The 72,089-nt window shown below is 43.8% G+C and overlaps 3 protein-coding genes across 3 annotated transcripts; all 3 read right to left on the bottom strand.

Annotated features, from left to right (window-relative positions):
- Nucleotides 1-41,475: 41,475 nt before the first annotated feature.
- Nucleotides 41,476-43,203, bottom strand: LOC144246090 (inositol 1,4,5-trisphosphate receptor-interacting protein-like 1). The gene has a single exon (XM_077782524.1). The coding sequence runs from the start codon at nt 43,201-43,203 to the stop codon at nt 41,476-41,478; it is 1,728 nt and encodes a 575-aa protein (XP_077638650.1).
- Nucleotides 43,204-44,827: 1,624 nt separating this feature from the next.
- On the bottom strand, nt 44,828-46,555 carry LOC144246089 (inositol 1,4,5-trisphosphate receptor-interacting protein-like 1). The gene has a single exon (XM_077782523.1). The coding sequence runs from the start codon at nt 46,553-46,555 to the stop codon at nt 44,828-44,830; it is 1,728 nt and encodes a 575-aa protein (XP_077638649.1).
- Nucleotides 46,556-48,179: 1,624 nt separating this feature from the next.
- On the bottom strand, nt 48,180-49,882 carry LOC144246088 (inositol 1,4,5-trisphosphate receptor-interacting protein-like 1). The gene has a single exon (XM_077782522.1). The coding sequence runs from the start codon at nt 49,809-49,811 to the stop codon at nt 48,180-48,182; it is 1,632 nt and encodes a 543-aa protein (XP_077638648.1). The 5' UTR covers nt 49,812-49,882.
- Nucleotides 49,883-72,089: the final 22,207 nt, after the last annotated feature.

Genomic DNA, 72,089 nt, shown 5'->3' with positions numbered 1-72,089 from the left:
TGAACTGAGACCTCTCCAATTCCATCACCTGGCAAGAACCTTCTATCGCTGCTGCTCCAGTCTGAGCTCAGGTAAAAATACCCTGGAAGTTAAATTGCACCTGGAGGCAGGGATTGTCTTTTCAGTCTGTGTTCACACAAAACCTGCCAGAGGGCACTGATTCATTCATGGGCTTCCTGTGAAGTACAGTCACATAGACATAATAATATCCTTACCTGGTTCTGCCTTCCAGCCTCTTCTGTACAAAGCAACATAACATTGCATTACAGCAAAATAATGCAAGCAATGTAATAATTTGTTCTCCAGTTCCTGTTGTAATATATAAGCCAATGTGTGAAGTTAGGCATTTTACACAAAATTGAGATTAGAAGAATGACAAGAGTTGAACAAACAATAGCCATGGCATGTTCTCCAATGCTACCTGTCTTTCCAGCGTGACACTTATCCTTCCATTGTCAGTACTCACACTTGTATGTAAGCAAATCAAGCAATGAGGCACAGCAAAAGGTAAAAGTAGATAGACAGAGGAGCCTCCTTCTTCTCCAAACTGCTGTTTGTTCGTCCATTTAGTAGCCTTCAATTTAGACACAATTTTTAAAGCAAACCTGTGAATAACTGTGTGGACACTCAGAAACCAAACAAGATGGACATATGGCCAGCCCATTTGCACAGTGGAGTGCTCTTATTTAATTATAATACCATTTCCCTATTGGGTTTCTGGTACATTAAAAATGCCTCTTTGCATGTTGCAGCATTTTAGCTGTGCTGTGGAAATTAAGGGTTGTGAATTGACTTGCATCTTTACAAGAGAAAGAAGCGCTAAAATAAGGATAAGCCTCATCATGTGCTCAAAATAACTTTAAAATTCCCTTTCTGGTCTATGCATCCACATTTTTTTTGCCTGAGTTGATGAACCTTTTCCATTGTATGATTCTGTTTTTTTCAGATATGTTTGCTTTTTAAAGAGAGTTTTGGTTTCAGTGTGTATAGGCATCCATCTGGGTTACCTGCTGCTTGATGTACAGTGGCCTCTTGATCAGAATCACTACACTCTGTCCCTTCCCAAGTGTGATTCAAATGAGGCATTTGAAAGTAGTTGTAAAGCTCTCCAAAAGTGTAAACAGTTTCAAACTCCACTGCAATTCCAATGCAAACAATGGTGTTACAGTGAGCAACCTCTCTCCAGTCCACCTCCAAAAGTTGCCAAGCAAATAAAATGAAATTAAAGATGAATCCCATCTCTCTCAAAACTAGGAAACCTCATGCACTCCCTTTCACCCCTGATATGGGGAAAAGCCTGCACTGGTGCCATTGCAGCTATCAGATGTGCCTCAGTGAGGACAAGGGAAGAATTCCAAAGGGAAGCCTTTGAGCCCCCCTCTGTGTCCTTCTACCAGTTCCAAATCAAATTCTGCCCTCAGATTATCTGCCTCCAACTCCTACTGGAAAATGTCAGAAAGATTTATGGGCAAATAGCCAAGGGCAGTATTTGGCAGTGATAATGAAAAAGCTCCCAATTAGTGTCAGATAAAGATGACAGACTCGATCTGTCTTTGAGAAAGCTGAAGCCTTTTGTGTGCTATGTCGTTTTTTAGCTGTGCTCTCAGGTCCCTTTCACTCGCCTTCACTTACATCAGCTGTGATAAAACGAAATTGCTGAGGCAAAGCAATTACACTGAAAAGTGCTTGTTCTGGCTTGGCCCTCTCCTGTTATGTTAGTGAGGGCTGGACTTGCTCCTGACAGAGATGAATGTGTTCTGTCTGTATCTCTCCTTCCCAGGAAATAAAAGTGAAATATGAAACAGATTCAAGGAAATAAGATCACAAAGCTTGCCTTGTCTGCTTTTCTGCCCATGAAGCCTAGGATATTCAAAATTTTTATGACCCAGTTGGCTTTCACAGCTCATTCAGTTCTGTTTATGGTCAAGCCTCTGTCACACTGATAGAGGAAATGCCACATTCTCCAGAAGGAGTATGAGGGAAGACAGTATGGAGCTCCTCTGTGACAATGATGAGTTCTCCTCAGAGTGTTCTCATACAGAATACTGCCAGAACACTGTGGGAACATTCTTGACTCTCTGCTCAGCGTGGGTGAGGCTAGACTTGGAGAACAGTTCCTACTTCTGAGCTTTCCAGTTATGGTGGAGCATCTGCCCCTGCCCTTGGGACTGCCTTTTGATTGCTGGAATTGCTGTTGGGAATTTGGCATTTGTGTCATGAGTTGGGCAGTGAAGCATCCTTTGACCCCACTGGAAGCTCTTGCATGGCTAAAGTGAAAGCAGCACTGACCACACCAGGAACTCCTGGTGCCTGGCTGAGGTGAAGGATGAGAGTGTTAACTAAGTCACTGTAGTAAGTTCTACAGAATCACTTTATAAATATTAAATTAGCCAATGATTAAGTGCTGCTAAACACTGTAGACATAAAATGTTGACTAGGTCGGGAATGGTAAGATTGGACTCAGCCACATCCAGACCATGTCAAGGGTTTAGAAAGCAAGGGGTCCTCTCTGAGCAAGGTGTCCTGTCATGAAACACATGGCTCAGCAGGAGGGTCTCCCTTACCCTACACACCCTGACCCTTTGCATCTCCAGTCTCTGTGCAGCTCATTCTAAAGTTCCAAGGTTCCAAGCCTATTTTCCTTTGTGTGATTAGTCTGTGTACTAAGTAACAGAGTGAAATCTTGCCACAAAACTTTGTTGCATTTTCCACAAATTTATATTTACATCTGCTTTTGACAACAACTTTTATGGTGATTCTTTAAGCAACTTAAGCCACTAAATTATGACAATTTGGTGTAGTCATCTGGATCCTAAATTAGGATTTGTGACACCTGTGCATAAGTTACACGGACTCAGATAAGGAAGCTGTGTGACCTTGGGAGACATTTTCACAAGTCCCACCAATTAACATCTTCCTTTGCATCTTGTACCTGTTTTCTGGCTATATTCACCCACTGCTGGTCCATACAACCCCTTCCTTATGTAATTGCTCTGTCCTTTTCAGTAAATATTCTTGTACTACCTTCACTGATGGGTCAAATCCCAGCCCAGGAAATCATTAGTTGTCTGCTTCTTAAAAGTCAGGATTGATCCTACCAAAGGCAGCAGAAGTTTTCCTGCTGGATATGTGAAAGTTTGGGTTTATCCCAAAAATTTCTGCGTGATCACAATTCCCCACATCAGTTTGCAGTTATTCTGCAGTTATTTCAGTTATATTACATTTGTTACTTTTGATCCACTTTCAGAAGCTTAGTTCTGCAAGGATCTGCAATGTGGCAGAATAGGCACCTAAACCAGGGGACAAATCTCCACTGGTTGTGGTCAGCCTGTGCCTCAGTCACTGCAAAACAAACCTCTGAGACAAATGTCTCTGAGACAGGTTTTTCCTTCTCTCCCTTCACTGGGGTGTGCTGTGTTTTATAGGTATATTTGTCAGATAAACCTACAAAATGCAATATGATTTGACAGTGGTTGTTCACTTATTTCAATCTGTTTTGATACTCAATTCACATTTCCATCCTGTCTATAAAGCTTGTTCCCTCACCACACCTCTTTGCTTTGCAAAAGAACATTTTTCTACATTGAATTATTTAATTTAATAAGATTTTCCAAGTGACTTGGCACAAACACTTTTCAAATCACTTGGGATATAAGTGTCTGCATCACATTTGTTCTGTCTTCCCGTTACGTGCAAGCTATCAGGCAGAGACCTTGCAAATACCACATTCTCTCAACCTCTCTAAAAATTTCATCACATTCCTTTAAAGAAGCATTAATGTTCATACATTGGAAAATATCTATCTTAGTGATGAAATTCACTGGCACAGTTTGTGTTTTATATCCATGATTTCCAGGTCTTGCTGCGAGTGGCCTTGAAATGTCATTCATTTGGCTGGTAGCAATGGCCATGTTGAGCTGCTGATCCTTCATTTCATATATTTCTTTACACCATAGTCTTTATTTGAAGAAAGCACCCACTAAGTCTTTTTTACTCTCTTTTCACCTCCTGCCTCTAATACTTTCAGCCCCTGACATGCACAGAACCTGTTGCTTCTCTGTTGGTGCTTCCCGAAATTCACTGTGCAACTGGAAATGAATGCCCACCCCCTTGTGTCCCTATCAGCTTTGGTCCCTCATCTGGGAAAGGTATTTTTCAACATCAGTCACTCTGTTCTGTGAGCTTGGATCTTTGAATGCCTCCAGCATGGAGGAGGTGAGTGGCAGCTGGGTGTGGAAGTGAGCAGTGGCTGCCTCTGCCTTCCAACATGCTCTGCTGCCAGCCAAGGCACGTACTCTGATGGATTGGGGGGATGTAAATCTGTCTCCAGCAGGTGTTCTAGTGTGTTCTAGTGAAGTGGAAGTCCTCAGCTTCCTTCATGGAATTTTCTGCTAAAAATTAGAGCAAAAAAGGGTGTGATCACTCTTGACACATTTCAGTTTCTGGCAAAATAGGCTCCAAATGCTGTAAATTCATGTAAAAATGTGTTCTCTTAATTACTTTTATGAGTCCAAGGAAAAACCAAAACACAGCACAACAAACTTCCTTGAGGGAAAAGCCAGGTGTGTCGTCAATCTCTAAGGAGACAGTTACATCCACCTGGGCATGTCTGCTTTCTCCTCTGGCTTAGATTGCTCTGCCAGCCAGAGAGGAGCATGGCCCTATGACTGGAAAAGAGGGTGGAAATGGGGTGGTGGGGCAGGATACCATTCCCTTTGTGCCCTGAAGAGTTGCCCATGCCCTGATGTGGTGTCAGTGCTGTGCTGACCACAGGGCACTTGACCACTCCCCAGTTCTTAGCCCCTGACTGGGCTTCCCAATCTTTCCCTGCTCTCCCTGCTGGCATAGATACTGACATGTGCCATATTCCCCCAGGATCCTTCCCCACATTTTTTTTTGGCAGCAACTGAAGCTAATCAGTTCATCTTCTGCCCATCACAGTTCACTCTCTGATGATACTAATCAAGTGGTGGGAGGATTTGTTATGGCTGTCAGTTATACTCTGATAAAAGCAATCTCATTCAGTAGGAGGAAGCACTGCACAATCTAATTATGGCTTTGTAAGGAATAGATGGGATGGCATCTTACTGGTAGAATGTGCCCTGGTATCAGGAAGCACAATATAATCATAGACTCATAACAAGAGATTTCCATTCAGGATTAGTAGGACCCTAAGCAATGAGCATTTGCTCATAACAGAGAATGTGCAAATAGGATTTTCAGTTAACAGCAGTGTTTTCCAACTGATATTGTGTACAAGCTTTTTTTCTTTTTTTTTCCTTTCAAATACAGACATACAAATGGTAAATTAAAAACAAACAAAACCAATAATGGAAACAAATTAGGACTATATTTAGTGTGAAAAATAACTGTGGATATATTATTTGTATTCTGTGCCAGAGAAATCTGGTGCTCTGCACTACCAGTGACTTCTGATTCCTTGATTTGATGAGGTAATCTGCTCACAGGTAGTACACTTAAGTCATACCATTTAAAATAGTCTAAGTTGGATAAAATAGGACAAATGTACTTCATTAGAATTAAATTGGTCTGATTTGCAGCTTCTCCTGCAAATTATGCATATATAAACCAGGATAAAACATCTTTTAAAGCACCCACAGGCCAGGCCTGTCTTGACATTTATTAGTGGCAAAAATCACAGTCCTGCTAATGGAGAAGAAGGAGAGGAGGAGGTGGGTGAGAAGCAGGGCAAGGCAGTCTCACAGCTGGGTAGTCACTGCTTGTGCCAGGCTGCTCCCAGTGTTGGATCACAGTGTGGGCTACCAGCTGCTGCAGGTGGGCACTCCCCTGCCCTTGTAGCCCCAGAGGGGAGTCGGGTGGCCCTGGGGTGAGGCCTGAGATTGAGGACACCCTTTAGGAGAAGGAGTCACCTCCCGCCTCAGGGGAAAGATCTTGGTGATGGACCAGTGCTTGGTCCTTGGTGCTGTCCTGTCGTTTGTGAGGTGTGTAAATGTGTGCCTTGCTGGATACAGTCACTAGGAATGCCTGGGGGCTGTTCATCTCCTTCCTCCACTTTTTCAAAGATCTGTTTCCAGCCAACACTGTGCCCCCACTGCATATCTTTTCAAACTGACCTTGCATTTTCTTTGGCCTATAATGCCTACTTGTAAACCCTGTCTAGCTGCAATAGCTCACACACATGCACACACATGCTCAAAGCCCTTCAAATAACACAGCCCTTTTTGCAGGTGCTCTGAGTGCTCAACAAAATGTTCTGTAATGTGCTCTAGGGGCAGCTCCTGCCTGGTCCCAGGGGCTCTTCTCACAGCAGCTCCCTTTCTCAGGAAGAGGGCAGGATTGCTTCATCCACCAATACTGGATAAAGAGCAGCTATCAAATTTGCCACTTCCCTCTGAAGTAATTTCCCAAGACAAAAGAGCAAAAAGCAGGAGTGGAAAGTGCAGCATTTTGTGATGAAGTTTTGTGTAAAAGGGGGAAAAATCCTTTCAAACCCCAGTCTACCCAGTCTTTCCAGTCAGGGAAAGTACCAGCAGGTTACCTTGGACAAGGTGAGTTTTCCCTGCTTCTGCCTGGAGTTATTTGTCTTCTTGGCCTGATTCTGGTGATAGTGATGGACTGAGAAGCAGGGGCCAGAGGTATGGCAGAGTGCCTGGTGTCCATGGGCCTGGGCAGGGTTTGAACTCCAGTGTTGACTCTGGACTCAGTGTGACTTTGTGACCTGACAGGTTAGGGAGTGCCTTTGCCTGTTCTCAGCATGACACAAATGGCATCATGAGGCACGTGGAAAACTGCCCCAAACTAGGCTGACATGCCTGAATAGGTGTGAAATATCTCAGCACTGCAACAATGCAACAGCTTCTACAAGTGTCTCAAAGGAAGGGGCATAATGTACATGAAAATCACTACTGGCCCAACAAACTTGGAAGGCAGTGCCTCTAAAAGTTAGGAGAACACAAACAGTATTCTGAGCTGCAGCATGTTGCCCTTCTCTGCAAGCAGGGAGATGGCCAGGTCCTGCTGCCCGCCCTGCTCAACAGGGCCTGCAAAATTGTCTGCTCAGAGCTCGTGCCAAGCTTGAGCCTGGTCCTTTTGGTTCTAGTGGGACTTTTCCTGTGGTCTCAATAAAGCATGAGACCTTCTGAAATCAGATATACATATTTAGAAATGATTGTAAGAAACCCTAAGTGAGTGGCTCCCTGATGCCCTCAGGGAGACAACAAATGCAGGATTTCATATTAGCTATGAAAATTGCATTTGCATACAACTCTCTGGAGAAGTCTGCTGCTGGAGATGTGATGCTGCTATTGCTTTCACAGCTCTACACTACCACACACCATAATTATCTTTGCAGAGAGCATCACTCCCTAATGCCCCCACAGAACCCTCTCAGCAGCAGGAGGTCAGTCATGTCTGTTCACTTACAGAGGGAGGCAAGGGGAGCTAGACAGTGAGTGAAGACTACAAGGACTAAAGCTCACATAACACCCAGCCCTCATGCTGGGCAGAAATATTGGGTGGGAAATGCCTTCTAGTGAAAAATGTTAGTCTGACAACAATAAAAGTGCTCTGGAAATGGTCAGGTAGTCAGCGGAGTGGGCAGCTCTCCTAGATTTCTGCACACCTGGTTCTATCTGTCCTGTCCAGATCCCCCAGATCCCACCTCAAAGGCTATGGGCAGAGCTGAATGCACAGAGTTATCTGCTGCTGCTGACAGCTTGATTCTGATAACAATAACAGCTTAACTTGTAAAATGATTTCTAATGAATACTTGTATGTGATATTTTTCTTTTCCAACTATAATTAGAATCAGAAAAATGGTAATTCCTCATATTTTTATTGTTGTGCATTCCCTTCCAGCTGCCATATGAGGCAGATGAGATGAGGCCTTTAAAAATACAAAAATCTAAATCAACAGACAACTGTGCATTAATTTTAATTATTATCAGATGTGGGAACTCAAAATGTCTCTCAGACATTTTTAGAGGTTCCAGGCCTTGGTCAGAAGCATTCTAGACCCTGGCAGACAGCTGAAAAACAACTGTGATTTTGAGTTTGAGCCATGGAATGAATTACCAACTTTGGAGGTGGAACAAGCAATCACAAAAGGTTAGATAGTATAGTATAAGTAGTTACGAAGTAGAGGGGAAATTTTTTTAGTATTGTACAGGGGGGTTTTAGCACATGTACAGGGGGGTTTTCACTTTGTACATGAGGGTCAGAAGTTCTAAGATGGAGGAAAGTGGGCTGATCCCATCCTTCTTCCTTCTTCTTCCTTGCCTCCATGTTCTTGGTGATGTTGGCACTCACAGATTGGTTTAGAGTAGAAAAACACTTGGCAACGTAGGTAGTAGGTATTGGGGAATAATTGTAAACATGTTATACGTAATATATCTTATAAAAGATAGCAGCAGCCCTGGGCGGAGGAAGAGACGAAGAAGACAGATCGAGAGGATGTCAGGGGGTGTGTGTGCCTCTACCCAGGCCACTGATCAAATAGCTGCAGTCCAAGAACATAATCTGTTAGATAACTAGCAATAAACTGCCTTGAGACTGAACAGCTAAGCCTGCGGAGTTTTTCTTTGGAAGCACGGGTTGGAGGAGGAATTTCACCACCACATGTGGCCCCAAAACAAGGCTGGGGTTCCCACAATCAAAGAATTAAGAAAAGGCCTCTTGCATCCCCCTATCAGCATTTAAGCAATAAAGATAAATACTGTAATAATTAATTTCCTTGCACAATTGCTGAAGACAATAATTAAAATGGTTTAAACATCACTGGAGACACTTTGGGAAATCAGCTGGTAGGGAAGGTACAGCTGTTCAGATAACACCTCCTTTGGCAAGAAATTCAGTACAAGTCTCTTATGGACTGTCATGTTGTTTATATTAGTTGAATGAACTTTGATAAATACTAACTTACAGAAGGTGTTCTGCCACAGCAGAATTGGTACCTGCTACTTGCTGAGCTTTGCTATGATGTAGGAAGCTCCTTGAAGAGTATATAGAATAGCCAGGAAGAGAAGGCTTTGTTGATCAGATTTTGAGGCACAAGGAGATTTAACATCATGGTCATTCATCCTGTATATATATATATATATATATATATATATATATATATATATGCCAATTAACAAATGTGTAGAAAATGTCCTGTTACAAAATTGGGTATTACCTCATTATTCTGTCAATATTACACTGATTCCTTGCTTGTTAAAAAGTCTTGGTTTTTTTTAGTGTTTCTGGGGCTATTCATTGTGGTGGGTAGAATTTGGAAAAGCCTTGAGGGCTTATAGCATAGACCCAAAGAGAGCTTGTCACTGAGAAGGTAACAGACATGACTGAATGAGACTGCAGCACTCTAGATCTAACAGAGGAGTGACTCGAAAAAGGTCATTGCAAGGATCACTGGTAGAGCCAAAAAACAGATCCTGAATTTCAGGGCTTGGAGATGATTAAAGCTGCATAAAAATTAACCTTGCCTAGTAGTAACTGAAGTGACTTGCTGCCTTTCCTCCACCATTGCACCAATGAAGGGAAATGTAGAAATGCAGACTAAAAATATGGTTAAGGACATAGCTATCCAGTTTGTGGAAAATCATGACGGTATGTGAAAGAGTGGGGCTGAACGAATCTCTGCTTTCAGGTTTGAATCAGTAGTTCGAACCCTCCAACCTGGTTTCCGAATTCTGCTCCTTTTTTAGATATATTCTGCAGGTGCCGTTTCCAAACAACTACAATAAATTAACTGGGGACCAAGCCAAAGACTCACGGCAGTGAGAAAAGCCCTTTGCTCACTGTAAAGAGCAGGCGCTTTTGTCACTGAATGTTATGTCAAAAAGAATATAATGTCCTCCCTCACACAGTTGTGAGCCAACCTGTAGTCCCATAAAAAAGGGGATTGGCATTAAATTTAGAGAACAAGTGAGCTTGTAATGGCCAGTGGTGTGGCTGGGGTGCTGGGGGAATGGCTGGGGCTCTGCAGTGCCCTTGGCAAGGTGCTCTCGGTAGAACTGTAGCACTGTAAGCAGCGTGCGGGAGCAGACACAGATCAAAAATGGGCTCAATGCAGCTGTGAGCCAGCCCTTCACCTCCCGAGTGTGTGCAATGTGTGTGCAATGTGTGCAGTGTGTGTGCAATGTGTGTGCAATGTGTGCAATGTGTGCAATGTGTGTGCAATGTGTGCAATGTGTGTGCAATGTGTGTGCAATGTGTGCAATGTGTGTGCAATGTGTGTGCAGTGTGTGTGCAATGTGTGTGCAATGTGTGTGCAATGTGTATGCAATGTGTGTGCAATGTGTGTGCAATGTGTGCAATGTGTGCAATGTGTGCAATGTGTATGCAATGTGTGTGCAATGTGTGTGCAATGTGTGTGCTCATCAGCAGGTGTCACTGCTCTATCGGCTGCACAAGCGTCACACCAGGGCTGTGAAATCGCTTCATTTCCAGCCTGTACGAGAGGTTGTTTTGCTGTGTGCTCCAGGGCTATTTGCTGAATAGGGAATATTCCTGGATGGATCTTCCTTTCTTTCTCTTTTAACTGCCTTATCAAAGAAGCTACCTTTCTACTTGCTACTGAAACACTGCCCTCAAAATGTGTCCTTGGGATTTAATGATATGCTTGAGACTTCTATCAAGCATTTGGAATTGCTCCAGACAAAACGTTAGTAGATAGTATGTGATTCAAAGCTCCAAAGCCTGTGATAATTAATTCTCCTTGTTGTCTGATGTTGGCATGCTGTGTACTGGCTATAACAGTATTAACAGTGTGAGCACAGTGGCAGTGACTGGAAAGATGCATTTGATGTCTCACTGTGAGCTCTCTATTACCAGGGAGCTCCCTGGTGTTACAGCAAAAGAGTCAGGGAGGAGAGTGAGTTACAGATGGTCAGGTAGAAATGTTGTCCAAAAGATGCTCTGAAGACTGATGCCCACCATGGCTTTAAATGATCCTGGAGGATAATGCATGGATTAACACTGAGTTGCCTCTTTCTTAAATGGAGGCCAGCTGAAGATGGTCTGTGGATAGGAGACAGACTTTCTGAAAAACCAAGCCAATTCACAGATGGAGCATTAGCATAAAGCACTTTCTATTCGAGGCTGTGCTTGGTCTTGCTAAAAGGGCTATGCTTTTAAAGTTCAATGAGTCAAAGACTTCAAGGGCACAAACTCCCAAAGTGAGCAGGTGGAGACAGGGAAACAAAGGGATTGAGATCAAAGTTAAGAGAAAAAAGAATGACTCTTGGATAACTGTGTATCTCATTTGGTAGGCTGAAAGAAAAATTGCCTTATATGTAGTTTTTACAATTTTATTCAATGCCAAATTCAGAAAATACCAAAATTGCACCAGAAAATAAGCTTTCATTATTAGCACAGGTTTAATATCTAATTGGAAAAAAATATGTTAGGCAAAGTTGTCTTCTGGAAGGAGGCAACTTTTTCAAATTATTTATATTTCAGTAAAATAAAATGCAACTTGTGAATTGCCATCTGTTGTCATTAGCATTATTTGCCACTTATTCTCTGCTTTCATTCAAATATCACTTTTAGGGGCTGGCACTTCCAAAACTTTCAATCCTGCTTTTTTGCCAAATATTGACTGCTTTAGACTCAAACTGCATTCAACATGGATTTTTGTGGGTGGTGAATCTCAGCACAGATTTCAATGTGTTTGTACATTACAGCCACTCACCATACATGGTTTTAAAAATAATAGCAGCGACAAAAGGTGCAACAAAAGGTACAACAATGACATCTCATCATTATGCAATAACATGTGGGAGCCTTATATGACTCTCCCTGAATCAGGTAATATGAATACAAGGAAACGTTTCTAAAAATGTTACATGGAAGTGTCTTTAGAAGCTTCAGTTGGCATTTCATTATAGGCCATCATCTTTCTATGTCATTACTTCTACCTTGCATATTAGTTTTTCAAGGCTTTAATTTATGCTGTGGAAGGTTTACTTATGTTGTGGCATCAATACATATAGAGTCTTAATACTGAATAGCACAATCTTTTTATTTGTAGGTGTTTTCAGTACAGGTGGTGAGGCATCATTGGTATTCAAGGACTGTTGTCCTTGAATTTATTTTAGGAGTCAAAATTCTGAGACTTTTGATCAAAATATTCAGTCCTGGATTATTTCCTTTTTTGTTTGTTTGTTTGTTTCTTTGTCCTAGAAGCTGACTATTTTAACTTATAAAAATAAATCTAAATGCTGTGGAAACTGTGAAAGAGCATTGACAAGTTTATTCTTTCCTTTCCAGTGTGACTTGTGGCACTGTTTTGCATTGATCACTGCTGAATGAATTTTACCTCCTTAATCTCTAGTTGGCACTGGTCTCTTTACTCAGAGAGCAAATTTGCTCATGCCCATTTTGAGTAATGGAGCTGGACTATGACCAGCTTGAAATTCTAAATGCTGGAAGTTAAAAAGGAATCAGTTATGAATGATTCTACTCTTAAAACAGTAAAGGATTAAATGCCAATAACTTCTTACTAGTTTACAAAACACTCCTGTCATTAAAGCTTGCTCCTGTTCTCTTTCTGAACATTGTTCACATGGAGTTCAGTGCTTTTTTGAACATTTATTTGCATCTCTTTGGTAAAAGACAATCTTTTGGTTAACTTTTGGACACAGGTTTTGTTCTTTCTTCTCTTATTTGTCTATGTTCCAGTTTTTTTCATACATTTGCATTTACTTTATCTGCAGCATTTTAGTAGCACTACAGTAAACCCATTTGCCACAGGAAGAACTGCCTGCTGTGCTCTTCAAAGATGCAATGGTGCATGACACTTGCTTGGTAGAGCTTTCCAATTCTCCAAAATCACATTATAATTGTGGCATTTCATTCTTATAGGTTTTGTAAAGGACTAACTGTCTGCTTGCCTGATATATTTGCAATGATTCCTGATAGCACTTCATGGTCAGATCTCTTCAGAAAAATCAGATGCTGAAGTACTGGAAATTTCAAGAGCATCAAAAACTCATCTGCTGCTTCTCAAATGCATTGGTTTCTACCACTGATAGCAAAAGAATCAAAGAAGCACTCTACTTTCTCACATATTCTGTAGGCTCCTTCTCAAGGCCAAGAACCTGAAAGTGAGTTTTGAGTTTGATTTTAATACAGAGTGTGCAGGCCATTCAACTTCAAGATCTCAACATAGTCATGTCTGCTTGTTGGGATTTTTTAAGCCTTGTGAACAGTGGCCATTTTCTGAATTTCAAGTTAAATTATCATACCTGCCATGGCTCCTGGGTTGAAATGGTCACCTCCCTTCTCTTGGGTGGGTGTACATAGAAATTCAGACTGGCTGAAAGCTCCAGACAAGCTGCCTCTGAAGAAAGGAGATTCAGTGAGATGTCAAAGGGATCACAGCTGCACAGACCTTTGCACCTGCTCTGACACAGTCACAGATCATCTCATATAGGGATGCCTACAGCAGCAGGATCCTTAGAATAAACTTGTTTTTATTTTAGTGTTCATATTAAAGTATATCTCTATGTATATCTGTCCATAGTCAGATATATACAACAGATAAAACATACATGCAATCATAGACAATGCTCTGGAGTCACTCTCTGCTTGTTGGTTTGCAGCTGGAACCAAGAGATCTCAGGAATGAAAGTTTTTTTTGCAAACCTTAAAATGTTTCTGGAGGCAGTGGAAAATACAAATCATCAGCCTTGTATCATCCTCCACTGGGTAGCAGAGGGGACTAACAGGATTGCTTGCAAGTAAGGAACAGGAAGCAGCAGCATATCTTAAAGCAGAGGATAAAAATGGCACAGAGCTGTGGGAGAGAAGTGAAGAGGTTCCCAAATGACACAAACATACATGGATGGTGATTTTGTCAGGGATGTATGTAATGGGTTGAAAGAGAGTTAAGGTGCCCAAGGTACTAATACAGCTGTTTAGCCCCTCTGTCATGGTAGCCACGAACATGTCACTCTTGAGAGTTGTGGCTCTTCTTGTCTAATACTTTACTTAAATCCAAGTATCAGTGCTAAGCTTATCCCTAAGGCTCGTTCTACACTCAGTGGATAAGGGAGCACTTTCAGAGGGCAATTCACGTATCCTCCCCTGACGCAGACTTTTGAGTGGGTTGCATTCATGTTTCCTGGTATCTATTTATCCCCATTAGATATTAAAATAGCCATTGCAGTCACTGAGTGACCTGAGACAGCTGGAGTTATGTGGACTGAACCCTGTCCTTGGAACATATGAAAAATGCACGCTGATCCATGGAGACTCACAGTTTTGGCTACAGCAACTGGGATATTAATGTATCGATATTAAACTGCATTTAATAAGCTGTTATTTTTAATCTGGCACCTATTCTTCTCCTTCATTTTCTAATTTGAAGGAACTGCCATGGAGTATGAATCAATTTGAAGCACATGATGAGTGAAGGAAGACTGGAAGAAATATCTAGAATAATCCCTCCCATTAAAGTTATTCAATGGATCGAGTAAGGACAAATAGCTCCTGTACAAAGGACAAGAAGGCTTTTGGAGTATTACAGTGGTATTATATTAAGTAACACGCCTGGAAAATGTGTGATCCACCTCTATTTTTATACAATTAGTTTGTTACCCTCTTTCAGTGTGTCCCACATACTCCAAAACCAGGCTGAAAGCCCACCCACCTTTTGGCTATGAACACCTGAAGGAGGTAAAGGTGAGTTTGTTCACTCTCTGCTTTGAGCTCCTTCAGTAAGTGGCCTTCAACTGTTTGCCAACACGCCCAAAGCCATCTTTAGGCTGTGATTCCTCCATAAGCACAATGAAGGCAGATTATTTCCCTTTAGATTTGTAGAGTCCCATAAAGACAGAGAAATTTTGATGGGACTGAGTGTATGCCATGTGATTTGTGTATAATGATTTGCTATCTTTGGGCTTTCAAAGCTGACAATGAGAGGTGACTGTATGCTGCTGTTTTGGAATTCACCGTCAAACAAATAAAGAAGTCTTAGCCTATTCCCATAGTTAAAAACACTAAGGTTTTCTCTCTCTTCCTCCATCTTTTCACAGAATATCTCACTTTTTTAATTCATTGTCAGTTCTCAGTATATCCTAGAGCTCATATATAGGTTTGGTGTTTTTTTTTTTTTTATTTCAGAAGCATTTTAAATGCCTCCAAAATCATTAATTACAGTATTTGAGCCTTGAAGAATAATTTCCTGAAAGAAACTTCCCTAAATCCTCCCTGTTAGCGAATAGGGGTTTCACTTCAATGGAGAGAAAGCAAAGTTTTTAGGGTGCCAGTGTGAAATTATTATCAAAAAACCTAGTCTATTGTGGAAATACTACCAACCCGTCTAGTTCTGGCTAGTCAGTCTTGCTTTATTTTTTGTAAGGAAAATGGTGTTTCATTCAGATGGAAAATTTCTCCTGACACCAAACACTGCTTTTTAATTGAGGAGGTAGATCCAGAACTTTGTATTTCATCTATAAATCCTATCGCTTATGCTACATGTTAGTTTCTTCCATGGCATGGGTTGTAGAGGATTTTGCATCACCTAACACAAAAGCACCATATCAGCCTCCATCTGGTATACATTGAAAGTTTGACCACATTTTAAAAATTTCAGTAATCTGGCACCCAGTGGAACTGGGAATACCTGATAAAAACTACTCCCAGAATTTCTTTGTGGATGGACCTTTCATCACTACCCCTGCAAGGTAAGTTTTGAAAGCAAATATCTATGCTTGTGGGATGTCCCTCCCGAACCTGCTGGCTGTTCCAGAGTTATGCTGTGTGTTTATGAAGGCTTTCCCCTGCAGATGTGCACAGACTGCCAGGCAGTGCCCATGGAAGGTGAGAGGCAGTCTTGTAGCAGATGACATCCCACTTATGAAATTTCCTGAAGACAGGTGGATCATTTTTCAGGCAAGTGGTATTAAATTTCAAGTGTCCACAGGCTGCCTGGACTTGGCAGACCTTCAGGTTCCTTGTTAATATTGGACACAGACTTTGCCTTCATAATTTCTTTTTACAGCTGGTATCTCTAACTGCGAGGAGCTATTATCTCCTCTCACATTGGGAATATTTGAAGGAAAATGTCTTTTAACACGTTTTTATATTTGCCTATCTGTGATTACACAGTGTACCTTTGTAGAGCAAAAGACATTAAATGAGTAGATATAATGAGTCATAACACTGTTAGTCCATCACAATACTTTTTTGTCTGAAATTATTTGGGAATGAGGCAAATACTATTTTTACACTCTCTCTGCAAAAAATTGATGCAGTGTAACTCAATAAATTTTTTTTCCATGCATCAGTAGGTTGGAAAGCACAAAATATTTACTTTAAATTGGACCCTGTTATTACAGTATTGAGCAAAATGGAGAAATGTGCAAATAAAATTATCTGGCTCCTTCATGCTTTCTTGTTTATAGTAGACAAGGTTATTGCTTCACAGATTTCTGCTGACTAAAATGCCAAAGCTGTCATGATATTTCCAGGAAAATTATTAAGTAAAGATTAAAAGACCCATGAGATAAAAAGTACAGAGGGAAAAGCAGTAAAAGCTGAAAGGGAAAAGAACCAGAAGGAAATATAGGATAGAAATGAAGAGGAGCAAGAAGATACACGAGGGGTTCCATCTCAGGCATAGCTTCACACCAAATGATTCCCATGTTGCCTGCAGGGATTTCACAGCCACCAGAATATCCAAGGAGGAGCTGCTCCTGCCATCAAGCAGTGCAGGAGATGTCTCTGAGCCCTGTCAGTGGGAGGCAAGGAGGAAGAATTTTTTGTCCTGCTGAGCAAAGATTGTCCCTGGACTCTCCCTACAACCTTCTTGGCATAACATGGTAAAATGTTGCTTCGTGAGTTAGGAACTCCACAAGCAATGGGATAGTTCAATAAAAAGCTCTCTTTGCATGTTCAGCACCATGCAATGTTTCATCTTACTCAACAATAAGACATTTGATCTAGGGAGGAAGTTCCTCTGCCTTCAGTTTCTTGTCAGAGTAACCTGACCATGAAGTTTGTATTTAAAAGAACAATCTAACTTGGTTTAATGTGCATTTGCAGAAAGCTTCTGGATAAATTAGCAATAAAAATATAATATAATTATAAGCAAACAGAGGCAAATTTGTTTCTAAATCAGTGCACATTTAGTTGCAGAGAAATGTAAGGAGTACTTGGTGAAAGTTAATGTTAAGGTATGACTTAACCTCCAAAGGGGTCTGCAACTTCAGATGAACTGTATCAATTTGTGTGGATTTTAATGGAGTTTAAACAAGCATTTTTGAAAATCCAAGCTGCAGGCCTTTCCCTGGGGTGAGTGATAATATAAAAGAGCAAATGGGCATCTGCAACTCTTGTGTTTCAGCAGTCCAACTTCTCCTTCAAAACCATTTTAATTCTGGCTAACTGTAGTGAGTACATAAAGGAAAATTCAACATGAAACAAAGTCCCTGACCTCCAGTAACTCTGCATTACAGATCTCCTTGTCATTTCCCTATGTAGTCTTGCACAAAAAGGTGACACAACATAGTCTTTATTCCTGGCAGCCTTAGGAAGGTTTCAGCAGCCTTCTGCAGTTGTAAGTATTACTTTTGTTTCAGCAAGAAAAGAGCAGAGAAATTTAGAAGCAGCTTTATTCATCTGGGCTGCTGTCAATGAATGATATCTCCTTGTTGCTGGTAATAGCATCACTTGCCAAGGAACATTACCATGTAGTTTGTCTTGCTATTTTTGTTTCAGAGTCAGTGTCTGGAAAGCAAAGTAACTTAACAAATGTTCCCTAGTCTTTTTCCATTTTTTGATTTTTGGCATGTGCATAAAGTGATCAAAATGCAACCTGAATTAGGCTTTTTTTCTGTCCAGAGCCTTTCATCAACAAACAAGCCAATCCTTTACTTAGGAACATATAGCATCAGTGAGATGTAACAATCCTTAACGAAAGTGAGAAACGGAACTTGCCTTATATCAAGTAAAATTTGAATGTTTCTGTTTTAAGCCTTTGCATGTAATCAATTTAGATGCAAAAATGTATCATCTAAGAGTTGGTTAGAGCATGGTGCTAATAACAACAAGGTCACAGGTTCCATCCCACTAAGGGCTATTAACTTAAGAACTGAACTCGATTATTCTTGTGGATCCCTTCCAATTTGGTATATTATGTGAAATTCCTTAATGCTGTGATGGGAATTCACAGGCACAGAGCAGCCTAACCATTGCAGCAGCAGCAGCTCCCTTTCCATGTGTTGCTCACAACATTACACTCATTGACAATCATTCTTATCTGTCCTATTGCTACATGGTGGAAGTAGAGCAGAGAAAATATATATCCACAGGGAAATAAAAGAAAGCAGAATTTCTCTAAAGATTTCTCAGTAAGTCTGGATCCAATTTGCTTGCTGGGTGTGCTGCAGATGGAGTATGTGATTTGCAAATCTCTCAAGCAGGAGCCTATTTGTTACTTTATTTGACTATTTTACCTGCAATTGCGTTAACAGACTTGTCTGTATCTTGTAAATGGGGTCTATTTATCAACTCAGGTCTTCCCTGGTGCTTTGGTGCACTTTTTATTACCTGCTTTGGAGACTTGTCTGCAGTGCCATTATATATATATGCAGCCCTTCCTCACTTGGAGCTGAACGTGAGATGCTCCACTACATCTGAAAGCAGGTACTGCCTGTGAGACTTTACATAGTTTTCAGTTTCACTAAATTACCCTGTGATGTGATTTGGTAAACTCACTGCAAACACAAGATGTGTGGCTTTAGGGCTCAGCAGGGAGTTCTTTCCCTACTGTTTTCTGCTTAGTTGTCATCTGACAGCAAATGCAATTCTGTTGCTTTTATGGACTTGTATGCTATTATTTCAAAGCATTGTGGACCACAGAGATGATCTGCTCCTCAAATTGGGTGAATGCTTTTAGAAAAGCCCCTCTGAACTTTAGTCTTTCCTACCTGTATGGGCAGCAGTCAGGTGTGAAACATTGCTCTGTACTCACTTGTACTGCTATCAACAAAGAAGAATTACTAAGAGGTGACCTTGTTCTTCACAGGAGACCATGACATCTCAGGATTCCTATGTACTGATGCTGATTAAAGGTAGGATAGGTGCTCCCTGAAAAGAGTCTGAGGAAGATGTGTTTGCCTGCTGCTGGAATTACTTTTCCTGGAGCTGTCTCAAAAGACACCATAAAAATTCCTGAGCAAGCAGGGACAGAAGGATGATGAACTGATGATCAGGGTAGATTTTCACAGAGATGCTCTCAGCAGAAGCAGCAGATCCTGGCATGGCCTGGGAGGGTAACTCCTGTGTGAGGGCTAGAAAAGATGTCCCCAGAAGTGGCTCTGTTCTGTGTGTGTCCATGGGACAGGGCTCAGTGCTCAGCATGGATCTTAGGATCTCGGCACTCAGGATAAAATAAGAGCTGATGTTTAAAGATAGTTCAAAAAGTTGCCAGGCATGGTCCTTCTTAACACAAAAATTGATCATACTTTAACAAACTTCTGACACCATCACCTGCAGAGTTATTCCTGCCCAAATGCTTTGCTGCCCAAAGATAGCACAGCAGCGTTCCCAGCTCTCCTTATGTGGTCATGAAGCTTGAACAGCATGCAGCATTTCTCCCATAGTCTCATTTCACCCATCTGATGATTATGGGGTCAAATTGTGGTCACACAATCAACTTCTCCACCTCCAAGGTGTGACTGAAAGGAGTTCTGTGACATGCAATGAATTGCAAAGAACTGCTTACTGACATGTGCTGTGAAGGCAAAGAAGAGAGAGAAAAATACTCAAACATTCTTTACTTTGAATTTTTTTTAAGTATTGCCTCTGCTTTTGAGGGGTTTGGATCCTGTCTTGGAGCTAGAAATCTCCTCTGGAGGTCTTGCTGCTTTTTTTCTATGAATGAGCACTGTTAGCTCTAAATCTTGGTTCAAGAAATTATTTACCTCAAGTGTACAGGGATGCAGGTGAGCTGCACAGTCCAGAAGGAATTCTTTGGGCCACTTTTTTTTTTTCCCAAGGACACTGCTGTATTTGTCCTTCAGATCCTAATTTTCTCACAGTGCCTCTTGAAATTTGATTCAACTATATGAACAAGATGTGAAGGCAAGGTTTCAAAGCTGGAGGTTCACACAGGGAATGATTCCTTAGCATCACATATCAAGGTCTGCAGACCTTGCTGAACCTTCTGACAGGAGGTTCTCTCTTTTTCTTACCACCTGGGTGTGCCCTTGGATATTGCTCTTTCACAGTTGTTATTCTGGTATCTGCTGACTCATCTACTACCCCTGAATGGTGGGAAACTGTCACCCTGATTCTTAAGACTTCCTAAAGCCTTATGAGTTTACATTCCTTTGGAGAACTTTCCCACACAATTTCTGTAAACAACATTTTGTTTACATTCTTTTATGGGGGTGGAGAACACTTGATGTACTGGTGGTTTGTCCAATGTCTTTGGAGAGGTGGCCCATTCACTCTCCAATCCAATGTCACCCTTGGGAAGGTATAAAAGACAGAGTCAGATAATAAACGTTCCTTTTTTTACCTTGCAAACAGCAGGTGGCTCGTGTCGTGCTTTCACGTGTCCTACAGCGACAGGATACAGTTCTCTTGTCTTCTACCATGACCTCCAGATGTTCAGAGTTTTCTATCTGATATTAGCAGAAGGGGCTTTTTGACAGTTTTACAATAACCCCATTTCCATCCAGCATTCCCTTGAATCCTATTTTGTCAGATGCTGCTGCTTCACTAAGACTGGATGATTTACTTTTGACCAAGCACAGCTAATCCTTAAACAGCCAAATGTTAATGAGAGGAACCCTGAGCTACATCTGGCAGTATTATTTTTCCTGCACAGCTGGACAGCATAGAAAAGTTTGGAATTTCTCCCTCTGAACATTTTGAATTTTGATCAGAGAAAAGAATCAAAACTGGAGGTTTTGTAGAAAAATAATTGTGGCTCTCAGCTGAAATGTGGGTTTTCCACTCATTTCACCTTTTTCTGTTACAAAAAAAGGGTCATCAACCCTAATTTTTCAGATTTCACAGAAATATGTATTTCTCAATAATACTTATTCTGACATCTGCCCAGGCTATGCATGGAGGGGTTACTGTAAACTTTTCCTGTGTTTCCTTTACTCCACCTGGAATGTGAGCTGGAGGATTTGCATCTCTTTGAACTGCCAGTGCTGTGGGCAGGAGTGGGGAGGACAAGGAACAATGATGTATGGAGTGGGTGTTGCAGCCACAATGACAACCTGACAGAATTAAGTTTTTGCATCAACCCAGATACCTCTTTGAGGCTGGGATCAGAGACATAAGCCTGAAAGAAAGAGCTTCATAATAACTGGAACCAAGCCTTCCTGACACAGTAGCCTAGTACATACTGTTTAATTTTACATCTGAGTTTTTTGTATGCCGTAGGTAGGCTACGACCAAATGAAAAAGAAGTCTGTACTTTGTGTTGCCTGGCTGGACATGAATGATGAAACTGCTAAATCAGGTCTGGCCTGACAGGAGGGATTTCTGTTTTCTTAATGAGCTAATCATATTTTTTCTTCCAAGTCATTTGCATTATTACGTGACTAGATATTGAATACTTTCTAACACATGGCCTGCATTGCACTGTGAGCTGGGAAAATGGCCATTTTCTCATTGTCCATTTCAATTTGGGAAGCAGACAAATTACTGTTTGACAACTAAAGTTATATGTGTATGTTAATAAGCACCTCTGCACAAAATGAAGATAAACAGAAGCAGAAAACATCTTGCATGTCACTTCATATATTTCAGAGCAGCTTTCATTCCTAAAGACTTGCTCTGACTGGCCATTCACATAAACAATAGCCAGTAGTTATGTGATTTCTGCAGAACACTTTTGATAGCAGAATATTTTTGGTAGTGAAGGCTGCCTTCTGGAGACTCATGCACATCCAGAAGGGGTTTGGTACATGCCCTGGCGAGGGTGTAAAGCAGCACTGGTTCCCCACCAGCACCCTGGATGAGGTCACCTTGATTCAATGAAGCAGAGAAGATGCTCTGCTTTGATGTATACAAATTTTGAAATGCCACTTGCCCTTTGGGTTTTTGATCCTGATCCAGACCAGTTTTAAATAAAGATATAGTCTTGCTGCTCTTAAATCCAGGAGATCTGCACCAGAAAATCCTTCCCAAATCTTCCCTGATTGAAAAGTTCAAAACTGCATCTTCTGAGGGGAGCATGGGCTCATGGTTGCAGCTTTTCTTCCATTAGCCTGAACAATGTTAACATTCCTATAGTTGGGCTTGTAAGCCTTTGTGGGTCAGTCTGGGATATACTTAGGGGATGACCAGGATGATTCAATGCATCATTAAATGTACTCCAGATCAGCCCTCAGCAGGTCTGGTCTCCAGAACTAGGTTAAATTCAAACCAAGCAAAGTCCTGATGTTAACAGTGCTAAACCATAGGAAAACAGGACAAAACAATGTCAGAAATGCTCTCCTTAGTCTCTGTGTGTGTGAGGGAACCTAGCCCCTTCTCTTTATTTATTTTAGAAATAACAAATTAAACACATACTTTTTTGCAAAGAGAGGTAGGTAATTTAAAAGAAGATTGTCCCATTAAACAGACAGATGATTCTTCTATTGCAGCAATAATTTTAATAGGATGAACACACACAAATTCTGCTTGTTCCTTGTGTAACTTTTGAGATCACCACAAGTTGGTGTTAAAGGTCAATAGCGGGTAATGTGTAGCCTTTCAGACACTGCAATAAATTGCCAAGGAGCCTGCAAGTTTTTTTTTTGGTGGACCAGTCTCAATTATTAGAGAATTCAGCAACAGAAAGCAACAGGGAATGGCAGGCTTTATTTTTTCATGCAGAGACTTTATGTTTTTATAATAGGTAATCCATCAGGTTAATTTCATTGCTCAGGCAGGAATGCAGGTAGCAGACTATTTCAGGAGGGCAAGCAGCAGTCCCATAGAACAGGATCTTGTAGACTACATTTTTGCAGATAAGCTTTCAATTATCTCCACACTTTTGCTGGGTGTGTGCAAACTCCTTTAGCCTGTCATGCAGCTAATCCAAGTCCAGTGAAACAAAAAAGAAGTTCCCCTTGATTTCAGTGAGCTTTGGACCAGGCTTTATGAATCACTTTATGTTCATTCGTGAAGAAGACCCATTGCCAAAATGAATGTCAGTGGGGCGGATGGTCACATGCTATTTTGATGTGCTCTGTTACTCCTAAACATTCTGCAGATGTTTTAAACTGTAACATATGCCACTTTTTCACTCAAGGTTGCTAGAAGGAAGACCTGGGCTGAAGAGGCATAGACCAAAACTATACAAATGGACATGTTCCTTGTGAAACCTAAGAAAACTGTCCTGACATGATTTGCCCCTAATATCAAGTCAGGATGAAAATGACACCTATTGAATCTGTTTCTCCCACATGCATTTTTAAAAAATCTTCTCTAATCCAGGCGATTTTATAACATTAATTCTTAGAGCAGCAGTATATCAGATGGGAAGCAGGACTTCGTTTCTAACATTGGTAATCAAAATGCCAGTCTCTGCCAAGCTCCACAGGGTTTTACTCCTCACTGCCTGTACTGAACTGTTTCCTGCCCGATCCCTTGCTGCTATGTGTGGTGTCATAAGCCGAGATCCAGAAAGCAGATGACTCTTGGCTGAAAGTACTTGTTCCAAAAGAGAACAAACTTTCAGAGTATATTTATTTGTATGAGTTTCTTGATCCACTTAAATTTCATTCTGATAAAATACTTGAGGCAGTGCAATACCGTTAGTAATATTTATGCACAGATGAATGGTATTTTTGGTGCATTTTTTGGGATACCATAAGCACAATAATCAGGAAAAGATTGTGAAAGAAAAAAAATATTCAGTAGACTACCCTCACAAGGAAACACTCTAAACAGATTAACAGATTCCTAGAATTTGAAGGACATCCAGCAGTTCACCACTCACCTGGAATACTGTACCTTTCACCCTAGACCTTATGCCATTTAGATCTGCAAATGAGCACTTGAACATTAAAATTAGATGAGTTTTTATTAATTGCTGACTACCTGGTGCTCTTGCTCTGACCAAGACCTCTCTGTCAGGGGTTACAGACCAGTGTGGAGTGGAGGTGGATGCAGGTAGGAGTGCTCTGGCAATGTTGATTGACATCTCATTGTTGGAAGTTTCAGTGGAAGAGGCTCTCAGTGAATCCCATGGCATTCAACACTGAGAAATAAGTCCTGCACCTGGGAGGAACAACTCCATCCATCAGTGTACACTGCGGGCTGACTGGCTGGGCAGCAGCTTTGCAAAAAGGGATCTGGGGGTCCTGGTGCACATGAGCCAGCAGCCTGCTGGGCTGGGCAAGCATTGCCAGTACGTCAAGGGAAGTCTGGATGTGTCTCTCCTCTGCTCAGCACTAGGGAGACACATCCAGAGTACTGGATTCCATTTCAGGCTTCCCAGTGCAGGAAAGACATGGACATGCAGGGCTGAGCCAACCAACCAACCATCCGAAGAGATGCTATAGAGAACATGGCACCAAACTCTTCTTAGCAGTGCAGTGGACAGGGCTACAATGAGAGACACAATAGACACAAGCTGGAACTGGAGAAATTATCATTAGACACAGGGGAAAAATCATTCATTGTGAGACTGTAACAACAGAGAGGTAGACTGCAATAGCTGAGAGACATTGTTGAATCTTCATATTCAGAATTTTTGAAGCTCTGCTGAGCAACCTGCTCTCACTATTCCATCTTTACATAGGAGTCACAGCAGCTGTCCTCTGGAGGCCCCTTTGAGCCTCTGTGGATCTGTGACAATGAACTGCTGAGTAAATCTTGTTCAACACTGCTGCCAGTCTACTTGTCTTGACATCTTGAAAAGCCTTGGCAGCTGAAGAGACCATGGCAGCTGTCATCAGGAGAAGGAACAGCTCCCTCCAAGGGCCAGACCTGCCAAGTGACACTGGCGCAAACTTCTGACAGTGGCTGATGGAAAACTGGGGAGTTAGTAGACTAGAAAAATCATAAGAAAATGCTCAGAATCAGAAATCATTGTAATGGAAACAGCAAATCTGCAAACCTTTTCCAAGAAGTTTCCTTTCTAAGTAGTTTCTAAATTTCAGGTGATTCCACCTTTTGCACCTTTTTACAGATCCAGTGTATCTTCATGCAGAAAGAGTGGCAGCAAAGAGATCATCACTCATCTATGTTCCTGTACTACTTAGAGGAGCTGAACTGTGGGCAAAGTAATCTGGAGGTGTGGAAGCATTTCTGCTTTTATTTACAGCTCTGCTATAGCAAAGATGCTTAAAAACATTCCACTTTACTAAAGATATTTTATATTCCCAACTGAAAGGAAACACTTCACTATTATATCATTTGTTGACTTTTGCCCAAAGAAGATATAAATTGTTTGAAGATATAAGTGGTTTGTCCTTGGACAACAGAGAAGTTCTGGTACTGACCTGGTGTCCTTGCTTCCCTCCCTCTTTCTGTCCTTACTGCTTTGAGTCAACACCATACCAATAAGGAAAATTACCTGAGAAGCAACAGCTTTAAAAACGAAAAGCATTAAAGTTAGCTTTTCAAGAAGAGTTTATTTCAAAATGTTGGTTTGAAATGAGGTACAGTGGTATGAATTGTAGACAGAAAGAAAAGGAAATTGTCTTGGGGATGGGAAGATGCTCTGCCTCAGCAAATGTGCCTTACTTTGTTTTTTCTCAAAATACATCAGCAGTGATTGCAAAAGAATCCGAGGAATGAATACAAAAATTGCGAAAGGACATATGGAAGTCAGAAGCTGAAATCATATATATGCATATAAAACTAGCATGAGACAGCAGGTCATATTCATTTCAGTGCCCTGGAAGGGGCATGCAGGCATTTCACCTCTAATTATGCAGCATATTTTTGACTGAGATGTCTCCTTTCTTCAGCTGCACTTGTTAAAAGCATTTAAGGACATGCTAAACTCTATGTGTGTGAATAATGCTGTGTTCCCTTAACAAAGGCACTAATGATTTCATCTCCTTAAGACTCCCATTAATTCTTAGGACAATTATTTCCTACTGTGGGAAGTACTGTGACAAGTAAGATTATGACATAGTGGACAAAACTCTCTGGTCTAGAGTACATGATATAGAAAGACTTCAGAAGAAAGCCTCTGTCATACTGCATCAATTATCTGAGCATGTAATGTTGAGGCTCAGTTTTACTTTCATGTCACTGACACACAGCTTATAGGTATGTGCCCATGTAGAAAAGATATGACAAAAAATGTCATCACAGGAAGCCCCATGAAAAATTCTTTCATCTAATTGAAAACATGAAAGGAAAATTATGGGAATATCACTTCAGGCAGAAAGATGTTCAGGAAACCTGCGCAAGAGATTTGTCTTGATCATGGGGTTGAAAAAAAGAAGTTGTTTGGCTCCTGAAATGCCTGGTACTTCTCTCTGTTCAAAATAAATTGCTGATTTTAATGACTGTCCTTTCAGACATGGTCTATTTTAAGACAGTGGAGTTACACCAGAAGGAGTGATCACTGGAATGACAGCATGCAGTGAAGCAAGGCAAGCCAGAATGGGGGTTGAATCATCTGCAAAGGGATTCCTTTCATGCTCATGCTTTAGAACTGGACTTCACATTAAATTTTGTGAAACCTGGGGATTGGGAAAAAAGAACTCACAGTGAGAGACTCAACAGTTGCATTTGTGGTGCTGAGAAGAGGATGCCCTGTGGTATGGTCTGGAGCAGATTTAGCCCTCCTATAGAGCCAGGTGTGCTTGATTTTTCTGTCTGCTGTTATCTACTTAAGTACTTTACTGAACTGGATTCTTAAATGTTAATCCATATTCTGTCTCTGGGGGGTCCATGGTGAAATGATGGGTGTTTCTGGTGCAGGTAATTGAACCCTGTTTTGTCTCCTGCTTATTAGTGAACAACCTCTGACTCAGTGCAAGACCTTACAAATCACTCTAAGTTTGTCCCAGTCAAAGTGCCCACCTGGCTCTTCTGAAGCATGAAGGAGCCCTGAATATTCCTTCCTTTAGTGCATTTCTAGTGGTGGTGGGTTTTCCCACACCCTCGCAGAGCATTTCTGGGACAGTTCGTAAGCATTCGCCAGTTTTGCCTGGGTTCCCTCAGCCATTCTTCATTGCTTGGGCCACGTCCCACAGTGTAGTACAACTGCTTTCTGCCATTAAAATGTTCATTAGGATTTATTTTTGTTCCTGAGCACACTCTCACAGCTATTCATGAAATGGAGTAAGTAATGTATAAACCTAAACAATAATAAATGTGATCTATCTCTTGACAAGTATAACAATATAATTGGAAAAAACAGTATTTCTTTGTGCATAGGATCCACTTTTTCAAAGAGGATTTGGCCTGGTTAAAAGACAAATGATAGTTAGAGCTGCATGAACACAAAGGAATCAGCATACAGAGCTGCTGTGAGTGTTGCTTTGCTGCATGTTTTATGGCTCCTTCCTAAATTATATGGCTCCTTCCCAAACAACACTGGGACTCAAGGAGTAAGGTGAAGATTATCTCCTTTATGAAATGCATGAAAAAGTGAGAATTACAGGTTTGTTGTCACTCTTGGTGATACAAAATGCATTATAAATGCAAATATATACTAAGATCTTGTCTTTGAGAAAAGGTGCTGCTTTTTCAGTGGTCCCACAACAACTAAAGTTCCTCAGAGTTATCTCAATGAGTCAAACTTCCATCAGCTTCTAAGAGCCATGATTACAAGTGGGATTATCCCACCTTTGCAGGATCCTTCCCTCTGCTGGACATTGACTCTACACAATTATAGAAAGCAGCTAGAAACTAGTCCTTGGCACTAGAAGTTAAGGTACAAAGCCTGTGTGCTCTAGGGAAAGAAAAATGTGTTACTTATATTATAGTATTTATAGCATTCATAATAATATATAATAGATATACATAAATATATTATTGAACATAGTATACATTTGTCCTGTTTAAACAAATATTAACTCCAATTATATCTTGCTTCAGTAAATAAACACTGAAAGCATTTGCATGAAAAGGAGAACTGCAGACAATACTTAAAATCTCTTATCGCCCTTTCAAGAAAATTACAACAGGTAAAAGCAACACAGTTCAAAATGATGGATCAAGGCCATGGAAATATTCACTTGATCTATATACAGACAAGTCTCCATTGAACAAGTTATATTTTCTTTCTGTATAAATATTTATAGAATTATTTTGGTTAGGAAAGACCTTTAAGATCATCAAGTCCAACCATGAATCCAGCACTGGCAAGTCCACCACTAAGCTATGTCCCTAAGTGCCACATCTACATGTCTTTAAATACCTCCAGGGGTCGGGACTCAACCAGCTCTCTGGGCAGCCTGTTCCAGTGCTCAATAATCCTTTCTGTGAAGAAATTTTTCCCAATATCCAGTCTAAACCAACTCTGCAGACTAAGTTAAAACTCAAAGCATAAGTTTTTAAGCTCGGATTGGTCTTTTTTAACAAACTGGTATGAAACCTGACACTTTCTCTCTAAAAGACACAGAAAGTTGGGATTTCACTTTTAAAAATGGCATCTGATAAATATCAGTGTGAAGTGTGCAGGCTTTAACAAACAAGTGGGCAAGCTTCCAGTTTGGCCTAAGCAGAGCTGTGGCAGCTCCCATCCACTGAGAGCCTTGGAGCCTCCAGGCTTCTGGGATGGCGCATTCTGGCAGTGATGCCCATGGACTCAGCTGGTTGTTCTGCCATCTTGTTTGCCAAATTTTCTATTCTGGACATTTTTATTGATGGTATAATCCCTAGATTTCTTGCTATTGTCCTATTTTTGCAGTGCTCCTATTGCCTTGATTGTTCTGCCTGACCATCATTCTTCTGCTGCCTTGTACATCAGCTGTCCCTCACCAGTCAGAAATGCAGGAAGTCACAGACAGCTGAAGTGATGGGGACCTCTGCCCAAATATGGATCATTTGGAAAACCAGAAGAGGATGTGAGTATCTGTTTCAGGACTAGATGTGGCTTCAGCAATGTGAAGGGGGTATGCACAGGCCCTGTCATGTACCCAGACAGCCCTGGACTGCCCTGGGAAGGGTCAGGGCTCCCTTTGCCTTCTCCTCATGCTGCAGCAAACCACCCCCTACAACACAGCAATTCTCTTGGTGCCTCTAATAAAAAACACAGGCAATGGGAACTGCCAGGTATGCAGGAATAGGGGGCCTCTATATCTGCTCTTTATAATTCAACAGTATTGTAGCAAACAAATGCCTCTCCTTTGCAAGGAGACCCTCTAAGTCCAAAATGCTGACTGACTCCTCAGACTGACCTTGGGCATCATCTGGCTACCAAAGTTGATTATAAGGGTGACATCTTTCTTTATTTCATATATGCACACTGGTCTGCCTTTGTCTTGTGTGTTTCTATTTGTTTTTCTCTGCTTAGACTGGCCTTGCAGTCCCTTTTAAAATGTCTATGAAAAATGTCAGTGTGGTTAGTTCAGTAACATTCTTCAGAAAATTTCAGTCTAGTGTGACAATTTTCATAATACACATAGCCAAAAAATGTGTTTCATTTATATACAGAGCCTGAATTCAACAGCCTGAATACAGAGCCTGATCTTTATGTGGGAAAACTTTTTTAGCCATTAGTTTTCAGTATCTCTAGTATCTGCAGTTGCTGTTCATGTCACAGTAGACTTTTCAGAAATATTTCCATGTGAAAATTTTGTCTGTAGGAAAGGAGGATCAAACAAATTGTCTGACCCATTTTCCTTCTAACTGTTGTGTTGGCATGACTGAAACCTTGTGGTCTTGGGCCAAATTACTGCTGCCTCTGAACAGATGCAGGAGGAGCTGGATCCTCTTGGCAGGTGGAATCCAGAGCCACTAGACCCATATGTGGTGGTGTGGTTTCGGTTCCTATTTGGTTATATTTGTTATATTTGCTCAGTTATATTTGTTATTGGTATGTTTTGTAATGTTATTTGGTTCATCCCGGTTCCCCCCCACATTGTAATGGTTCTTTCCCTAGTTTTCCCGCCTTGTCCTCCCTTCCCGCCTTTCCAGTATCTGTCCATCACCCTGGAAGGGGCAAAGTCTTTTCCCTTTACCCCTCCCAGGTGCCTTGTCTGTCACTCGGTGTTCCTTGCCCCCCATCTAGAAGCTTCTACCCAGGGCACCGAGTGGTTGGACGAGGACCTGGGACCCCTCCCCTACCTTTCCCCTGTTGGTGGTCCCCCTCTCCTGGCACACCCCTAGCCACTCCCTGCTAGCCCCTGATTGGAGGTTGTTTTCCCTTCCCCTGCCCTATAAAATCCCATGCCAAGTTCAGTTCTGTGCCAGCTCCGGCTAGCACCACCTTCCGTGTTGTCACGTTGTGGATTTGCTTTGGTTTGCTGTTCTGCCCCGTTGGGCTAATAAATACCAGAGCTTGCTCCCTGAGCTGGACCTTCTGTGTCTTTTTCCTGGACTCCTGCAACTGTCCGCGCTCGTGGAACTCACGAAGGCCCTGGCCAAAGCTGCCTTGCAGTCCAGCGGCCAGAGCCTTAGCCTGCCCGCCTTGCGATCGGCTGCGGCTAGCTAGGGCTGCCTAGGGAAGATCGGTCGGAGTCTTCCGGAGCGAGGCAGCGGCACCCATAGATGTGCATTTTGGGCTCACAATGAGTGATTTTCAGATAGCACAGTATTGTATTTCCATTTGGAATTTCACAGTTCTTAGCTGTCACACTTGGGAACATAACCCCAGATAAGAGCAGGAATGATCCATTACTGAAAAAGCTGGCTTAAGCTGATATGCAGGCAATTCCACTGGCCTTGACCTTTTCTAAAATGCATGGCAAAACTTTTATTTCCCTCCCATCAGCTGTTTCTGGCTGGTTTTGTTTATTTGCCTTTGTAGACTAGGAACTATCTGGGGCAATGTCTGTGCTGTGTTTGGTCCTTCCCTGTCAAGACACACAAATTGTTGTGAGTCAAATGATGTCTTCATTTGCATTCACGCTTAGCTGTGCTCTCAGCAGCTTTGCTGGGTGGAAATGGAAGGAAGATTTAATTCCAGAGACTACAGATCTCTGTGAATGTTTGAATATCCTATAAATCTGTGAGTTTTGTCCAGTAATAAGTGCCTTGAGCATACAAAATTACAAGGGAAATGAAAGACTGTAGTAATATATAGAGGGTACCACTGATCCAGGTAGATACTGAGTGTTTGGCACTTAAACCCCTCTGTGGCTTTGGATGTTGTGTGGTCTACATCCATTTCCCCAAGGGAGATTTAGTCAAGTGTCTGTTTTTATAGGAAGTTAATAGCAAGTACAGTTTTCTATGGCCCTCAATGAAGCAAGGTGGATGAGTCCTATCAAACTAGAATGAAGATGGTATGGTAATAAAGGAACTTTCATAAAGAAAATGTCTGCAAAATGTGAAACACAATAGGAGCGACTCCAGAGAGATGAACTTACTGTAAGTGCTCACGGAGAGGCTGGATTGCCTTGCAGCAACCAGCACGTCTCCTCTTCTGTTTGCTGCCTTCTGCACTTGACAGACAGGCAGCTGACGAAAACAGCTCTCATCCAAGTGCAGGGTCATTTGTCCCCCTGGTTCTGTGAAATTCAAATTCCTCAGGAACTAATCTCTTTCTGCTTTAAATGACAGGGAGCCAGGTTACCGTGGCAGTTCAAGGGAAGAATATCTCACACCCTATAGGGGGAAACACAGACATATTTCCAAGCTGTGGGTAGCCTCCTCTGTGCCTGGTCTTGCTCAGAATTTATTTCCTTGCTTTATTAATTATTTGTACATTATTCCAGGTCCCTCCCATCTGGTCTGAATTCATGCCCATCCAGGCTGTAAAACTTCAGAAATCTTGCCTATTCTTTTCCCTGTTTTCACAGCTTGTTTAGTCAATATACTGCTTGTTCCAATAAAATTTGTTTTTCTTATGCATCAGTAGGTAGGCATTTCCCTAATCAGTTTCATCTTTTTCTTTCAAATCTTAATTTACTGCAGGCTGAGATTCCTTAGATCATACAGATTTGCAGTGACCACTCTGGAGGTGTAACAGCAGTGGAACAACAAATGGAAATGAAGGACACCTGCAGCATCCCTAAGCTACACTTTGGCAGCCCCCATTGAAATGGCAAAGGGTGCAGAACCTTCTTGTCAGCATCATTGCTGCCAGCACTTCTGACCCTATGCAGAGCATGGAAGAGTTCCCACTGACAGCACTGAGTGCCATGTAAAGCCTTTTTTTGTGTGAGCTTGCCTGATGTAGCATCCTGGGATGAAATCCCACAACATCCTCTCTGCCTACTACTGCTGCTTTAGAGTAGCTGCCTATTTGGCCAGTCACTTCTACCTCTCTTGGCAAGTGGGGTGCACAGAGGAAGAGAGTTAACAAGATGAAGTGTTTCCAGCATCCTGGCAGCTCACATGTTCAGGAGAGAGGAATGTGGCTGCCTTTCAGTGCATCCCAGCCATTTGCAGTTGGTGCATCAGCCACTTGGAGTAGCTCTCATTCAGTTGTGCTGTGATGGGGAGGCGGTGAGAAGCAGAGAAAAAATGGTGGCTACTGAGTCCTGAAAGACAAGCTCAGCTATAACCAAGCAGTCTCAGAAGCCAGTCAGGTGGGAGGCACTCACAAGGCGTGGAAGAAGGTATGCAGGCATCTGCCTGTGCCTGAGCAAAGGTGTACTGAGGGGCCACAGGACTGCAGGAGTAGGCAGGTCTTCACCTTCAGGGGAAGAAGGTCCTTCTGTACTGAACACAGGATGTTATGAATGGCTGGACTGCAGATGAACACTTGCCATGGATACAACAGTGTGAATAAATTCAAACTGTCTTGTCTCTTATGGGACTTGAGACTGTGTGAGATACTCTGACCAGGGTGCCTTGAAGCTGATGGGGAAAGGAATATTGTCCTTGAACCACTTTTCTGGCATAGACAAATAAGGAGTGATCTCCCTTCAGCAGGGAGGTAGTGGGAGCCTTCCAACATGCACAGAAAAAATGGATTAGTTTTATTGTTCCCAGCACAAACATTCCTTTGAAAGTTCTCCTGCACATTCACAGCATGGCAAAGCTGCTAGTGAAGCAAGTGCTAAATCAAATTCATGACTTTTCTCACACAGCCATGAGAAAAGGCACAGTTATACTGGAAAAAGCAACACCATCAGCCCCTGCAGATGAGAAAGACTGATTTACACCCCCTCTCACACCTATGTGGCCTCAGCAACAGCATTGGAATTGTATAAGCAGTATTTCATCACTATTTGGTAGTTTCTTAGTTATGGACATAATTAGTAGTAATTCTTGGACAATTTATCAAGAGAATTATGATAAGAAATACAAGAACAGGAATCAAGGTGTATTTGAAAAGAAAAGATTGTTTTACTGGCTTCTCTAACAGGTTAGTGGAAAAATTACCTCTGCCTATGGAGACTTTGCATTTACCAGATGTTTGATATTTGAGACTCCTACAGGTGGCTTTTAAAGAGGTGAATTAGACATGATAAGTTTCAGAGTAAATAATTTCTGTTACTTATTTGAAACATGATCTGGTATTTGCAGAATAATTAATGATGACTCTAGCACAGTGGCTTTAAAGAGTCTTCAACAATGTCCATCACTCAAATAGGTTAGGAAACATAATCCTATCTATACCTATGAAACAAATACTTTGGCTGTGCTTGTCATCATCCATTCATAAACTGAAAAGCTGAAACTGATGAAGCTGGAAAAAAAAAACCCCACTTCTAGAAATGGGAAGTTGAAACATTTCAACACATCTAAGATGAATTTATTTTACTATCCATTGCAGGTGAACAAACACCCTATCAACACCTCTTACCTGAAGTATGAAATTCACAGTAATAAATCTCAGATTGTTTCCAACAGCAATGCAATATTTCCATGAGGCTGCTCTATCCATAGTAAATAGGTAACTATGGAGACTGATGAACATTTAGCTGCAATCAGGGAAGAAAGAGTGGGAAAATCAAAGTTTTCTTTTCTCATTTGCATGCTTAGGGTATGCTTATATATGCTGATTTTTAAAGCTGTCTGCATCAGTTGAAGTGTGCACCCAAGCCAGGTCTAAAATCTGCAAATCCCACCTCAGGGAATTTTCAGGGAAAGAAATTAGTCACTGTAATGCTAAAAACTCCACTAACCTGATCCAGAGAGAGACCTTAGACGGAAGAAACACTTCTTGAATACATATATATTTCATGCTTATTATTTCCAGTCTATATGGGCAAGGAAAAATATATGGCTTGTGAGCTTAACACCTGCTGCAGCACTGCAGAGCAAAATGCAGAGGCTGAGGAGAACAGCATGAGGGGGGCTTTCATCACTTGCTGCTGTTGGGCCTCCTTGCTCAGAGGCCTGAGCTGGGAAGATTGTTGGGGAATATATTTACTTTTGTATTCCTGAGTTGTTTCTCATTCAGTGGGAGCTCTGAACATGTGCTGTACCCATAGAGCCCCACTGACATCCATGGGGTAAAAGTACAGAAATCAGCCTCGCTAATGTAATCTCTTTTGTACTGCTGTCATCAGCTGAGAACAAAAGCTCAAACAGAGAGATCCTAAGTTGAGTGTGATCACAGCAGCTAAAAACTAAACAGGTGAATTTTGCAGCATTTAAAAAGTCACCTGCTGAGCAACAGGAGGTATAGATTTGCAGCAGGCTGCTGTGAGTTGTGTGTGAAGTGGGAGGCATGGCGTGTTCACCTCATGGGTTTGTGCCAGTGGGTGCTGCACTTTTAGGGATAAATAACTAGCCATGCTTAACCATGAGAATTAAACTGAAAGGGATTCAAAGGAAACAGAGCTTGAAAATAATCCTGAAAGAGGGTAGAGATCAAGTGGTAGGATCCTACAAGCCAATGGAATGCATGAATATGCCTAATTTTCTATCTGCAGTTGACTACAACCTCTTCATTCAGCTTTGACCTCTGCACCTTCAGGTGAACACAAATATAAAGACAGCATGTGACTGGTATGGACCACATCACTCCAGGTAAGCATTTTCCCTGTGGAAATTGTGCTTCTGAGACTCTGTGTCTTATTTTACATCTCAGTGAGCTCCATACTTGCAGCTGTTTAGTGGATTAGTGGAAGATGTTTCACTGGCATTCTTAACAGATATTTTTCTGGAAGCTCTCCCCTCTAGACACACAAGTCTGAGCTAGTATTCCTGCTCTGGTTTTCCCCCTCCTTTGTAGCTGGTGGGTGGAAACTGGAGCACAGATGGATGACTCCCTGCTCTATGGAGCACATTGACCTGGGACAAACCAATTTCCATTTCTCACTGCTGACACTTGAGTCAGCTGATGCAAGAATTTCGGTTGCAGGCATGCACGCTGTCAGCAGACTACACCTTTGGACCTGCTCAGGTCTCATTTCTAAGGCTGTGTTTAACCCGTCTGCAGCCTCAGGCTGTTTCCATGTTCATTTACACAGTAGAAGATGAGAATGTAAGTCACAAGGTAAATTCTATAGTTTTCTACCTGAAATTCTCCTTGTTATCAGGATCTGTTGCTCAGACAGAAAAATTGTTAACCAAGTCCTTTCCACTTGCATAATTTAGCACTCAAATTCTCACTCCAGAGTTTTTGCAGCAGATACTTCTCATTAATAACACATATACAGCCTCAGCATCATTAGGATGGCATCTAGCTAGAGGTCATCCCAAATTCTTTCTTTCATGAAACAGTTCTCCTTGGTGAAAGCTCATTCTGCCTACCTGTGTACCTCTGGTATTAAATTATTAATGGCTTCAACTATTCTTTTCTTAAGTAATGCAGACACAAGGATTAGTCTGGGATCCTTGCTTCCATAATTTCTTGTATACATATTTCAATATATTTATATATATACCTACGTACATTAGCTATACACATATATATATTCAGTATATATATATATAAATATAAAAGTCAGCTAAATATTCACAAGTCTAGTCAGCCTGACAGGATTCATCCCAGATATTGAAAGACTTAATGAATATTATGTCAGTACTGCTCTCAACCATCTACCAAAGGTCTTGGGAGTCTGGGAAGGTCCCTGCTGACTCGAAGTTGGCCAGTGTTATTCCAATTTACAAGAAAAGACCTAGGCAACTACAGACCTGCTAGTCTAACCTCAGTTCCATGAAGAAATGTGGAGAAGATCATATAAGGTGCTACTGAAAGGCATTGAAAGAGCAATGCAATGATCAGGCACAGTCAACACGGTTTCACAAAGGGAAAGATGTTCTACTGACTTGACAACTGCAATAAGGAAACCCACCTAGTAGATGAAGGGAAGGCAGTGGATGGAATTTTTCTAGATTTTAATAAGGCTTTTGATAGTGTCCCTTACAGAATCCTTTTGGACAAGTTGTCCAGCTGTGGGATGAGTGGATTCACAGTGTGCTGGGTGGATTCTAGGGCTCAAACAATTGTAGTGAATGGGGCTTCATTTGACTGGTGACACTCACCAGTGTTGTTCCTCGGGATTCACCTCCAGGACTAGTCTTATTCAATGTATTTATCAATGAGCTGGATGCAGGAGTTGAATGCTCCATTGGCAATTTTGTTGATGATACCAAACTGGGAGGTATTATTTACTCTATTGAGGGGCAAGAGATAGGGTCCCTCAAACCTTCATCAGGGATGCTCAAACTTGATATTAGGAAGCACTTCTTTACCAAGAGTGTGATCAAACACTGGAACAGGTATCTTATTGTGGTGGGTGATGCCCCAGAGCCTGTCAGTGTTTAAGATGCTTTTGGATAATGCCCTTAATAATACGCTTTAATTTTTGGTCAGTCCTGAAGTGTCTGGGCACTTGGATTAGAGAATGGATTGTTGCTGATTCCTTTTACTGACCTATTCTATTCTATGCTATGCTATATTATTCTATTCTATTCCAGTTTTGGAGGGGTTGGAAAACCTGTGCCCTACAGAGCATGATCTTGATAACAAACACACATAAATTTGACCTGCAGCATGACTACACTTCGTTTTATTGACCTGCTCTTCCAAACAGCAAAGATTTTATGAACAGAGCATTTTGTCATGCAGCTACCTCCCCACTGTCTGCTGAGATATGAAGCTTAGTGGAGAAAGTAACTATGCTTCCTCTGCAGGGATATCTGCTGGGTGACTGCTCTGATGTCTTTATTTCTCCATTTAGATTTGTATTGCTGAGATATTATTTTTATAAATCACTGATGTGATCCTCTGCTCTCAAAATTGAGCTTTCAACACAAGCCAAGTGAAATACCATCAAACCCATCACCACTTGCAGTGATTTCCTTGTAGAGGGTTTGAAGAGCAGCCTGCTTGCATGCTGCCCTGGCAGCCACTCATGCAACACCAGAGGATACCTGGGGGTTGGAAACAGCTCACACAATCCCCCTTTCTATAGCTAATTTATCTAATGGATCCAAGGTGAGGTCTGAAGTCTTAAGGACCATTAACTTCACACTGTTTCCAGCTCCTCACCCTCTGAACATGCACACACATATCAGCATTTATATCCAGACCCACCAGTTTCCTGAGGATGCAGCTGTGCCATTTATGTCCACCTTTAAATAATTCCTATAGGGAAGACATTATGATGTGAATAAGAGCATAAAATTCCTTCAAAATGTTACTGGTCTGTCCAAAACAGTAGAGGTAAATGTGGAGTTGCGGTTTTATATGTTTTATTACATCTTTATTCTGTCATGGTTTGTTCCAGTGTACGCCCATACTGTATTGGTTTCTCCCTGAGTTTTCCCGCCTTTCCCCAAGTGCCGGTTTCCCTGGAAGGTGCCAAGTCATTCCCCTGCCCCCTCCCAAGTGCCTTGTCTGTCACTCGGTGCCCCTTCCCCTCCCTCTGGAAACTTCCATCCAGGGCACCGAGTGATTGGATGAGGTCCTGGGACCCCTCCCCTGTCCATCCCTCACTGGATCCCCCAGATGTCAATCCCCACAGAGTCACTCCTGTCTGTTCCCCACTGGCTGATCGGCTCCCTCCCTCTCCCTGTGTAACCTGTTGCCAGCACCCCCGAGTTGCATTTGTTGGCTGGCCCCCTCCGGTGCTTTTGGATCCACAGGACCCCAATAAACATCGGATTTTTGCCCCCAACAAGCGCCTCTCCTCATTTCCTCGCCGTTGGAATCAGCAGCGACCTCAGGACCCACCAAGCACTCTCCAAAGCCCAGCCGGGTACAGCGGAGGTGCTTCCACTCGCCCCGCAGGAGAGCTAGCCGGGGCTGAGGACAGGGGGCTGGGGCGGGGACGCGGCTCCCCGCAGCAGGTAAATTAAACTAATTTTCAGAAGGATTTCTTTAATCTGTGGTTCCCAGGTCAAGAAGAGTTGAAGCTAACCTACTAGAAAAGGAGTTTGCTGCACTAGGCTTAATAGGAAACAATTTTCTTCAGTGAAAGAGTAAACCAAATAGGGTGCAGCTGAAGGAATTTAATTTTGTAGCTATGACTTCCTCAATCTTTTTCCAGTGGATGGGTAACTTTTCTCTCATAACTGTAGACTGCAATGAGGATCTCACTACAGACTCAGTGCAGACATACTGTCTACACTTGAGGCTGCCTTTCTTATTTCTTAGCAAAACTTGTGTTTCTCCTGCCCTTTTTTCCAGGCTAGCATTGCATTGAAGTTTCTAAGAGATGCAGCACACCCTCTTCCTTTCCTCTTCTTTATTTTTCAGACTTTATTTTTACACCTTGTCTCTTAATATTTCTCTTCCAAACTTACAAATTGGAAAAACTTCTCTCACCTTTACACATTTTCTTTCACAAGCTGTTTAAATCAGGAAAAGGCCCGTGGGACTCCTTGGTGTTTGCAGTCATGTATGTCTGTTATAGCTGAGAAAAGGTAAATGTTATGAATGCATGATCTTTGATAATTTTTTTAAACCATTTGAATTTAAGTCCTACCAATCAATATATTCTTTTGGTTTTCTTGTAAGTCTTTCACCTTAGACTTGTAAGTTGAGTGTATCATACTCAAAATTCAATCTAGACTTCATGGGAGGGAAAAGTCATTACAAAAGGTAATTTTTACAGACACCCAGTTCCAGGAATGTGTTTCACACACCTCTCCTGTGAGCAGATAAAAAAGCCACAGAAAAACTCTAGTATGAAGATGTTGCTCTGTAGTGAAAATTTTGGGGCCCTTTCTTTAGAAGAATTAAAGGCAGATATTTGAACTGATGCTTCTCTGACCTACAGTTTCAAGAGGTGCTATGTGAAATGTAAGGGATTTCAGACTACAGACCGGGGGGCGCAAACAGCTGCATGGGGAAGAAGCTTTCAAGCTCACCCCTCCGTGGTGTATTAGAGAGCTGTATAACTATGGCCACCAACTAAATATTGCCCATTTGGGCCTCCTGTCCAAGGAGCAGCCAAAACACCCAGGGCCTCACAGCTCACAGCTCCTGCAGGAGAAGACACATGCCATGCTGCTCTGGGAAAAGAAGGAAAATGGCAAGGTAAGGACAAAGGCAGGTTTTACAAAAACAAACTATAACACAGACCCTTTCCCCTTGTCAAAAAAATCAAGTTGTTCCTGGACCTCTCCTTGTGGCCACCGTTGTGTGGATCGCATCCCATTTTCACAAGTGCAAACTGCAGGGCCAAATGAAGGACAGCGATTCCAGCCAGAGCCCAGAAGTGCCAGCCGAGCAGGACTCCCCAGGCCCCACCGCTCTGTTCCTGCTCCATCTGCTCCAGCTCCTGAACCAGCCGAGTCATCTGCTGGTTCAGGTACTCAGCACGCTGCTGCATGCGCTCCAGTGCGGCCTCATCCAGCCCATCCCCGGCCTGCTGCGGGTACAGGATGAGGCCTGGCACAAGCAAGAGAAGGAGCGGAATGGCAAGCATGGTCTCGGGCAGTGAGCAGGGCTTCAGTGGGGATGAGAGGGAGCTACTGCTAGGGCAAGTGGGGACAGGAGCCCCGGGTTTCTGAAAGCAAGAAAGAGGCGGCCAGGCAACTGGCAGGCTGCCAGACCTGTGCCTCTGCCCCAGCAATGGCACCAAGGCTCTGGGCAGAGGCACTCCTGCCAGGGACTGGCTGCTGGATGCCCTCTGAGAAGCTGCTCCCTGGCTACTCGCGCTGCTGCCGAGGCCCTGGTTCCGCGTTCAGCACAGCCTCCTGTCTGCGTGCACGCTCGCCGCTCGCCGAGGCTGTACTGAGGCTGTGTTACCTGCTGCTTCTGATGGCAGCTGCCCCCATTGTGACACTGGGGCTCTGATGTCACAGGTGCCACAGTGCGTCCCGGCCACGCCAGACCAGCGCCAACCTCCAGCTCTACCTCGGCTCTGGGACTCCTAATGGCCCCTGGCAACCAAAGACCTGACACGCGCAAAGAGCAGACCTACTGGTCGTAATGGACACTCTGGGGGTTCCCTTGGCAAAACAGGCAGAAGCCCCCAAAGCCTTTTCAATCTGACATTGAGTGACAGCACTCATGAATGCTTTGTTCCTGGAAATCTCCTGCTGTGAGATAGAAGTGGTTGCCTCGCTGCTGACATCTGTGCTTTTGGGGTCGCGCCTGGGATCTAAGTGACACCCTTGGGCGTGTAGTGGCGAATGTCCAGGAGGTGACACGGGGCTTCACCATGGCAGGATCTCTGTTCCCACCGTGCCACTTTGAGAGGACATTGATTCCCTGGAGACACTTCCCAGGGCTGAGGAGCAGCTGCGGAAAGGGGCGGCCCCGGGGGTGATTTCCAGCAGGCAACTCCCATTTCCAGCAGAGCACAGTGTTCTGCATGTGCAACAAATGCATTTCTGCGTTGCCAAAGCCCCGCAGAGTGTCTGCGATGAGCAGGACCTTCACTGTCTCCGCAGTGAACACAAGGAGGCACAGCAGTGGTGCCTCTTGCTTGGTCCCTGCCCAGGCAGAGCTGCCAGGGAGTTTCAGAGCCCGTGTGCAACGGCCAGCATGGACAGAGAGTGGAAGGGCAACACAGGGCAAAAATCATCTTTGCACCACCGTGGTCTTCAGTGTCCGCTGCACCAGGGAGACCATTGAGAGGAGCAAGGCAGACTGAGAATTGTACGCGTCAGTTAAAAAAGCCTTGCTATTAACAGTGTCTGCTCCCTGCCAGCCACAAATTCACAACTAGCAGAATTTACAAATGCTCTAGGTCTGCCCGAGCTCAAGAAGAGCTTGCACAATCCAGCTTCTGGAATAGACCAGTTTATTGAAACAAATCCAAAACAGGTTGAGGTTTCTGAATGCACTAACTAGACCTATTAATGTAAATACAAAAGCACTAACTAGAGTGTTCCTATAAATATAGTGTAAATTCACTAACTAGAGGGTCCTAAGAGATATCTCTATATCTTAAACGCAGTACTTATGGGGTATTAATAAATAGCGTAAAAGCACTAATTACAGGGTACCAATATATACTGTAAATGCACTAACTACGGGAGGTTAATATATACAGGGTCTGTCAAGAGGCCCCACAAGCACAGCTCTGTGCATCAGGATCTCTTTCAATGGCCGTGGATCGGCAGTTGTTTGAGCCGATCCAGCAGGCAATTGTACTCCTGCACGGCCTTCCTGTGGGCATTTGGACTGCTGGCCAGGTGCTCAAAGAGGTTGGGTGCTTCAGCCACCCGGAAGCCGGAGGGCAAGCTGATCTCCACCGGGAAGCTCGCATTGCCAAGGACAAAGTGGTGAAGCTGTTTTGTGTCCAGCGAGCAGCGCAGGTACTTCAGGATGTCCATCAGTCGCTGCCCGAAATCCCTCCTGCGCCACCGCGTCAGGGGTTCGGTGTTCAGGAGGTGCATCACCACAGTCTTCAGGGTGTAGCTGGAAAAACCTACACCCATCAGGAAGCCTGTGAGGAGCTGCAGGCACTTGCAGTGACAGCTGTCCTGGGGGGCCTGCCTGGAAATGTGCCTGAAGAAGTTTGCCTCCGCCACGGCGTAAGTCTCCGGCCACGTTGTGCTTGGGATGCCTACTTCTGCAGGCTGGCTGCACACAAAGATATCGGAGTCTCCTTGGCGCACTGCAAAGATCATCTCAGCCGTGAAGCTTTCCTTGTCTTTGCTCAGCTGAAATTTACAGGAGCGGCTGCAGGGCTGCCATGTTAAACGCCAGTGGCGGGATTGAGGCAAGAGCAGCCAGGCTACTCTCACAAATCCATAGAACCAGTGGACAGTCTTCTCCGCATCTAGATAGGAGCCGGTGCAGAGGGTGTGCAGGAGGCTGGGCTCCTGTCTCCTTCTCAGCTCCTCCTCGGGGTGGTGGAGGAAACACAGCATGTCCTCCCCCAGCCTCTCCCTCGTGCAGGTGCACAGCAGCTCCACACGGACACAGAAGTTCCTCTGGAGCATCCCTGCAGTGTCCAGCTCCAGGTGGAAGGCATGTCCTGGAGGGGGGCTCAGGGGTACAAGCACACGGTACACAACATCTTGTGCATGCCCGGGACTCCAGCCTTCAAAGGCGCTGCCCACCCCAACAGCTTGTTGCGGCACCGGGTAGAAACCGTTGGACAAGCCTTGTCCAAAGATGTGGGTCAGTTTGTCCATCAGGTCCGTTATCAGCTGGCAGCCTTTCTCCAGATCCGGAACAGGCAACTGCATGCGCTCCTCCAGACGGCTTCCAAGCTTCCTTTTGGCATTGTGGTCATCATCTTTTCCGTTTGCCTTCTCCTGATTGCCTTCTGCATTTCCGGCCACATTGGCTTCCCCCGCCTTTTCATCTTGGTTCAATTCTTCCTCTGCAGTGTTGTGGCCGTCTTTTGCTTCCTTTCCAGCACTGCTTTCTGCCTTTGCATCGCTGTTACTGCCTTCTTCATTTCGCCCCTTCTTGTCATCTTCCGCATTTGCAGCAACGCTGCTTTCTGTTCCTTCCTTTGCAACCACGTTGCCTCCTCCTTCTTCCTCCTCCAACAAGTTGGTGCTGGACCTCTCCTTGTGGCCACCGTTGTCTGGATCGTGTCCCATTTTCACAAGTGCAAACCGCAGGGCCAAATGAAGGACAGCGATTCCAGCCAGAGCCCAGAAGTGCCACCCGAGCAGGACTCCCCAGGCCCCACCGCTCTGCTCCTGCTCCATCTGCTCCAGCTCCTGAACCAGCCGAGTCATCTGCTGGTTCAGGTACTCAGCACGCTGCTGCATGCGCTCCAGTGCGGCCTCATCCAGCCCATCCCCGGCCTGCTGCGGGTACAGGATGAGGCCTGGCACAAGCAAGAGAAGGAGCGGAATGGCAAGCATGGTCTCGGGCAGTGAGCAGGGCTTCAGTGGGGATGAGAGGGAGCTACTGCTAGGGCAAGTGGGGACAGGAGCCCCGGGTTTCTTAAAGCAAGAAAGAGGCGGCCAGGCAACTGGCAGGCTGCCAGACCTGTGCCTCTGCCCCAGCAATGGCACCAAGGCTCTGGGCAGAGGCACTCCTGCCAGGGACTGGCTGCTGGATGCCCTCTGAGAAGCTGCTCCCTGGCTACTCGCGCTGCTGCCGAGGCCCTGGTTCCGCGTTCAGCACAGCCTCCTGTCTGCGTGCACGCTCGCCGCTCGCCGAGGCTGTACTGAGGCTGTGTTACCTGCTGCTTCTGTTGGCAGCTGCCCCCATTGTGACACTGGGGCTCTGATGTCACAGGTGCCACAGTGCGTCCCGGCCACGCCAGACCAGCGCCAACCTCCAGCTCTACCTCGGCTCTGGGACTCCTAATGGCCCCTGGCAACCAAAGACCTGACACGCGCAAAGAGCAGACCCACTGGTCGTAATGGACACTCTGGGGGTTCCCTTGGCAAAACAGGCAGAAGCCCCCAAAGCCTTTTCAATCTGACATTGAGTGACAGCACTCATGAATGCTTTGTTCCTGGAAATCTCCTGCTGTGAGATAGAAGTGGTTGCCTCGCTGCTGACATCTGTGCTTTTGGGGTCGCGCCTGGGATCTAAGTGACACCCTTGGGCGTGTAGTGGCGAATGTCCAGGAGGTGACACGGGGCTTCACCATGGCAGGATCTCTGTTCCCACCGTGCCACTTTGAGAGGACATTGATTCCCTGGAGACACTTCCCAGGGCTGAGGAGCAGCTGCGGAAAGGGGCGGCCCCGGGGGTGATTTCCAGCAGGCAACTCCCATTTCCAGCAGAGCACAGTGTTCTGCATGTGCAACAAATGCATTTCTGCGTTGCCAAAGCCCCGCAGAGTGTCTGCGATGAGCAGGACCTTCACTGTCTCCGCAGTGAACACAAGGAGGCACAGCAGTGGTGCCTCTTGCTTGGTCCCTGCCCAGGCAGAGCTGCCAGGGAGTTTCAGAGCCCGTGTGCAACGGCCAGCATGGACAGAGAGTGGAAGGGCAACACAGGGCAAAAATCATCTTTGCACCACCGTGGTCTTCAGTGTCCGCTGCACCAGGGAGACCATTGAGAGGAGCAAGGCAGACTGAGAATTGTACGCGTCAGTTAAAAAAGCCTTGCTATTAACAGTGTCTGCTCCCTGCCAGCCACAAATTCACAACTAGCAGAATTTACAAATGCTCTAGGTCTGCCCGAGCTCAAGAAGAGCTTGCACAATCCAGCTTCTGGAATAGACCAGTTTATTGAAACAAATCCAAAACAGGTTGAGGTTTCTGAATGCACTAACTAGACCTATTAATGTAAATACAAAAGCACTAACTAGAGTGTTCCTATAAATATAGTGTAAATTCACTAACTAGAGGGTCCTAAGAGATATCTCTATATCTTAAACGCAGTACTTATGGGGTATTAATAAATAGCGTAAAAGCACTAATTACAGGGTACCAATATATACTGTAAATGCACTAACTACGGGAGGTTAATATATACAGGGTCTGTCAAGAGGCCCCACAAGCACAGCTCTGTGCATCAGGATCTCTTTCAATGGCCGTGGATCGGCAGTTGTTTGAGCCGATCCAGCAGGCAATTGTACTCCTGCACGGCCTTCCTGTGGGCATTTGGACTGCTGGCCAGGTGCTCAAAGAGGTTGGGTGCTTCAGCCACCCGGAAGCCGGAGGGCAAGCTGATCTCCACCGGGAAGCTCGCATTGCCAAGGACAAAGTGGTGAAGCTGTTTTGTGTCCAGCGAGCAGCGCAGGTACTTCAGGATGTCCATCAGTCGCTGCCCGAAATCCCTCCTGCGCCACCGCGTCAGGGGTTCGGTGTTCAGGAGGTGCATCACCACAGTCTTCAGGGCGTAGCTGGAAAAACCTACACCCATCAGGAAGCCTGTGAGGAGCTGCAGGCACTTGCAGTGACAGCTGTCCTGGGGGGCCTGCCTGGAAATGTGCCTGAAGAAGTTTGCCTCCGCCACGGCGTAAGTCTCCGGCCACGTTGTGCTTGGGATGCCTACTTCTGCAGGCTGGCTGCACACAAAGATATCGGAGTCTCCTTGGCGCACTGCAAAGATCATCTCAGCCGTGAAGCTTTCCTTGTCTTTGCTCAGCTGAAATTTACAGGAGCGGCTGCAGGGCTGCCATGTTAAACGCCAGTGGCGGGATTGAGGCAAGAGCAGCCAGGCTACTCTCACAAATCCATAGAACCAGTGGACAGTCTTCTCCGCATCTAGATAGGAGCCGGTGCAGAGGGTGTGCAGGAGGCTGGGCTCCTGTCTCCTTCTCAGCTCCTCCTCGGGGTGGTGGAGGAAACACAGCATGTCCTCCCCCAGCCTCTCCCTCGTGCAGGTGCACAGCAGCTCCACACGGACACAGAAGTTCCTCTGGAGCATCCCTGCAGTGTCCAGCTCCAGGTGGAAGGCATGTCCTGGAGGGGGGCTCAGGGGTACAAGCACACGGTACACAACATCTTGTGCATGCCCGGGACTCCAGCCTTCAAAGGCGCTGCCCACCCCAACAGCTTGTTGCGGCACCGGGTAGAAACCGTTGGACAAGCCTTGTCCAAAGATGTGGGTCAGTTTGTCCATCAGGTCCGTTATCAGCTGGCAGCCTTTCTCCAGATCCGGAACAGGCAACTGCATGCGCTCCTCCAGACGGCTTCCAAGCTTCCTTTTGGCATTGTGGTCATCATCTTTTCCGTTTGCCTTCTCCTGATTGCCTTCTGCATTTCCGGCCACATTGGCTTCCCCCGCCTTTTCATCTTGGTTCAATTCTTCCTCTGCAGTGTTGTGGCCGTCTTTTGCTTCCTTTCCAGCACTGCTTTCTGCCTTTGCATCGCTGTTACTGCCTTCTTCATTTCGCCCCTTCTTGTCATCTTCCGCATTTGCAGCAACGCTGCTTTCTGTTCCTTCCTTTGCAACCACGTTGCCTCCTCCTTCTTCCTCCTCCAACAAGTTGGTGCTGGACCTCTCCTTGTGGCCACCGTTGTCTGGATCGTGTCCCATTTTCACAAGTGCAAACCGCAGGGCCAAATGAAGGACAGCGATTCCAGCCAGAGCCCAGAAGTGCCACCCGAGCAGGACTCCCCAGGCCCCACCGCTCTGCTCCTGCTCCATCTGCTCCAGCTCCTGAACCAGCCGAGTCATCTGCTGGTTCAGGTACTCAGCACGCTGCTGCATGCGCTCCAGTGCGGCCTCATCCAGCCCATCCCCGGCCTGCTGCGGGTACAGGATGAGGCCTGGCACAAGCAAGAGAAGGAGCGGAATGGCAAGCATGGTCTCGGGCAGTGAGCAGGGCTTCAGTGGGGATGAGAGGGAGCTACTGCTAGGGCAAGTGGGGACAGGAGCCCCGGGTTTCTGAAAGCAAGAAAGAGGCGGCCAGGCAACTGGCAGGCTGCCAGCCCTGTGCCTCTGCCCCAGCAATGGCACCAAGGCTCTGGGCAGAGGCACTCCTGCCAGGGACTGGCTGCTGGATGCCCTCTGAGAAGCTGCTCCCTGGCTACTCGCGCTGCTGCCGAGGCCCTGGTTCCGCGTTCAGCACAGCCTCCTGTCTGCGTGCACGCTCGCCGCTCGCCGAGGCTGTACTGAGGCTGTGTTACCTGCTGCTTCTGTTGGCAGCTGCCCCCATTGTGACACTGGGGCTCTGATGTCACAGGTGCCACAGTGCGTCCCGGCCACGCCAGACCAGCGCCAACCTCCAGCTCTACCTCGGCTCTGGGACTCCTAATGGCCCCTGGCAACCAAAGACCTGACACGCGCAAAGAGCAGACCCACTGGTCGTAATGGACACTCTGGGGGTTCCCTTGGCAAAACAGGCAGAAGCCCCCAAAGCCTTTTCAATCTGACATTGAGTGACAGCACTCATGAATGCTTTGTTCCTGGAAATCTCCTGCTGTGAGATAGAAGTGGTTGCCTCGCTGCTGACATCTGTGCTTTTGGGGTCGCGCCTGGGATCTAAGTGACACCCTTGGGCGTGTAGTGGCGAATGTCCAGGAGGTGACACGGGGCTTCACCATGGCAGGATCTCTGTTCCCACCGTGCCACTTTGAGAGGACATTGATTCCCTGGAGACACTTCCCAGGGCTGAGGAGCAGCTGCGGAAAGGGGCGGCCCCGGGGGTGATTTCCAGCAGGCAACTCCCATTTCCAGCAGAGCACAGTGTTCTGCATGTGCAACAAATGCATTTCTGCGTTGCCAAAGCCCCGCAGAGTGTCTGCGATGAGCAGGACCTTCACTGTCTCTGCAGTGAACACAAGGAGGCACAGCAGTGGTGCCTCTTGCTTGGTCCCTGCCCAGGCAGAGCTGCCAGGGAGTTTCAGAGCCCGTGTGCAACGGCCAGCATGGACAGAGAGTGGAAGGGCAACACAGGGCAAAAATCATCTTTGCACCACCGTGGTCTTCAGTGTCCGCTGCACCAGGGAGACCATTGAGAGGAGCAAGGCAGACTGAGAATTGTACGCGTCAGTTAAAAAAGCCTTGCTATTAACAGTGTCTGCTCCCTGCCAGCCACAAATTCACAACTAGCAGAATTTACAAATGCTCTAGGTCTGCCCGAGCTCAAGAAGAGCTTGCACAATCCAGCTTCTGGAATAGACCAGTTTATTGAAACAAATCCAAAACAGGTTGAGGTTTCTGAATGCACTAACTAGACCTATTAATGTAAATACAAAAGCACTAACTAGAGTGTTCCTATAAATATAGTGTAAATTCACTAACTAGAGGGTCCTAAGAGATATCTCTATATCTTAAACGCAGTACTTATGGGGTATTAATAAATAGCGTAAAAGCACTAATTACAGGGTACCAATATATACTGTAAATGCACTAACTACGGGAGGTTAATATATACAGGGTCTGTCAAGAGGCCCCACAAGCACAGCTCTGTGCATCAGGATCTCTTTCAATGGCCATGGATCGGCAGTTGTTTGAGCCGATCCAGCAGGCAATTGTACTCCTGCACGGCCTTCCTGTGGGCATTTGGACTGCTGGCCAGGTGCTCAAAGAGGTTGGGTGCTTCAGCCACCCGGAAGCCGGAGGGCAAGCTGATCTCCACCGGGAAGCTCGCATTGCCAAGGACAAAGTGGTGAAGCTGTTTTGTGTCCAGCGAGCAGCGCAGGTACTTCAGGATGTCCATCAGTCGCTGCCCGAAATCCCTCCTGCGCCACCGCGTCAGGGGTTCGGTGTTCAGGAGGTGCATCACCACAGTCTTCAGGGTGTAGCTGGAAAAACCTACACCCATCAGGAAGCCTGTGAGGAGCTGCAGGCACTTGCAGTGACAGCTGTCCTGGGGGGCCTGCCTGGAAATGTGCCTGAAGAAGTTTGCCTCCGCCACGGCGTAAGTCTCCGGCCACGTTGTGCTTGGGATGCCTACTTCTGCAGGCTGGCTGCACACAAAGATATCGGAGTCTCCTTGGCGCACTGCAAAGATCATCTCAGCCGTGAAGCTTTCCTTGTCTTTGCTCAGCTGAAATTTACAGGAGCGGCTGCAGGGCTGCCATGTTAAACGCCAGTGGCGGGATTGAGGCAAGAGCAGCCAGGCTACTCTCACAAATCCATAGAACCAGTGGACAGTCTTCTCCGCATCTAGATAGGAGCCGGTGCAGAGGGTGTGCAGGAGGCTGGGCTCCTGTCTCCTTCTCAGCTCCTCCTCGGGGTGGTGGAGGAAACACAGCATGTCCTCCCCCAGCCTCTCCCTCGTGCAGGTGCACAGCAGCTCCACACGGACACAGAAGTTCCTCTGGAGCATCCCTGCAGTGTCCAGCTCCAGGTGGAAGGCATGTCCTGGAGGGGGGCTCAGGGGTACAAGCACACGGTACACAACATCTTGTGCATGCCCGGGACTCCAGCCTTCAAAGGCGCTGCCCACCCCAACAGCTTGTTGCGGCACCGGGTAGAAACCGTTGGACAAGCCTTGTCCAAAGATGTGGGTCAGTTTGTCCATCAGGTCCGTTATCAGCTGGCAGCCTTTCTCCAGATCCGGAACAGGCAACTGCATGCGCTCCTCCAGACGGCTTCCAAGCTTCCTTTTGGCATTGTGGTCATCATCTTTTCCGTTTGCCTTCTCCTGATTGCCTTCTGCATTTCCGGCCACATTGGCTTCCCCCGCCTTTTCATCTTGGTTCAATTCTTCCTCTGCAGTGTTGTGGCCGTCTTTTGCTTCCTTTCCAGCACTGCTTTCTGCCTTTGCATCACTGTTACTGCCTTCTTCATTTCGCCCCTTCTTGTCATCTTCCGCATTTGCAGCAACGCTGCTTTCTGTTCCTTCCTTTGCAACCACGTTGCCTCCTCCTTCTTCCTCCTCCAACAAGTTGGTGCTGGACCTCTCCTTGTGGCCACCGTTGTCTGGATCGTGTCCCATTTTCACAAGTGCAAACCGCAGGGCCAAATGAAGGACAGCGATTCCAGCCAGAGCCCAGAAGTGCCACCCGAGCAGGACTCCCCAGGCCCCACCGCTCTGCTCCTGCTCCATCTGCTCCAGCTCCTGAACCAGCCGAGTCATCTGCTGGTTCAGGTACTCAGCACGCTGCTGCATGCGCTCCAGTGCGGCCTCATCCAGCCCATCCCCGGCCTGCTGCGGGTACAGGATGAGGCCTGGCACAAGCAAGAGAAGGAGCGGAATGGCAAGCATGGTCTCGGGCAGTGAGCAGGGCTTCAGTGGGGATGAGAGGGAGCTACTGCTAGGGCAAGTGGGGACAGGAGCCCCGGGTTTCTGAAAGCAAGAAAGAGGCAGCCAGGCAACTGGCAGGCTGCCAGACCTGTGCCTCTGCCCCAGCGCTGGCACCAAGGCTCTGGGCAGAGGCACTCCTGCCAGGGACTGGCTGCTGGATGCCCTCTGAGAAGCTGCTCCCTGGCTACTCGCGCTGCTGCCGAGGCCCTGGTTCCGCGTTCAGCACAGCCTCCTGTCTGCGTGCACGCTCGCCGCTCGCCGAGGCTGTACTGAGGCTGTGTTACCTGCTGCTTCTGACGGCAGCTGCCCCCATTGTGACACTGGGGCTCTGATGTCACAGGTGCCACAGTGCGTCCCGGCCACGCCAGACCAGCGCCAACCTCCAGCTCTACCTCGGCTCTGGGACTCCTAATGGCCCCTGGCAACCAAAGACCTGACACGCGCAAAGAGCAGACCCACTGGTCGTAATGGACACTCTGGGGGTTCCCTTGGCAAAACAGGCAGAAGCCCCCAAAGCCTTTTCAATCTGACATTGAGTGACAGCACTCATGAATGCTTTGTTCCTGGAAATCTCCTGCTGTGAGATAGAAGTGGTTGCCTCGCTGCTGACATCTGTGCTTTTGGGGTCGCGCCTGGGATCTAAGTGACACCCTTGGGCGTGTAGTGGCGAATGTCCAGGAGGTGACGCGGGGCTTCACCATGGCAGGATCTCTGTTCCCACCGTGCCACTTTGAGAGGACATTGATTCCCTGGAGACACTTCCCAGGGCTGAGGAGCAGCTGCGGAAAGGGGCGGCCCCGGGGGTGATTTCCAGCAGGCAACTCCCATTTCCAGCAGAGCAGTGTTCTGCATGTGTAACAAATGCATTTCTGCAGTGCCAAAGCCCTGCAGAGTGTCTGCGATGAGCAGGACCTTCACTGTCTCCAGAGTGAACATAAGTCCTTCCATGGCCCAAATACAGAGTCATTTGTAAAATACCCAACTAGCCCTGGTTCAGGCTACTAAGGAGTACAGGGGACATGGGGTCAGGCAGCTGCCAGGGACCCCGTGGGTTTTGCAGCAGCTTATGCCCCTTCAGGATGAGCAACCGTCACCTGATGCAGGCACAGCTCTGTAGTGTCTTTCTTGCAGAGCTCTTGAGCTTTGGTCTGAGTAAAATGTTGCTCCCAGGACTGCTGTTATTTGAATTATGTGGAAAAAGAAAATTTCTCTGGGATGTCATAATGATTAATTTGGCAAGTGCTGCATGAAACATCATCTCTGCAGCTTGGACAAATAGCCTGTCATTATCAAGTGCAAGAGCAGCTGGGGTGAAGGAGTGGAAGAAGCACTATATTTCCCTTCAACACTGCATCAAGCTGAGGTCCCATGCACAGGCTCTGCTCTACCCAGTGCTGTGTTTAGTTAAAAGCTGCTCCAGAGTTGTTGGGGAGGAAAGGACTGCCAAGGACCCATTTACTCTGTGCAGCTGATCACTCTGTGACCAGCTTGGGTAACTCCTACTCTTTGATCTCTGCCCCTGCTGAGCTCTATTTAGCTGCCATGACCTCTCCTCTCTGCCACATATACCCTTTGCCTTGAGCTGCAGCCAGAGGAGACCTCAGTCCAATGACTAAATTCGAGTGGCAAATGCCCTTTTGCACATTTCATACTGGTGAATGAGTTGTTTTCCCGGAGGAGTTTATGGTGTTTAGAGGAATGACAAAAGATCTCCTGGCAAACTGCCATGAAGAAGATTTCTGTGTCTCTCCAAGGCCATCTCCTGGTATGTCTCTGTCAGCTGAACGTGCAATTTCTTTAATCCTCAGGCTGACATAATTCTGAGAGCAAAACTCCTTAAATGTGTATTTGAGGTGTCCTTGAGCCACCATGCTTGGTCTGCCTGTCACAAACTCTTATCGGCTACTCATGTGGCAAAAAGTGTTGGAAAAAACAGACTTGTGCAGGACATAACTCTGCAAAAGAAGCCTGAGCTGGAGCCGACAAAGAACCAGTATCACAAGAATAAGTTATTCTGTGGCTAAGTCAGAGGCTGCTAAGATATACGGATCAGAGGAGTCAGAAATGTAACTGCATCAGTGAGAGAAACAAGGCAAAGGTGTCTGGGGATATGTGCTTGTTTATGATTAGTCCATGGATTATGGAGTTTTGTGTCTAAAACTAGCAATTACTGACTGGCTCACGACAGAGCAAAGAACTTAAAAATGTAGAAAATTTGAGATTTTAAAATAGTCCATAACTTAGTTGGAAGATTTGCTAAGCTTTATAGCATATCAGAGTCAGTTTTAACTCCTTGCAGCCATACAGCTAATTGAAAGAACATCCTTTCTTTTTCTTCACCAAGGGCTTTCACAGGATAAATTTTTTCATCAGTTTGCTAAATATCCTGTGCACACAAGGCATTTTGGTGTTTGCTCCCTCTTCTAGCCACTCACTTTTAAATGTGATACCTACACTTCTGATCGTCCCATATGCCTACAATTTTATGTGCTCTGGATTCCCTCTCTCACGTAATAGTGCTCAATTATTCCAAAGATTTCCACAATTCAGTTAAATATTGCATTAACAAGCACTTCCATTTGTATGTTTTTAGACCTACTGCCCAGTAATCATATTAGATGTTCACAGTCCTTATATTGTGATGAAAATCAGTTGTTTTTCCCTATTACTTCTCCCTATCACTGTAGCACTGGTTCTTGTCTGTGCAGAGTCCCATGTCTGATCCCTTCTCTGCTTGATGAAGAATCTAAAACTATATTTTTCTGCTCTCAAAAGAAGGTTTTCCATATACCTTATCTCTGTAGTTTTCAAATGTATCATATTTTTAAGCTGTGATGACTGACACTGCAGGCAATATTGGAGATGCTTTTAGATGCTTTTATAAGGTAGTATAATAATTTTTCCCATTTCCTTCTCTCTCCCTGAGATGCAGAAAAGGCTGAACACTGCATCCTAAACACTCATCTACTGCTTCTACCTACACTAATAAAATATATTAAATCCAGATATACCAACAGTCATCTTGCAGCAGTCATCCTGCTGACCACGTCTCACAGTTTACCTGTCTTTCTCTGAGCACTGAGTGACATTTCCAAACAAATAGTCACATTGATATCAAGAGCTCTTCTCTGGCTCATAAGGGGTAATTCAGAGGCTGTGGATGGGGATGGTGCAGTAAAGATAATTTTCTTCTTGAATTTGACTATGCTTTTATTTGCACTCAATTTCACCTGCAAGCTTATTGCCCACTTATTTAGTGTTCTGGTGACAATTCTTGCAGACAGTTTTAGATTAGACTATCTTGATTTATTTTTTATTATCTTCAGGCTGTGTAGCACATATTGCTACTCCTTTTCCATCAGCACTTTGAACTGTGTCAACACCCATACAAAAAAGGCTGGTGCAGGTATGTAAAGCATGCATTGAATGGTCCCAGTAGAGAACCTCATGCACTCTGCCAGAAACCTAGTTTTTAATAGTTAATCTCTGGCTTCTTACAATTAATCATGTATTAACCTGACAAAGAACTTCCTTTCTACCCATGGCAGACCAATTTCTTTTAGAACAGACGGTAGGAAATTTTGTGCTGAATATCAACTGGACCATGTTTCGCAATGTGTGCCTGCCAGTACTTGAAACTGGGTTTTGAAAACATTGCCTGTAATCCTGTAACCTCCTCCTATGAAACAGAAAGGATGAATGTGAGAGGAGCAGTTACCCTCTCCAGGATAGGCTGGGAAATGAAGGTGATTTATGCAGCTGCCACCACATCAGAGCCTTCTCTGCTGTGGGTTGCAAGGCATTTACACTGTGTAGCAGTGGCAGCTTGGCTGAAATGATAGGAAGATTCAGCACAGACAGACTAATCATGAGTGGTGAAAATTCAAATGGCTGAAGACAACTACTGAATTTTAGAAAGGCTTTGAGAAATCAAATTAGTTCAATGGCTGTTCTCCCATCCAGAAATTGGTAATACCTTAGTGGATGCAATGGAAGTAACATTTGATAGTCTAAAAATAGGCTGCATATACCACTCCTTTTGCTTCCCCTGAAGTGCTGAGAACATTCAGTACTTATTAAAGAAGGCATTAAAAGGGTTGAGGTTTGCATATTCTTTTTTTAAATTTCTTTTTGAAAAATACCAGAATAGTAATTTATAGCTGTTCTACTTGTGAGAAGTCATTTGACAAGACAAAATTAAAAGGAGGGGATATACCCCTCAGTGGGCTACAAAACTTATTCCTGTGGTGGAGTCTGGGGGTTCCACTTAGCAGCTTTCCTTCCTACAAACCTAGGGACTGGCAAACCTTTGAAGAGAGGAGAAATCCCATTTTCCAGGCAAAACGCCAAAAGGACAATTACAGCGTGATATTTCTTTAAGTGGCAAGAAAGTAAGTCTCAAGGACTTCCTTTTGAATTTTGTTACGGGGGACCGAAACAGCACCTGCACCAGCCAGACCAGAGATTTTGATCACCAGAAAAACCTATTGTGATTAGTGTGAGTCAAAATGTCATTGGGGTATTTTTTCCCCCAAAAATTGTCCAAGAAAATCACCTGTGAAATCTGATTCACAAAAGTATGTAAACAATATCAACTGCACCTACATGTTATCTAAAGTCTTGGGACTTGTGTTTGCCTGGTGTGTTCCCACACCCAGTGTGGCGTCATGTGGAGAGAACCCAAGAGCTCACATTAGATTTCCTACAAATAATTTAGTACAGAGAAGAAAAGCAGGTGAATTTTTGCTTTCAAGTCCTGGAAAATGTATCTGCATTTTAGAGCAACAGCTTGCAGTCTAAGTTGCAATGGATTTATATTTGTGGAAGCAACTGCTATTTTTACTCTGGAGACATTTTCTGCCATGCAAAGGTTCCTCTTAAAATTGAGCTCCCCATCAGACCTGAGTCTGGATGAGGGCTGAGGAGAGCACCTTCATCTTCATGCATGCTCCTTGCTCCATGGCCTCTAAGGAGTATTTTGGGCTAGAAGGAATGAAGCAAGGTGCTGCTGCTGGGGCTGTTAATGGAGCTGGCCTGGCTGGATCACATGTGTCACTGTGGCCCAGGTGAAGAAATGATAGAAAGTTCATTCATGACCATAACTATTTTTTTAGATATAAAGCCACTGCTCTACTTCAAAGTGTGACACTGGGTGTAAGAGAAATGTAATTCACCAAATAGGAGAAAGACTGATAGAAATCAAATTACCAACAAGTTGTATGTAGTTTTGGGAGCACCAAAGTGTGGCACTTCATATCCTGAAATACTTCTATTTTTATATTCAAAGGTAGCATAAAGTGAATTTGATGAAAAGCCCTGGGTTCCCCACTGTGTGTCCTTGTCCACATGCTCATGACTCCCACAGCCCTTGTCCAGGAGATCCTGTGTTCACCCAGCCTCTTGTGCTGAAGGTATTTTATTGGTAGGTGGAAATGGGTACTTGAACCACTGCTGTCTAAAGCCAATCTCATTCCCAGGAAAGGTGCCAGGAGATTTCTGTTTTCTTCCTTTAACCATGTTCCATAAGAAGACTGAGCAGCTGTAGGGAGCGCTGTGCTCCTGAATGGTTTAGATGAATGGGGACGAGAGATCTCTGAAGGCTGCTCTTGGGATATAAGGTTTATTAGGGATGGAGAAGAGGTCCTGCTTCGAGCTGCCAGATGCAGCACATGGCAAGGCTTGAGGGGATGGGGGAGGGGAGAGACAAGAGGATGCTCTGGGAGAGGGTGGAAGTCCTAAGAGGGGGGAAGATCCAAGAGGAGGGGAAGTTCCAAGAGGGCATCTGGCCCCTCGGAGACCCTTTATCAGGGGGCTTCAAGGTAGGCTGGAACAAGACTTGGGCCAATGGGGTCACAGACACTTGATGTCTCAGGGTTGGGTTACAGGTGTGGGATGAACTATACATTTCGGGGGTTGAGATGGAACAGTCCATTTGACTTTTGGACTTATCTGTAGGTAAGGGTATTGTCCAGCCAGTAGGGAGGATTGTTTTAATCCTGGCTGTACTATTGTGAATAATTATATTTATCCATCCTTCCCAACAAGCAGCCTTGTACTTACTCAAGTCAGACAACCAAAACAAAGAGGAAGGATTTAAGACTCCTCTGGGAATGAAGCAATGAAATTTAAGTCTTGCCTCTGAAGTTCTTCACCAGAGCTAGATATTAACAGCTATTTTTTTTTTATTATTTCAGAATGAAACTGTTTTCAAATTTCCTACAGCCTCTGCTTTCACAGTTTTTAAAAATTAACTCAATAACTAAACAGAAATAGAGGAAGAAAATACTAAAGGTCCTGCACTTAGTAAAACTGTGCAGTTTTAAGTAGATTAGCAGCATTTCCCTTCAGAGCCTTTATTTACTTTATTCTACATAAAATTCTAAACGACATAAAAATTCCTCTGATCTTGAGAGATCTTTTGGTTTTTGCAAAGAACTTTCAGGCAAGCTGTTAAACAATGATATTTTCCTTTGTAATTGGTATTAAAAAAATTCCCTCCCTCTGTTTGTGTATCAGGAGCAGAGAGAAAAGAGAATTTCTAGATCCAAAAGTACAGAGAGCCTGGCAGTATAGATTAAAACCCTAGTGCTGACATGGCGGTGTCACATTTGGAACTGGTGGTAACTTCAATACACAACTCTCCAAACACAATTTTTGAGTTCAAGGGATTACTAAAATTGGAGGAAAAGTTTACATCCCTTCCTGACATGCACTTACTCTACTGTGGCTAATAGCTTAGCTGGTACTCTCTTAGCAGCTGCTAGTAAATATTCATAGGTTAAGGATCAATTTATGTTTGATATGATGAATATTTACTTACTTTAACCTCCTATTTTTGGCATAAAAACTTCTCTTGGTGTCAAAAGTCACTTAATGTTGTGATGGCTCCCTTAAGGGCTATTACTGCCTATCTTGTATAACCCAAATACATGTGTCTGATGGAAAGATTTGTAAGGTGTATCCATAAAATGAAGTGTTATTTATTTTCTGAAAGGTTACAAGGCTGCAGAAAAAACCTATTTATGCTACAAATTACATCAGTGGTTTCTAAAGTAGTTGATTCTGTGGACTGCTGCCAGCCCATAATGTCTCTCCCAGATGACCTCACAAAGTCCTCACTGCCCACATTGAAAGCACCACTGATACCATTCCCAGCTCTCTCTGTGAGTTACTCACTGCATCCATGGAAATCACTGGTGAAAACCAGGTTCATAACACTGGTGGCCATTGAGCTGTTCTGAAATCTTGAAAATCACAGATCCTGCCCTTCATTTGGCTCCCAGTCTCAGAAGAAATTCAAGTAGTACCGATACTTCAAGTGCAAAAGTTAAGAACATCTCACTACAGTTTGTCATACTACAAGCATTGGAATTTCTTTTTTCCTTTCTGAGTTGAAGTACACAGTTGACTCTGAATTATGCATGCCTACAGTAATTCTTGCATTGAATTAAATCACTAATCCTGGTGTAAGTGCTCCCTCTGAATTAATTTTTTAATTCATTTTTGCCCCTCTGTGTCATTCTGTTTGGTTGATTGTGGTTTTAAAATTGGACTGAGCACATGAAACAGTGAAAATAATTTTACCCATGTGTCATATTGCCTAATGCCACGCTATTAGTGTAAAATCCTTACTACACAGAAATAGCTGAACACTTTCTCTTTGGCAATTCAGAATTACGAGATTACTTCACAAATCCCAACATCAAACGTAGATACAGTCCCTATTGCAGGAGACATCAGCTGCAGGGAGTAACAGCAGTAGGATGACCCTTTCCTCTTTTCTCCTCCTGGACAGCCAGCCTGACACTTTTGCTTTCACCAAATAGCATCACTCCAAACCCACATCATGCCTTGGGATGGGCTGTGGGCTACCTGAGCTGAAGTGAAGCAAAGCACTGTCCCTGCCTGTATGCATCCATCAGCCTGGCTATTAACCCTGGTAGGATGCTGCAGCCCCAAGGAAAAGGGCAGGCTGGCCAATATCAGCAGCTTCTGAGGCAGGAGGATGAGCCTGCCTACGGACAACACACTGTATCTGCATCCCAAACTTGTCCCTGAGGCAGCACACATAATTTCATTAAAATCTGGGGTCTTCCTCAGTGCTGATACTTCATGCTTCATCTCCTGCTTGGCTGTCTTGTCTCACAAAGATTGCAGTGTCACTATCACTGCTGCGACTGGTCCCATACCACAGAGGCCCCCAGGACTGGACCCTGTCCCTGCCTGCAGCCACTGGGAGGGAGGCTGGAGAAGCACCACGATGCTGCCAACCCCAAACCCAGAGTGGGATCAGGGGTGCATGAGGCACAGGGGCTGCAAGAACCACCCTGCCAACACTGAGAAAAAAGAGGAGTGAACTCCCTCTTATATCTGTGTGTTTGCTGTCTGCATGTGATTCCCATCACTTCCACATTCAGGGGACTCTCTGCAGCACGGTTGTGTGAATGTTAATTAAACTGATCCCAGCTTTTATGTGTCTAGCTGATAAGGCAGGCTGGCAGTGCTCTAAATTTAGAGGGAGGAGTTGTTTGAGAAGACAAACACAGACAGAGCCACACTGAGGTATCCTGTGGCAGCACCTCCACTCACAAAATGGCATCAATCCATGGCAAATGGGCTGAATGAGCAGTGCAGGACAGCCCTGCTAAGGGCAGCAGTGGGGTTTTATGTCAATAGTATCAACTGGTCAAGCCTTGAACAGTTACGCTCCTGTGGTGGATTGTGTGGATTATGTTCAGAAATGGAAGATGCAGGAAATGGCACTGTTTTAACTGGGTAAATGATATAAAAGTAGATAACTTACACAAACAAACAAACAAACACACAAACACACACACATTAATTGAAAATCTTGACTTTTGCATGAGATTAACTTTGTTACTGTGTTTGCCTGAGATTGATTTTGACCTTTTTCCTGATCAGTTGTGTCAATAATTTAAAATATGACCAGGAAGGTCACCAGGTGTGTGTGTGGGAGGTGGTGGCTGTATCTTGGTTTTTTCTTTCAGAAGGGATGTCTGATGATGCACACTCACCTTTGTGCTTACATCAGTTTTGTGGAGCACCTGAGGCTCCACAAACCAATGTGTGCCATGGTTGGTTTCTTCAGAGTGAATTTACTCAATGTGCTTCACCTTCTACCCCAGCTTCTGCCCAGTCTGGGGTCCTTGGAGAGGCTGTCTGCAATGGGGAAATACAAGTTAATGAGACAAAGAAAGAGCAGTAGGAAGACTGAAGAACATGAAAGTTGTGAGGGAGTCTTCAACTTGCAGAAGGCTTGTGCAAACTCCCTTGTGTGCTTTATTAGAAAATTAGGAGCTTGGAGTTTCCAGAGGGAGTCAGCAAGGAAGTTTGATAAGTGCAAACATGTCCTTGTAAATCTGATTTCTGGCATCAGAGATAATGGAATTTCTGTAGGATTTGAGTATCCAGACCCTTTTCCTCCTCTTTGGTACCCCTTTGGCACTGTTTTCAAAAGGACAATATTTGCATCTTAAGATTTTTTTTTTACCAGTACTTCTTTCAGACTGTACCAAAATCCTGACTTTTCATGTTACCTACACTTTCCCTTCTGTTCAAAAACAACCCATTGTTTGAACAGGAAAAGTTATTTTTTAGTCTAACCTGATGTGCAGCACTATGTTAATCTGTTACAAATTGAGTTTTTCATATGTTTTAACATTTCAGAATTTCTACTATAGCCTATAATTATTACAGCTCTAATTATTCTGTCATTTAAACACTTTTATTTCCATTTTGGCATGATTGGCTACTTGATTGAAAATTACTTCCTTTATGACAGTGTCATGGTTTGATGCTGGCGCAATGCCAGCATCCCCATGAAAATACACCTTCCCAAATAAGTGTTGTGAGATGTGATCAGGAACAGAGCAGAGCAGGCTCAACTTAGAAATAAAGGAGAAAGAACTTTATTAAGCTACTACTGTGATAAAAGACACACACTAAATCCGCAATGAAAATCTTCCAAAACATTTCTCTTCCCCCCACCCAAACTCCAACAAAACACAATGAGACACAACTTGGACTCTCAATCAAGTCATCACGCTTCAGATAATCAATGCTCAGTTCATCAAGGGAGCCTTTCTTGCACCGTAGACCCCCCAGGAAACACAATTGCCACCTCTTGTGTTTCCATGTCACTCACGGCACCACCCAGAGAAATCCTGCCAGTGTGACACTGCCCTCTCCATGTCACAGTGCTCTCACCACTGTGCATGGACAGACTGCTCATAGGGCTCCTTTAAGGGTGCTTTTTAAGGCTCCTTTTTAAGGATGCTTTGCCAAGAACCAAAAGAAACAACAGTTCAGTTTCTCATTTTGGGACTGCAGTCCCCCCCATCTTCCTCCTCCCCTGGGGCTGAGGGTGCAAACAGAGATCTTCATCTTCCTGAAGACAGACAACATCATCACACCCTCCTCAGCTTTTCTCTGTCCACTCCATTCCTGTGCTGGTAGTTGCTGAAGCAGGTCTCTTGGCTCACCATGCATCCGCCTAAGATGCAGTATCTGTTGCAGGAGAATTTGGTTCAGTCTATGGCTAACAAGAAAAGTCCAGCCAAAAGCCCCCCAACCTTCTTTTCCTAATATCTCAAATCCTAAACTGTCTCTCTTCTCTGTCAAATCAAGGAGGAGTAATATTTCACAAAGCTTTCATTTCCCAGGAAAGTGTTAAAAGTCCCGACTCCCCGGATGGCTGAAATCTCAGCCCAGGACTCCAACTCCCACACTGAGCACCTTCCCCCTCTTCTCCTCCTCTGCTGGCAAACTTCCAGGTGCCTTCAGGCTCTCTATCTCTTTCCCTCTGGGCTGGGGGGAACAAAGACATCTCAGACTTCCTCCACCCTTCTGTCCGCAGGAGCTGACTCGGTTCCAGACCCTTCACCCCCTGGCCTACCTCCCCAGGCCACGTGGCTCCCCTCCCCTGCCCAGCCCGTGGTTGAGTAGAGGAGGTCTGCTCTCTCCTGTGGCTGGAACCAAAGACCATTCTCCTGGGAGGTCTTGCTTTTAACCCCCTGAGTTCTCAGAGGTGTGTCCATGCCTTCAGTGGTCACTCCAGGTGCCAATATCCAGACCTGACCACTGATTGATTTGACCCCATTTCCTGAGAAAATTCACTTCCATGTCAAACCACGACAGACAGCATTTTCCTTAATTGGGTTCTCTGATTCTCTCCCAAGAAAAAGATGTTTTTCCTTTCCTTGTTACTGCAATTACATCAGGAAATGATAGCTCTCTGAATGATACAAATGTCAGTGAATATTGTTCTCTAGAAATCCATTTGTCCCTTTTCCACAAGCAAAAGTTAGTTGTTTGCTTGAGGATTTGAATTTCACATCAGCAAGAGTTCTCAATGCCAAATCACCCTGATGTGCAGGACTTGCTAACCTGCTGTTGCCGAGGGACTGAAATGCTGTCAGATCATGATATGGGGACATCCATGCAGGTCAGGACATGGGGATACCCATGCAAACCATGGCATATCCATGCAGACCACAGAATGGGGACATCTGTGCTATGAGGATGTCTGTGCAGATCACAAAGTGGGGATATCTATGTCACCAATTCCCTTTACACCAGCTGAGGATCTGCTCCACACCCATGTGCATTGGGTGTGGCAGGTCAACAAAAGACCTGGGTTCTGTGAGCTGTGTGTTTACTGACTGGAAAGCCATTTAATTCCTCAGGAAATTACATTTTTCTGTTTGCTTAAAACAATCTATGGGAAATAGTAAAGGTGCGAAGTATAGGACAAAGGGCTGATAAACAGCCTGTGTGGCTGACAGCTTCGTCTGCATGGTCCCTACAGGGCAGATCTCACCTGTTGGAAAGAATCAAATCCTAACCCACTGGTTCAAAGATATTTCCCTGAAGTCAGTGAGGAAAGAAAGGAAAGCAAGCAATTTAGAGGGAAAAAAGGTCTGGAAAAGAAGGGTAAGCCCTTTCCTCAGAGCCTTCTCTCAAAACACATTTTCAGAGTGAGTAGATAAGATTCATTGCACCATGTCATCATAAAGAAAACATTAAACTGACCATAGAAATTGCACCCTGAAATTGCTTATTTTCAGTGATTATAAAAGGCAGTGTCCAGCTAGTGGTACCAGCTCAGACCTCTTCACTGCAGAATCTGACATTAGATGGCAGAGCTCTCCCCTTGCTATGAATGCTTCCTGGTGATGGGCAGAGTGAGGGTTGTGCTATGTTCTCCCCCTTCTGTCAAGGATCCCAGTATCTTTAGGTCACCTGGAGGAGATTATGATGTAGCACCATTTTATTTTATAATGCTGGCTGGCTGGCACATACATTATTCATGGGAGCAGAAACATACAGTGCATGATTTAAAGGTGGTAATTGCTCATCTGTATATTCTAGGGAATTGCCCAACTATTTAAAATACTCTGAAGCTCCCAAGCAAAATCTATTTTTTCTCTCAACTGTTTCCAGTTGAGAGAAAAAATATCAGATTTGGCTGATAAATGTATAATTGCTGTAGTATGCCAAGAGATGCTTTAGCTGACAGGACTATTCTGATAGTAAAGGCAGAAATTCAACACTGCATCTTAAATATAGGGCACAAATTTCCATCTAATCTGAAGGCCAGAAATAAGAGTAGGGTTTGGAATGGCTCATATTTTTTGCTTATATGAAATTGAGTGAAGAAATAGAATAATTTGGTTTGGAAAGGACCTTTAAAGGTCACCTAGCCCAACCCGCCTTCAATTTGACATCTTGAACTGGAATAAGTTGCTCAGAGCCCTTTGCTTGCACTCCTTATAGTACTAAAGGTGTTAAAAGCAGTATTACCACCCACCTGAGTAAAGTAAGCAGGGATTTATGGCACCCAACAAGCTCTGGGAAATTTTGGTTGTGATAAGGTTTTAGCCTTTCAAGTGGAAGTGGGGGTCATTTCTGGCAGGAGCAGAACCCCTGGAGACTACTGAGAATGTCACAGTGTTTGGGAGAAACCTGAGCTTGTGGAATGTGGGTATGGAAACTAGGACAGGCTGTGAGCAATTTTATTACTTCGTGTTGTGCTGGCTGTGGGTTGTGTCACCTGTGCTAACTAGACAGGTCATTGAGGCACACAGGGACATTTGACCCTCCACAAGATGACAGAGGTAGTACCCTTTAGCACACAACATAAAGCAGGGTCTCACAGGCACTTTGAAAACAAATAAAGCATATGAATACATATAATCATACTCAAATTAGCCCTACTTGTTTGAAACTGGAGGCAACACTTCTTGCATGAGCCTGCTGCACTATTACTGGTCCCCAGCTGCAAAGCTCCTGGTTTTAGCTCCACTCCCTCACATGTGGTGGGGAGCTGGTTTCCTCAAGCAGCCTTTTCCCACCTTAGGCTGCTCCTGTCCATCTCTTCCAGCTGCCCAGGGCAGCAGTCTGCAGGAGGAAATGCAAGAACAAGAGTGGGATGCTTTATCCCTCATCAGGCAGCAAGGGAAGAGGCTAGTCAGGACATGGTGATCACTACCATAAGGGCAGCCACTGAGCTCAAACTGAGGAAGGGCATCAGATCTTAGGACTGAAAAAAAAAAAATAAAAATCATAGAACAAAGCCTTTTCAATAAATAGAGTATTTTTATTAAGTAATTGCTGGATACAGCGTAGACAATAATTGACTAAATTAAGTCATACGGAGCAAGTGACCCCATAGTCACTTGCTAATTATAATTCTCTGGCGTCTGTTCTGGGAAATAAACTAATTTCCATTCTTGCAGGAGTCAGAGACAGGTGTATGTACAGCAGAAATTATCTAGCAGCAGCCACAGAAGAAGCTGCACACTGTTAGCAGAACTGCTGGCAGGTCCCCGGGAGTGCTGCGGCCGCCCGGGTGGAGCAGCAAGGATGGGACTCGCTCGGTGCCGGGGCACACCTCCAGCTGCGAGCACAGCCCTGCCGCCGTGGCAGAGCGACAGCTCTGATTTACATCTCCAGTCCTGATTTACATCACCAAACAGCAGCACTAAGATGTCTGGGAATGATTTCTGCACCTCCACTGCAGGGAATGAGTCCACGAGAGCTGCCTGTGGTGGCACACAAGGAGCTGCAGTGCAGTGCTTTCCCTCATGCTGGGAACAAAGTTGTGCTTTAGGACAGGGGCAGAGCTTTTCCCTAGGGGAGCTGAACCAAGTCCTGGAAGGCAATGCAAAACTGAGAATTCCCTGTCTGAGGATAGGGGTTTACAAATCCCTGCAGCACCCCTGCTTGTGGCAAAACCAAGAGGAGATTTGAAAAGGGTTGGAAACCAGCACAACATCCTGGAGGTTAACAGGTCTTTTTTGTTTATTGCTGAGGCATGAAGTGCATTGCACTGTGCAGGGAGTCCTATCGGTGCTGCTGCTGTAAACCCCAAACTCCCTGGAAAAAGAAAGATCTGGGCTGTGCGTATTGAACTGTAGCTAAGAAGGGCCACCAAGTGCTGCCAGAAATACATTATGAGTGCTGCTTTTACAGGATTTTTATTGACTGCCATATATCAGTCTTGCTGAAAATTTCTGTGCACTTTTCCATTTTTCTCACAAATCACAAACTTCTCTCCCACAGCAGCTCATGAGGAATTAATGAAATAGTTTGCCTGTAGCTTGCGGGCTGTGACTTGAGCTTCTACATTTATGTTCCAACTCCGCTGCTGACTGCACCTTTATTAGGTCCTGTGTAACACACTGATCTGGTTTTGGCTTAGATAGAGTTAATTTTCTTCTTAATTGGTACAATGCTGTGTTTTGGATTCAGTAGGAGAATCATGCTGATAACACACTGGTGTTTCAGGTTTTGCTCAGTAGTGCTTACCATGTCAGGGCCTTTTTGGTTTCCCATGCTCTGCATGGAGCAGGTGTCCAAGAAGCCATGAGGTCATGAGCCATGAGCCTTTAAAGATCATGAGGAAACATGGTCAGGGTTGGATGTCTTGAACTGGCCAAAGGATTTTCTGTACCACAGAATCTCACATTCAGTATATAAACCAGGTGGAATTGGCTGGGAAAGGATGATTACTGCTCAGGAATGAGCTGGGTATCAGTCAGAGTGTATTGAAAAACTACCATGCATCACTTGTTTTCTTGAGTTTTACTCCTCTGCCTCTCTGTTTGTCATTACTATGATTATTATTATCTTATAATTATGATAGTTATTATCTTGTCATTATAATATTTTATTTTGTTTCAATTATTAAATTGTTCTTATTTCTACCTATGAGTTTTACTTCCTTTCTGATTCTCCTCACTGGGTTTGGGGGGTGACTGAGTAAGTGGCTGCATGGTACTTAGTTGCTGGCTGGGGTTAAACATCTGATTTGTCTAATTTCAGGAAAACACAGCAGAGACACAACATCTTTGAAATTCATACTATTTTGTTAAATCTCCTTAAAATAGTGGCCTCCAGGTTATTGAGGATGGGACAGAAGATACAAGAGGTCTTCTGTGAGCTTTCTCTCCTCAGGAAAGCAGGCTAAAAATTATAATTTCTGGTTTTGCTGTTGCTCATGATTTTTAAAAGATGCAGTTTGAATTTTGATCCCAATTCTGATTCCAGCTGCAGCACTGGACAGTGGAACATTTCCGCTTGTTTTATTGGAGTGAGTCTGAATTTTCACACCAGTAGCTGAGATTAGAAACTTTTCCTTTCTATTTACTGGTAACCATTTTCTCTATGTTACTGTGACCTTAAAACAAAATAAACATTTTAAGATCCTTTGAATGGTGGTTTTACTGATGTTAAAGTATAGTTATGGTTTGATTTTTGTTGCTTCCTGCAGACATGAGCAGAGGCAGTTATTTCAGTTATATAAAAATCTTTTACATTAGATGCCACCTTTGGGGTCAAGAGGACTTTCATGGGCACTTGCAATACAGCCAACAGCAATGTGACTTTTATGATAATGCAATTATGTTGCTATTTGTGAATGGAAATAGCAATTTCCTGTTTGCTGAGATCAAATATCAGGTCTCAGGAGGTGTATTTTGCAGATCCCAAGTTTGTCAGCAGTCACCTAAAAAAGAAATGGATGCTATAGACATCAAGACTTCTAAAAAACCCCTGAAAACCCCCAACAAATAACACTGTATCCTTGGCAAGGTGATAATAACTTAATGTCACTACTTTTTATTTTAAGATTCCAGTTAACTTTTTTGCCAGAGAAATAAAAAGGCTGAGTGATCAGAGCATTACAGATTCGTTTGCAATATAAGGTGTTTATTAAGTTTCTGAAAGACTTACCATCATATTAGATTTTGCCATGAAACTTTCATGAAAATAAATCTTTGAACACTTTCCACTAAATGCCTTAAAACAAATCCCTCAATGATCTAAAATTAGACTTTGCACTCAAGGCAAATAAAAGGTGAATTTTTCATCTGTATTTACCAGCTCTTAACATTAAAATGTTAATACAGCCTACTGAAAAATAGTTCTAACCTTTAATAATTTGTTGATATATGTAAAACTATACCAAAAAGTATAACAATTTTGAAAGCTTAATCAATAAAAATTACTGTTGTGTTTTGAACCTTCTCCTCCCTATTTTCATGGCCTCCCCTCTGCTCAAGAACAAAAGATTGAAATTTGCTGCATTCGAGCATAACAATGCTGCATCTAAACTGAAAGTCTGCCAACTACCAGGTAGATAAAAAAAACGTAGAGACATTTTAAACAAAACAAAAACTATTGTGTGAATTCACTGTAAGCAACATTTTTTGCTAGATAAGTCATGCACTCTTCTAAGACCTCTCTACTAAGGTCCTTTGATGAGGCACAGGAATAGGAAGTGACAGATCCATGTCCCTGACCTCTCTGAGAAATCAGGATGATTTCTTGTTTACAGCCCACTAAAGACAACATTCATCTCCTTAGTCTTGCTGCTCCTCAGGACCTCATTGAAACAGTACATGTTTAAAATAAATGACGAAATAGGAAAAAACACAAACACCATCTGATGTCTAGTTCAATCTGCATGCGAGATCACTGAGTGCTGTGCCAGGCAGGAACACGAATGGGCTGATGATATTGAAACGATCTCACGTTCCCCCAGGGATGCACACAAAGCCTGATCCTGACAATCCTCCTCAAACTCTCCAGAGGCAGCCCTGCCACCTGCCTGCCAGACCTCAGAAAACCGATGGCCGTGTGTTTGCTAGCAAGAAACTGTGCTGTTCACAGAACCAAGGGTGCCCGGATTGTGAGTCCTATTTACTGAGAAAACTTCAGGGGCTGTGCCTTCATAGAAATGATTCCACACAGAAGGAGTGGATCAAGGGAATGAAGCAGCTGGCAATGGCTCTGCACGTGTACACTGCTGGTGGATCCAGCTCTTCCCTTGGGATTAGATTTTTCCAGCCCCTTGGAGAAAAATTTGGCTCTTGCGTGTGGTTTGAAGCTGTCCATGGTGCTGATCATTGATGGCTCTGGGCCCTGGAGTCCCCCTGTGGCTGAAAGTGCCACTGGCAACTTCTAAACTGAGCTTCCAGGCTGATGCCTGGAAATCTGCTATGGTCACACCGAAATTGCACCAATGTGCAGGAAGCTGGGGTAATCCCTTCAAAAAAGCAAAGGCCTCAAGACAAAGACTGTCGTCCTGTTCTTTTGAAAGTTTTAAAGTTCTTCTAAAAGTTTTCTATACCTTCTAATGTTTACATATTTCTACTGGAGTTTTCTCATGCTGTCCATGTAAATAATGATTGTTTTACATTCTTCTTTGTAAGAAGAGAGAATTGATGGACTGTTAGTTTAACCAGTGTGGTTGGAGAGGTGAAAATTTCACCCTCCAATCCACTGTCACCTTTAGAATTCTATATATTGCAGAGTCAGAAAATAAACTTACTCTTTTTACTTTTTTTCCCTCTTCTGCATCTAACGTGCATGTGTGAGTTATTTCGATTTTGTAGTGCAGCAAAAGACAGATACAGATGAACTTGAAAGCATTTTTTATGTCATCTAGACATATATTTACTGGTATGGTCTTAAGGTGTTCTGTCTAACTGGAGAACAAAACCTTGTATCAAAGACTTAATCTATCTTTTTGCATTACTTTCCAGTAGCAAACAGGTTTATTTTTAACATTTTTTATGACCTTGTGTAATTAATTAACATCATATGGCCTATTCATCAAATTATGTAAAAGCAAAAATTACTTGTGTTTGGCCCTCACAAGGTTTTCATACTAAGAGGCAAACTTCAGCTAGAAGTACTACCAGGAAAAATCCTCATTTTTTATATTGAAGATATAGATTGCATATTTTGCTGTCTACCAAAAGCAACTACTTGTACAGATTTCATTTTATGGCCTTATAGAATCAGTAACTCAGAATCTTTATTTGGAAAAAAAAAAGGTAAGTTCCTTTCCCCTAGTGCCACAAATTCTGACTCAGCAATATAAATGAGATTGAATGCAGCTATTTTTATTGATTTAACTCAATCTAGCCTAATTTTTGTGGATATTTCCTAGCTGAGCTAAAGCATTTTTATGAGCTATCATTTAGGCTGATGTAAACCAAATAGACATCAATGAAGTTTACTACTCACTCTGCCATACTGAAATGAGAGCAAATTTCTTCAGCCCAACTCGGGATGTAAAACTGTTGAAGAGGAAATACAGACTAACTCATCATTAAAAAGAATAAAAGTGGAAGAGAGAAAAAGAATGACTGATCCTTAATGCTGACACTTGTTTCCAACATGGGATGCTAACCTTTTGATATCTCAACACTGATCCTAGCCTCTGGTTTATACATGTTTTCCTACTGACAGGGGTGAATACAGCTGAAAATAAAACTATGCATATAGATGAATTAAAGAGTCATTCCTTTAAAAATGAACAAAATCCCAGTAATGATTCAATAATCTGTAAGTGAAAATTGTGTCCTGCAATTTCAGCCTAAGCTATCTCATACCATTCCTGACACTTGAAATAAATGGAACACCAAATCAGAATATGTACATTTGCAGAGTACTTGTTTTTAAAAAGATAAATGAGAAAGGATCCTCTTTTGGATCTAAAATAGTCTAAATTTGAGGCTTTATGGTCCTCACTGTCTGACAGGAGGTGAGTTTGCTCTGTGACAGAGTTCACACAGGTTCAGAAGTGCCTGGTGGTGCAAAAAGTGGTAGAAAAGGCCACAGTGCTTATACATCAAGTACCATCCAGTTTCCACTGTTATGGGTATTGGAAAAATTAGGGTAGGCTGCCTTTCACTCATAAATGGATGCACTTATTCCACAGTGACCAGCTGCAAGCCCCCTATGTAAGCAAACAAGGTTCTCAACATTTGCCTCCTTCTCCCCTCACCTTTCTGTCCCAGCTGTACCTGCTTTATTAATCTACTTTGCTTCTGGATCTCCTAATGTCATCAGAAAATCACCAGGACTTAATGATTCCACTCACTCCATCAGTCTCCTACATTTTCTGGCTGCTTTCTTCATGACACTTTGCAAGAGCTAGTAGAGGCATTTGGATCATGCAGGCTCCAGCACTGGAGTTACATAGTCCTGGGAGAAGGGACTGCATAGCAGGAAAAAACCCTTATTTCCATTAATAATTACAAGAAAAATGCTCATTCTCTATCCTGATGACCAGTCCACTAGCTCAAGGGCATAAGCAGTGCTCTACTGGGTCTTTTTGCCCAGGAGCATATCTCTGGCAGCAGAAAACAGTGAATCCTTGGGGAAAGATAACGGAGCAAGGTGGGGGTACTGGATTTTCTTACAGGCATATGAATCTTAGGGATCTCAGAGCATAATAGTGTATAGATGGTGTCACTTTTTTTCATGAACTCATTTATATTTGTTACCTTTTCAGCTATTATATATTACAATTATAATTATATATTATATATATAATATATAATATATAATATATAATATATAATATATAATATATAATATATAATGTAATATAATATATAATATATAATATATGTAATATATTATATATTATATAATATATAATATATAATATATTACATTATATATTATATATTATATATTATATATTATATTATTATATAATTATATATTACATACCAGGTGAAAGAAATACTCCTTTTGTTAAACTCTGTTGAGCTCAATTAGCAAATGTGTCTGTGTTCTTGTATTAGTAAAAAGAGTAAGCTATTCCTGTCCATTTCACCCATGCTATTGTTGATTTGTCTAAATTTTGAATTCCCAGTCAGCCTAAGGCTGGGAAACTTCAGAGTTTAGTTGAGTCATAATGGCCATAAGAAGGAGAAAAGGAAAAATCTGTGAGCAGAGAGCTCTGGAGGGTTGTATTTGACTCTCTTTCCTCCCATAATCCCTCTCTCCCATAATGCCAAAAGAGACTGCTCCTCCACCAAGCATGACTGCCACTGCCCAGACATGGAGGAAAGACAGGTCTAGGCAGTTTAAGAAACCTTTACTCTTGCTAAGGCTAAAATGTCAAAAGAAAAAGAATGTTTTACTGTTGCTCCAAATTTGTTTCTGTAATTTATCTGAATAATTAGGAAGCACAGTAGCAAATTAAAATAAGAAATTTCCAAATGTTAATTACTCATCTCCATTTGGTCAAAACAGTTTTTTTCCCAAGAAAACCTGAAGCTTTCAAATTATATTTTCATTCTTATATATAGCAATTTCCAATTTGAACTTCTGTGCAATTTTTTACTATCTTTTCACTTCATAATTTCAACATTTGATTAAAGGCTTCACAGCTTTTTTCATATTTTGATGTTATTCTTCATCACACAGTGATGCAGTATTTGTGGTATTGTGAAACAAAACATGACTTGAGAGACACTACAATTTGTATTTACATCTAGGGTTAGGGACAAATTGTTAAGTGCAATTATTGCTGTATTATTGATTCAAAAAATTTTATCCCCTTTTCATAGCTGAAAAAAATTCCTACTCTTGTCAATGTAAAAACGTGTGCAAGTTAAGAAATTCTTTTTAATAAGAATATCAGACAGTGAGTAGGCTTTGGTACAGTAACGAGTCTTGCTTTTCTCAAGTAATTACTTTTATCTTTTGATATGTCTTCCCTTCTTTTGTTTTCTGCTACTTTAAAGTTACTGCATATTTTGTTTCTTTGCATCAGGATTAATCTTTGCCTTCTCTACTGATTTGCCAACTTCTTTTAAAGTAAATTTTCTTTACTAATATTACTAATATTTCTGTGCTAATATTATTATTTAGTATTACTCTGTCTTTAGGCAGCCTTAATTAGAAGTGCAAATTTGTTTTGCAGTCTACATCATAAGTAGAACTTCAATACTCAAAACATAGTTATTCTCAAGTGTAAAGTTTAGGATTTCTTTAGCAGACTTTGACTTATATATTTACAATACAATCCAACCAGGTAGCTTCAGCTATCCTGCAATCCTATAAATATAAACATGGAATTGTCTCAATGTGCATTAATGGACAAATTCTTCCTGACATTCTATTGAGTGTAAGGAATTTGTGCAAGGCATTCACATCCATCTGAAGGGTTATTTATGCTTTGCTTTGCTGTGTGCTATTGATAGCACAACGGGGCAGGATTTGATCTTAATGACATAAGAAATCACTAACGCTCTCAAGTCAAACACATTTCTAGGGGCAATCATTTGCAGCAGCAGCACAGCTGGGCTGATTCTTCTGTGCTCACAACTGGAGATACCTCCTGTGGGGCCAAGCTCACTCACTCACCTAGAACTGAGATATCTAGCTCAGTCTAGTGTCTAGGCCCCCACTGTGGTCAAAGCTGAGAGGAAGAGAGATTCCCACAGGCAAGGATCTGTCCATTTGTCTTAGACACCAGTTTTCAGTGAGGATAAATTCCAGGTTGGAACTGAGAACTGGTGGAAGCAATGTATCTGACTCTCAGAGGCAGAAGTGAGAAGACACAACTCTGCAATGGTTTTTAATAAAACTACTACTGCAGACAGCACTGACATCAGGTCCATCATGTATCTATGGGAGTCTGTGGTGCTGCCTCCTGCCCTTCTTTGCCTGAAAGACTGAGAACATGGACTTGGAATTAATACAATCTATTTGTTTTAAGCATGTGAGGAAGACTTATATTCTTCTAAGATTTAAGACATAAATGCATTTTCCATATTGCTCCAGATACAGAGAAACATGAACAAACCCATT

The sequence above is a fragment of the Lonchura striata genome, chromosome 3, assembly GCF_046129695.1.
Source record: "Lonchura striata isolate bLonStr1 chromosome 3, bLonStr1.mat, whole genome shotgun sequence".
NCBI lineage: Eukaryota > Metazoa > Chordata > Aves > Passeriformes > Estrildidae > Lonchura > Lonchura striata.
This window is presented reverse-complemented; position numbering and strand designations above follow the sequence as displayed.

Excerpts from the sequence above, each read along its gene's own strand:
- LOC144246089 (XM_077782523.1), bottom strand. The coding sequence starts at position 46,555 with ATGCTTGCCATTCCGCTCCTTCTCTTGCTTGTGCCAGGCCTCATCCTG.
- LOC144246090 (XM_077782524.1), bottom strand. The coding sequence starts at position 43,203 with ATGCTTGCCATTCCGCTCCTTCTCTTGCTTGTGCCAGGCCTCATCCTG.
- LOC144246088 (XM_077782522.1), bottom strand. The coding sequence starts at position 49,811 with ATGCAGCAGCGTGCTGAGTACCTGAACCAGCAGATGACTCGGCTGGTT.